This window comes from Dipteris shenzhenensis, chromosome 5 (genome assembly GCF_047967505.1).
Source record: "Dipteris shenzhenensis isolate YYH24624 ecotype China chromosome 5, Dip_SZ_1.0, whole genome shotgun sequence".
Lineage (NCBI taxonomy): Eukaryota > Viridiplantae > Streptophyta > Polypodiopsida > Gleicheniales > Dipteridaceae > Dipteris > Dipteris shenzhenensis.
The window spans coordinates 36,131,714-36,203,802 of record NC_141600.1 but is presented as its reverse complement, the minus strand read 5'-3'; the positions used below and the strand labels follow the sequence as shown (position 1 = coordinate 36,203,802).

The 72,089-nt window shown below is 43.9% G+C and overlaps 1 protein-coding gene across 1 annotated transcript; it reads left to right on the top strand.

The window, feature by feature from the left end:
• The first annotated feature begins 11,858 nt into the window (after positions 1-11,858).
• LOC147901962 (beta-glucosidase 6-like) lies at positions 11,859-71,316 on the top strand. Its single transcript, XM_087374531.1, has 13 exons — positions 11,859-12,448; positions 12,576-12,642; positions 12,783-12,841; positions 12,944-13,019; positions 13,115-13,183; positions 13,288-13,375; positions 13,482-13,740; positions 22,341-22,459; positions 22,616-22,833; positions 69,822-69,853; positions 70,055-70,151; positions 70,446-70,545; positions 70,866-71,316. The coding sequence occupies exons 1-13, from the start codon at positions 12,269-12,271 to the stop codon at positions 71,044-71,046; spliced, it is 1,545 nt and encodes a 514-aa protein (XP_087230657.1). The 5' UTR covers positions 11,859-12,268; the 3' UTR covers positions 71,047-71,316.
• Positions 71,317-72,089: the final 773 nt, after the last annotated feature.

Below are 72,089 nucleotides of genomic sequence, written 5' to 3'. Positions count from 1 at the left end.
AAGCCAAGCACTTCGACTTGTAGCAGGAGGCTGGAGTGCGAAATCTGAGCAAGGGAGGCAATTCGATGAGGAACTATGTTAGTAGAAATCAAATCACCAAGTCAAAAGAGAGCCTGGGGATAGAACAAGGCTGAAGCTGGTGTACAAGTCGTAGGAACAGGATCGGCGATGAGGAAGAATGGAAAGAGGAGGCAAGCGTGAATGATAGATGCGAAAGGAGGTTATATAGGATCGATGAAGGGGGAGATCAATGGACAAGGCACGTTGGAAGCTCCGCCTTCGTATATTCTTGACCTCCCTTTCTCTATGCAATCCTGGCCACCTCCAGCCATGTTCAAGCTCTCGCCCCCCTCCTTCTCTCCGTGCACCGGCCCCCTAGTCCTATTGCCCTCGCCATCCTTCCACCATGCACCCTCCTCTTTCTGCCCCCCCTGCTCTAGAATAAACGACCCTCCCGTGCTGCAGTAGCGTCACCACGTATATGTAGGAGACGCAGCAGAATAGAAAGAAAGCCACTGACGTAAGACGTAGAATATCCTCATTCTATTGATTAGTGGTATATCCTCATTCTTTTGTGCTTGTATTGCAGGGTATATCCTCATTCTATTGATTAGTGGTTGCGCTACGAGGACCACTCTATCTCGTTTGATCTACTAATCCTCCAGGTTGGACAAATGCTTTATCTCCTTACTTGCGTTGCAATGTAGATTTAATTTATTTCTTGATTATCTTGTAAAGATTTAATTTCTTTCTTGATTATCTCTAAAATAAATATGTATAGATCTTGTATTTTTTTGTTACCTTCTTGAAGAAAGAAACAAATTAGGGAGTATGAGTTGGTTCTTATATTATGCTATGATGTACTATTCTTAAGTTCTTCACATTATGCTATGATTATGTTATAATTGTGTTCTTATATTACGCTTATATACTTGTGTTATATTATGCCATGCTATGTTACTTATCTATAAGTTTTTGCTATGTAGGTCAAATGCAAGTGGGGTTTAGGATTTGCTTTATGCTTGTATTATGTCTTACATATTGTATCATGTCTAAACACATTATCTATGTGTTAGCTGTGTTTCTTCCTCTAATGGTGTTTCATCCGTATGTTAGCCCTATGTATGTTAGCTAAGTTATATATCTTGGTCTCTACTCTATCTAAGTTAGCTCCATCATATACCTTGTGCCACATAAGCAAGAGTTGTCGGTTGTTAATAGGTTATAGATGCTTGCATGGCTCATGCACTTCTACTCTATGCTTCAATGCTTACATATTCATGCTCTATTCTTCAATGTCATGCACTTTATATGTCATGGTGTTTCATCCTCTAATGGTGTTACATCCTTTGATTGAGTTTCAGATGGCAAGTTCCTCAAGCAATTTGAGAAGGTGTACTTGCAACTATAGGTGTGCCCATACCCCTCAAGGGTGGCAGCTTATTAGTAGAAGCACCTACTATGAGCATTGCAACCATGACTTATCTGGAAATGTGCATCCGATTCAGCAAAGAGAAGTTCAAATTGAGAGTGAAGAGCGGATGCCATCTCATGTAGAACAAGCAAGGGAGATGAATACGTCTTCTAGGGTGATGGAACGAAGAAGGGTTTTTTGTAGTTGTCTCGCATATTGTCAAGGTGGACGACATGTGGCTCCATCAACTTATGTTTTACACCAACAATTGAGGCATAGATACGAAGGCTTGGGTATGCACTTGGGGTTCTTCGAACAAGGTGATACAAATGAAAATGTATCACAAGATCTTCATGATGAGACTAATGAAAATGAATTGCATGACCTCAATGATGAGCCGATTGACCCCCCTATAGTCTTTGCTAGTGTTGATGAATTGCAAGGACCCTCGCTATATGCAATCAAATACTAGAGAAGATAATTGAGTTCCAAGCTTTATGGGATGAGCATCAAATACCAATCAAGGCCCAAGATAAAATGCTTGAGCTCTTGTTTGGAGACATGGGTGGAAGAAGAGTAGGTAGAAGTGGAAAATGCAAGAAACCAAGCTTGAGTAAACTCTTGGTACAACTACCAAAATCATGGGATGGCACCCTTGATGGAATAATAGTTCCTGCTTGTTGGGAGCAACTAAACTCTATGTTCAATGGACTTGGTATGATTCAATCTCAACGCTACAGACTATGTATCGGTCCAGATGATAATCGACATGATATTGAGCTTCTTCAACCTAGTGAAGAGGATGTGTATGCTGGAAATGCAATACTATGTTCTTGTCACGAGAATGCAAGGAAGAGAATCTTTAAACGTGATTGTTCTACATGTTGTGAGAAGTGTAAAAAATGTAATAAGCCAAGGAAGGATTTGCTAGCATTTGACTACTTGCCTATTGGTAAGCAACTAGAGCTCCTAGTCAAGAGTAAAACAAATTGTCATGATTTACTAAATATGTGGCGTAGAAAGGAAAGGTGGTTGGGAGAGGAAATAAATGCACAACCAGATAGTAAATGTGAATTTTGGGACGGATCAAAATGTCGTGAGGTGCAAGACTTTTGGAATCCGAATGCTGAATATGAGCTGCCAATGGTTTGTGGAAACCCCAAATGCAACAAAGTGTATACCACATATCCAACATCATGTTTCTCAAAGGTTTTAAAAAGAGGATGGAATGAAGGGACACAAGAGTACGAGCTTGTATGTAAGCAGTGCCGCTTTTCCAACAAGTGCAAAAAGAAATCATGCAAGGTATACATTTCTTTATAAAACGAATATAACTTCTTCTCTTTGGTTTATAACTGTGCTCTCTTTGTCATATGTATTAAAAGATATTATATTAACAAGTATTTTAATCACAGGGTGATCCTCGAAACTTTGCACTTCTTCTCCATTGGGATGGTTTTCAAGCTTCTCGAACCACCCAAAAGGATTGTGGTGCTATTGAAATTATGGTTTTAAATGGTGGAAAGAGCTCCATAATTGGAGTTCTACCAGTATTGTTTATACCATTTAGTTGCAAGAAAATAATTTGAAACTCAAGTGATACCTTTAGCACATTCTTGCGGCCTCTTATTGATGAACTAGAACAACTTTTCATCAAGGGGATTGAGGTGTTTTACAACTATCCCGTGGAACAAATATTTGATGTTTTCTTTGGTAAGACTAAACTATGCAATCTTCGTGCAATGTTGATGATGGTCACTGGAGATCATCCAGCCCAGTGCAAGATAGGTTTATTCAAAGATGGTGGACAATCATTTTGTCGAAGGGATAAAGCTCAAGCCACTCTAGATGTTACTAATCCTTCATTTCAAGGGAGATATGTGTATGATGGTAATAGGTTTCAAGCTAGGTACCCACCTCCCAAACGCTCTTTGACTGAAATGGTCGAGGCCTTGTCACAATCAAGAAAAGCCTTCACACAAGTAGAACGAGAAGGAATACTAAAGACTGCTGGATTATCTGGAGAGTCCATACTATGGAGGTTATATGATCTCTATGGTTTTAATTTATCATTGGACTTAGTATATGATGCAATGCATGTTTTTTCCTTGAATGTTTTTAGCAAATATATCACTTCACTCATGAGAGCATCAACCAATGAGACCAAAAGAGCGATAGACTCTTGTGTTGAGGTAGTAAGTAAGATTGCGCCTTCATCTATTCGGTATGGGCGATGGCCACATGTTCCAAGTAAGCATCATGAAAGCTTTAAGGCTGAGGAGAACCAAAAGTTTATGCAATGGTGCCTACCATATATCTTAAACAAAATAGAAGGTATTCCAAAGCACTTACATGACTTGGGTATTTTGTTGATTGATATTGCACATAGTTTCTATAATTATAGCCGTGACAATGGTTGGTCAAAGGAAACTATGAAAACAGTACGTGCTTTACTCCTTGCTTGGAGAGTAAAAAAAGAAGAGTCATTGGGAGCAAATTCTTCACCATTAGAGCATGTTGCAGGTTCGTATACCATCTTACTAGATGTAAACTTGAACAACATTTGATGACTAGTGTTCCTTTTGTATCTTTGGTGTAGTCTAACCAAATTCTCTTATGTTTACAGGCAATGCGGAAATATTAGATGATGTTTATAGACATGGGATGCATGATGTATTTTGGTGCTATCTATTTGAACGCCTAGTTTCATCTTATGTGGGTGTCAATACCAATAATCGAAATAATGAAGTAACATATGCTCACTTCTATATGAGAACCCATTTTACTAAGGTTTTTAGTACCATGCAAGAAGAAATGGATGGTCTCATGCCACATGAAAGGTTGTTAATGGAGGTACATGGATCTATTTATCTCCCTGATGGTTATGAAACAACCAATCAAGAAAGTCCATCATGTCATTCAATACATGAGTTTGGACTTTTAGAGGTTTCTTCAATCATGAAAGCTAAGGATTTTGGGAGAGTTCTTGTCATGCATAACGGAAATCTTCCTTGCTACAAAATGATGAAACTAAAAGGCATTCCAATAACAAGGAAGAGAAGAGTACATCGATTGCTCTCTCAAGAAGAACAAAAGTATCTTGAACAACTTTGGTGTACTGAAGTGGGTTTTCTTCAAGGACGTCATGTCACAATATATCAAAAGGTCTTTTATAATGGTGATATTTATAAGGTTGGAGATGATGTAGTGGTAAGAGTGGATGGAAACGATGCAACGGAAAGTGTAGGTCATTGGAAGGCACACATTAGGGAGTTCTTCTCTATACAATGGGATGGAGAGTATATGGTTTTTTTTAGTGCAAAGTACTATAAGCAATGCATTACAATGATAAATGACAAGGAGCATTTGTTGATAGACCCGGTAACAGGAATGAGTGTATTACAAGCTCAACGTCTTCCATACTATTGGGATTGTATAAGATCCATAAGTTCTTTGTTGCATAAGTTTATGCCTTTGCCTATTAGTAGTAAACTTATTGCATATGAAACAAAAGACTTGGCTCAAAGAACACGGCTATTGAAAATAGATGAAGTTAGTTGTGTGCCTCCTTGGTTGGAACATGATGATGTTGTGCTAGCACGCATTGATGTTAGTGATTTGAATAGTCAATTCCTACATGCTGTGATAAGAGCAGTTGATTATGAAAGGAAGCAAATCATGCTAGCATGGCTGAAACAAGATCACACGCATGAGAACACATGGAAGGTTGATAATGAAGAGAGCTTTTGGAGGGACTGGAACTGTTGCATCATAATAGTACCAGGATAGGCGGTTATCAGTAAGAGGAGAGTAGTGTCATCTAATGGTGAAACTTCTTATTTACCTATGGTTTGGATATCATAATAATACCATGATATCATTAGGTATGCATGATGCATTTTCATGCAAGCGAGAACAAGTAAGAATAATTATTCTTTTTCGTTTATTACTTATAATGCTCTTTTCTTAAATAGAAGAAATATTCTTATTGTAAAAACAAATACTAGCTATTTTTTTAAATTTTTTTGCTAAGCCTTATGGTTTTATTGAATTGTTGTTCAGGCTAGAGTTTATTATGTCTTCTCCCGATGTACCGAATTTGGAATCCTTATTGGAAACTATCTCTCAACTACAAAAGACAGTAGAGCAGCTAAAGGGAAATAATACTAGCTCTTCAAAAAGATTGCATGTGGTAAGCTCCATGAGTAAAGAGATGTCCAAAATGCCTCAACGATGCACAATGCAAACAAATAGTGGTGATGTATCTTTGCTAGAGATTCCTACTTATGATCAAATTTTTCGACCCCCAAAGTTGGCAGATCGTGAGTGTGGCATGCTCTATGGAAGGGATTTTTTACTACGCCATTGCAGGGATAACCAAAATGTGACTTACTGTAAAAACCATCGTACAGTGCAGTTGTGGGTCAAAAATAATGAGATTATTATGGATTTACGGCACAATAAAGATGAACAACAAAAAATCAAGGATTTTATTCAAGATAACTATGATCAAATTTTGCCACTTAAGTTTCCCGGAGCTACATACTTTTGGAAGCAAGAAGATGTTTATATGTACTATGTTCGAACAATGCAAGCAAGCCGAAAGTACAAAAAAAGAAAAAGCATCACCTCTTCTGCGGGCTCTTCAGTGGGATCTTCTATGGTAATATCTTTCTTCATAATGCAAATTGTCTATTATGTTCTTCTTTTATATTTAAATAAATTCACTATATTATAATTATTGCAGGAAACAATTGGTGCATTATTTGAGAAAGAAGAACAAGTTTTGCAGGGATATGTAAGTTTGATGATTATTTGTATTTCCCTTCTATACGTTTAAGTCATTATACATGTGTTAATTCTTGAGCATTTTATTATAATGATGATAGGAGGAAGAACAACTTATAGTAGCTGCATCTATAGAGGATCATGCTCCATGTCAATATGACTTGGAACACGGTAGTGAAATGTTGGTTCAGGTTTGTATCACATATTTCATATACATTGTAATTTATACTTATTTTCTTGTGAATTTGTTTATAAGAATTATGTAATCTTTGTTAGGTAGGAGAAGGTGTTTATTGCCCAGAAATGCCACAAGAGTTAGCAACGACTGAAGATCATCATTTTTCAGCATCTAAATCTTTCATGGAGTTATTGCAAGAGACAGAACAGGTTGGAAAATTGATTATCGTTGCCATTTTATATTTAATTGTGTGAGTAAAAATTGATTTTGTAATATATAAAATTTATCAATCTTAGGCTTTACTACATAGATAGAGTTACTATAGTGAATCTATTATATAGTAACATTCTAAAGTAAATTTGCTAGTCTATATGAAAAATGCTCGGTTTTACTATATTGCTAAATTTACTAGAATTAGTCTTACTAGTAAACTTAGAATATAGATTTGCTATATAGTAAAAACTTAACTATATAGTAAATTCTTGTCTATATGGAAAATGCTTGGTTTTACTATATTGCTAAATTTACTAGAATTAGTCTTACTAGTAAACTTATAATATAGATTCGCTATATAGTAAAATCTTATCTACATAGATACTCCTTGGTTTTCCTATATACAAATTTACTAGATATAGTATATCTAGCAAATTAATGTTAATCATTTGCTATATAATAAATTACTTACTATATAGACAATCTAGTAAATGTTCAGAATTTACTATTCCGGAATTTTGCTAGATACGTTCATTTGTATCTAGCAAAATACATTTTTTTTACTATATAGACAAAGGTTTAGAGTTCCTTGTGCTACTAGAGTGGTGAAACACGTTTACAGACTCATCAGGCTGGATGGCGCGCAAATAAACACGGCTTAGCCTCTGATGCATGTATATTTTCCGCCTTTTCGTCGTTTCATCTATCTTTCGCTTGACGTGTAAACTATCGCAGGTATAATCGACCTTCTCTTTTTCTTTTCTCTAGGGGTCGTGGCTCATAACTCCTATCCACATGGATAGTTCCCTTGCTCACTTACCCCTTCAGATCATTCCCAAGGATCAATGCGTGTAGAAAATCACAAAGTAAGAGATAATCATGAGCGCATTCTAAATCGCCAGTCTATTCGTGGAGGTGCATCCATCCGATAGTCAAGGTCTTCCAAATGACGGGTTGGACTATCAATGGGTAGTTTTCTTAAATCGTTTACAAAAACCAGTCCATCGCAATCGCTCTAGGTCATCCTAGGGTGAGTATTTCACCCTCAACCATCACAAAAGTGATTCATGGCGAAAATTCTGGGCTTCATTCCTTATCGAATCCAGCATTCCCGTATATAACCCATGTAGTACGTGAGTGACAATCTAGCGTCATTGGCAGGAAACTTCATTTGGTATAGGCAGATGCTAGATTTCCATTTCGCAAACCGTCATTTCCCTTCTATTTATATAGAAAAGGAAACTTCTGGTCTCATTAACGTTTTAAACTAGTAGCGTAGCCAGACAAGCCCGTTGATCATTGCCCTTCACTATTCTATGCTTCTAAGCATTCCTGCCTTGGAAGCGTGATCTTCTATATAGGCTCTTGGCTTTCTCCCTCGATTGCAATCACGTAGTAGTTCACTTGTGGGAGGTCCATAGCTGGCCTACTGTATCGCGTACTCTCTAAGCGAGCTCGATTTTCCTTGCAGTGTACTAGTCCAAGGTCCTTTGCTCAATAAGCACGCTCCTGACTCGTGCCTCCTTCTCCCTCACAATATCTTGGGAATAGTGTCTCAGTATACCGTTTCTCTTCCTGAAGGGACTCTCTTGGATGCTCTGACTGCGGGTTTCGAGGAGGTTTAATTCCTCTCCCTTTTACATGTCACTACATGTCTACAGTTCCACTAAGCCATTGTTCGACCGCCGCGCTCTCTGGTCCAGCGATTCGGGTGATCTCCCCTTAGTGGTGATTTTGCATCCCTCATTAATTCCGCGCTGTTGCTCAGTACTACACTTGGACTCATGTGTGGTGCTCTCCGTTAATGGACTCCTCTCTCATAGTTTTTTGATCTAACCCCTGTATATCTCCCTACCTCAATGGGTATCCGCTAGGCAATTATAGGTATGTTCTATTTCTCTTTAAATATATCTACAATATCGCATGCCCCTAATTTGCGGGTTTTTATATTATTGGTTATCTCTAATTCCTTTTTTGGCTATATCAAATCCCACTTCTACTAATCCGTAAAACTTATTGGGAGTTTTTTGTTTATACCCCATAATTGGGGTTACTCCTCTATGTCTCCCATATCAACTCCATTCTATATATCTCTCCCATTCCTTCCGAGCTAGGGTATCTTTAATTCCCGACTCTTAACATTCCTTGGCACAATCGATTAATCTAGACTATTGTACGTCTGCCATTAAATAATCTATTGACTCTTGTAATAAAAAACTCCATAAAATATCATGTCATTAAAGGCAAGGTCCTATAATATTCCTTAGCCTCTTTATTGGTGTCCTTGTCAAAGGATGGGAAAGCACGTGGCAACCCTTCCTTAAGGAAATAGAGAGAAGAGATATATTTTGACCATATCAGAAGCTAATAGAAGACCATAGTAAAATTTGGCCGTTTTATTGAAAGTGAGGGTTCAATTTTCAAGCCTCATCCAGAGTTCAGAGAGAACCAAGCAGCTAGAATGAAATATAGCACAAATGTGTGGGCATTTCATGCATTTTACTGTGATAAGGGGAGGCGACAATGTATGCGAAGATGCAAGGCATGTAAGTGAGCCTACTAGAGCATGAAAGAGAACAAGACCTTCGATTGCAAAAGGAAATAACAACCCAATCTGAGAATTGATTGCTACACTCTACTATGTTATCTGGGTAGAAGAAGGCACCACCATTACTCTCAAAGCTTCATCAATTCTCCGTCAAAGCTTCAACAAGACTCCACTAGAGTGATAGGGTCAAAAGGAGGAAGGGCATGATGTGGGTGAGCAAAGGAAGGCATGATCTGTCAAAGCTAAAGTATCCATCTCTCTCTCTCTCTCTCTCTCTCTCTCACACACACACACACACACAATTTTTTGGACTTTCCCCTTTGTGATTTCCTTTTGCCTCATTGTGGCTTCTTGAAAGTTTGTCATTAAATAGCCTAAGCATTGTGTTTAGTTAGAAAAAGTTTTTTTTTCATGTTTAAAAAGAAAAGAAAAAAATGAAATATATATACATGTTTCACAATCAAGACTACATACGCACATATATCTATATTTACTTCCATTCATTTATTAAGTGAAGAGTTTCCATATGGTAGCCAAAGGGGAAAGCGAGCCTAAATTTGTGTGTATGTGAGTGTATGTCTCCTAAGCTTCAGTGTTTGTGTGTGTTTGTGTGCATACGTGCATGTGTGAGGGCTATAAATATATATAAGTAGTCACAACTGAGAATTTGTTTGTTGTGTGTGTGTGTGTGTGTGTGTGTGTGTGTGTGTGTGAGAGAGAGAGAGAGAGAGAGAGAGAAAATTTCTAACAAGGATGTGTGCATGTGCACACGAGAACAAAAGGGGGAGCGGGGGTGGAGGGGCAGGGTTCCTATGTTTGAGTGTTTGTTTGTGTATGCATGTGTCCGTTTGAGAACGAAAGGGGGGGGGCGTTCCTATGTTTGAGTGTCCCTTTGTGTATGCATGTGAGGAAGACACTCAAGCGAGATAAAAAACACGTGGCCTTCAATCTTGGAATTTCATTTCTTAGAATTAAAGAATTTTAAGATCCCACCTTGAGACCCAGAAGCTATGAGCGGGTCGCTAAGAGGGCCTCCCCGCGCAAGCCAATGGCTGTGGGGGAGCCCTACTGGCAGGATTTATTTGTAGCCCCATGAAGCTAGAGAGCTAGCTTAGCGGGGCTCCCTAGTAGTCCAATGCTAGCCTAGAGAGCTTGAAATCTGAGATTCCAACCCAACATTGGGGGAAAGTGCAAGCTGTGAAGGCTATGGAGGATGCAGACATTTTAAAATTAATGGCTTTGGAAACACACGGGGATGCGAAACTGATGGCAGAGCCCCTGCTATCTCCGTGTGTGTGCACATAAATAGGAGGAACAAGGTGCTGTGGTCATGTGAAGGTGTTCCAGTGTGCTTGAAGAATTTGCAGAAACCATTTTTTGGTGGCATGGAAGAATTTGCTAATCAGTTTTCGGTGACTAATTAATTGGCTGAAGGACTTCCGCAACGCCAGGGATGCCGAAGTTTGAGCGTAACATTGCTAAAAAATGTTCGTTGTTAATGTTGTTAACGGGTCTTTTTTGCAGCCTACCAAAACGGTGAAATTCTTGGAGGACGGCAAAACTATTTTCGAGATTGCAAAACCATTTATGTTGCAAACGGGTCATGTTGATGTTTCTCCTCACGTCAGTAAAGAGTCAAGACCACTCATTCTTCTTGGCATTTAGTTTCCAAGAAACAAATGCGATGCCCACATATGATATAACAAGGTGAATGGTATTTAATCATTCATGAGGCCTGCCCAAGATAAAAAAGCAAAGAAAAAGGAAATGGTGTGCCCAAGATAAACAAGGACAGGAGATGCAAGGATTTATTACCATCGGTCTCTTTGATGATCACCAAAAAATGGTTTCTGCAAATTCTTCAATGCCACCAGAAAATGGTTTCTTTGTCGTTTCTCAACCACTCTAAGGACGAGAGTATATATATACATTGTCTCATCAGGTGAAAGAAATTCAACATGAATTAGTAGCAGGAGCTCTTAAGTACAACCGAATTGAAGCGATGAAGGAGGAAATGGCTTGTGATCTTGGAGAGAGATTGAAGGAATTGAGGGCACAAAGCTAAGTAGCTTAGAGGTCCAAGGTCATAAATACTAGACTAGGAAAGGTGGGACTCGAGTTATAAAGAATCACGATTTTAAGTTGGTTGCTCCCGAGTCCCACGTTTCGTTAACATCAACTTAAAGAATCACGATTTTTATCGTTAACATCAACTTAAAGAATCACGATTTTTATAACCTTAAAGAATCACGATTTGTAGGTTTGCAAAAATCGAACCGTGGGCCAAAAAGAGAGTGTACATTCACCGAGGAGGCACGACGTGCACGTTTCATGGGAACCATGGATCACGTGACGAGCTCGGATCCGTTTTCAACTTTCAAGTGACGCTTAATAAAAGCTTTCTGCCTTTCTGCCTCCTGCACAGTCATCGAGAGTGGAACTTTGAAAACTTGCAAGTATCTTTGTTCACGCCGACGTCTGTGACCGTTTGTCTCGTGACAGCTTGTGTGACGGACACTAGAGCTGCTCATTACCGTCTAGATTACGCATTGTCGTCTTCAATCTTCCTCCGTTGCACTTCAAAAGTTGGCGTTCCAAATCCGAAGTCGCTCGACCTCCTTTGCAGTGAAACTAATAAAGCTGTGTGAATTCCGCCTGCAAGGTTGCTTGCGTGCGTGTGTGTGTGTGTGTGTGTAGAACGAGAAAGAGGTTATTACAATTACAATATACACAAAGTTACAACGTCCTCATTGATTCTGTTCATACAGATGTGTTGAATCTCTACGTATTTTCTCACCTGTGTCCAATCTTCACAGTGAAAATCAAAATCTAGCCGTAGAAATCTACAGTCGTACTTCCAGGGGTCTTTTGCAGGTGAATTATAGCTGCCTGTCAGTGCCTGAATTTGAGAGGTAAGTTATGGTGCAAGTCGGTGTGTGGGTATTTTCCAGATACAACATTCAACTATTGCAGATCAAAAGTTGACGTTGGAAATCAAAAGTTGGCGTCTTTTGAGTGAATTGAAATACTGTCTGAAATTTCTGAGTCACAAGTGTGTGTATATAAATCGAGAAGACGATACAAGTTGAATACAACAACTTCTTCTCTTACCGTGCACGTCCCTTCAATGGCATCTCTTCCTTGCCATCTTCCAGTTCTTCTTGCCTTCCTGTTCGCCGCTCCCGGCCTAGCCTTCTCTGCATCATCCCATCGTCCCACCTCTCCCTTCATCCTTTCCAACTCAACCCTCTCTCGAAGTAGCTTCCCCGATAATTTCACCTTCGGAGCCCTCACTCTCGCCGTCAAGGTTCGCCTTCTTTCATATTCCAGCTACGCTTGGAGCTGGCTTCCATTTGTTGTTCCGTTTCGGATTGTCTCTATATTATACTATGTAGCAACATTGGTGACGTCTGTTTCTGTCTCCGGTAATGCAGCACGAAGGAGCCGCTGTTGTCGACGGAAAAGTAGACAGCCTTTGGGACGCTTATGCTAGAAATGCAGGTTTTCCTCTTCTTATATTCTGCGTTGTGCGATGGACAGCGACCTGCTTTTTAATTAATCCCGCACCTTCCTGAGAAAAATTATCGTTCTCTATTTGTTGAGAACGTGAGCTCTCACGCTCGTTTGCCTGTCATACGCAGACGTCGTCCTTGATGGGAGTACTCCTGCTGATGGTGGAGATGAATATAATAGATATGAGGTATACAGTCTTATTGTCTTCCTCTAAGATCTTCAGAGCAAGCACCGTGCCTCACTGGCTTGAGGGCTTGCGTATGACATTTTGAAATCGGGTCAATTGTAGGAGGACATCGAGCTTTTGGCTGACCTCGGAATGGACGCATTTCGATTTTCTCTCGCGTGGACAAGAATTCTTCCCAGTGCGTGAACACATTTCAACTTATAAGTGTATTAGTTTTCTATACGGAAATCTCTTCTTTAACGCTACCCTGCTGTCTAATGTTATGAAGCGCAGACGGTAGTCAAGTTAACGATGCGGCGATAGCACATTATAATGACATTATCGACTCTTTGTTGGAAAAAGGTATTGGGTTCAATATTAGCTTCTCTTCTTAAGATGCGCTCTATATTTCAAGATACATTACGTTTTGAAGATCCACAATCTGTTTCTATTTATGAGTGAAACAGGGATAGAACCGCATGTGACTCTTTGGTCGGAAGATCACCCTCAATCGCTGGAAGAAGCCTACGGCGGTCTGTTAGACGCACGATTTGTGTAAGCTCCTTCTCCTTTAAGTTTGAAGTCGCCGAAGTCGCCGAAACGGTCAAGCCAGAATCTGCATCTAGGGGCTAACAAGAGTGCCCGTTGCGTTACGATGCAGGCAGGACTTCGTAGTGTACGCAAATGTCTGTTTTGCTGCCTTTGGGGATAGAGTGAGGCATTGGATAACGCTGGACGAGCCTAACGATTACGCAGCTTTGGCGTATGCATCGTCGCAGAGCCCACCAGGGAGATGCACGCCGAGCAGCGACTGGGGCAACTGCACTGCGGGCAACTCCTCGACGGAGCCATACATAGTGGGTCATCATCTACTACTGGCACATGCGGCAGCGGCGAGGCTATACAAACAGCAATACCAGGTAGAGAGTAGCTGTTGTCGATGCAGAATCGTAATGCGGCGCTGTGGTTTTGAATATCATGGCTGTTAATGCAAACAATAAAAGAACTGAAGAAGAGAGAGAGAGAAAGAGAATGGTTGAAAAGCCTGCATACGTAGATGTAGCAGCAACTTATGCAAGAAAACGTGAACTATGGGGTAGCATGCGCTGTAGAATTGACTAGCATGGCTGTTAATGCGAACAATGAAAGAATTGAAGAAGAGAGAAAGTGCGAACAATGAAAGATTTGAAGAAGAGAGAAAGACAGAGAGAGAATTGTTGGTTGAAAAGGCCTCAGGATAATCTCCATCCTGCTTCTTTCGACCTCGTCCAGCTCCAACTGCACTCCAGTCCTCCGCTTCAGCTTGTCCTCTCTAAAGGAGTACCTTCCAATTCATTACCTAGATCCGTTGTTGTTGCTCCCTCATTCAAGATCTCCAGCGTCCAGCAGAAGTCTCTGTTTTATCAGGCCCTCTCGTTAACCTTCTTGCAAGAATCCCAAACACCCAAAAGCACCGTGACCTCCACAAACAATTTCCATCCTCTGGAAATCGGCTGAGACAGAACCTTCAACAAAAAAAAGTTGGTTTGGACAACCACTGCGGATTCAGGTACCGCCCATAGTTCCAGGTCCCAAAGCTGCGAATCGCGATCCAAACTGCAAAGCAATTTCTGCCATTACACTTGGAAAAGAAACGTACCAAAAGCGGCTTACTACATTTATAGTGCACCTGGGGAGCGGGACGTAACATTTCGAGCTGTAGCTTTGGCATTACCATTCTCTGACGTGGAGAAATTATTTGTAGCTATAGCTAAAAGGAAGATTTCTGCGAACGGGATTCATTCTCTGACGTGGAGAAATTATTTGTGGCTATACCTAAAAGGCAGATTAATTTCACCTTCAACGTTTCGCTCTGTGAACGGGATTCTATCCCTTATGGAAGGTCTGTTCGGGGACAGAGGGTCACCACGTCCAAGTCAGCCCATGCTTCCCAACCTTTCACAAACGAGGAAAGAAGCAGGATGGAGATTTGAAAAGCCTGCATGCGTAGGTCTACTGGACTCGGGAGCATTTAATGCAGCGCTGGCTTGGTTGAAACGGAGATGTGAGGGAGCTGTGAATGTGAGAGCTGCACAGTTTTGATTGGCTCTCCCATCTCACTGTGTACCAACAAGGCCAGTGCCTGCTGCCACTTTACTGTTCGATGCTGAGAAAATGGAGCAGTGGTGCTGGAAATGGCACCCTCCAAAATTAAGTTGCGGAATTAGTGGCGCTTCAACACTCCCTTGAAATCTGTGCAATGCTCCAAAAACCATCACCAAAGTCGCAATTTGTGCACCACGTGCACTGGCCCTTATAGACATGAATGTGCAGAACGTGAGCAGGGGACTTCTGTGAAATAAATGTGAAGAATGTGAGCTCTCACAGATATAAGAAGAGGAAGTTATTACGTCTCGCCTCTTTCTCTTTGGACCTGTTTGCCCGCCATGGGGTGCGGTGGCGGTGGCAGCAGATTCCGCCACCGGTGGCCAATAGAGTCCACATAGGCTCTGGTGGTCTGTTTTAGCCATCGGTGGCCAAACACCCAGTAGTCATTGTCCAACTGGCGATCGCAACCATCTTCAGGAGTGCGTGGCTTGAATCCCTCCTGCCACTCATCCTCCCACCTGTGCGAAAATGTCTATCACCATCACACCCATCATCGCAGAAACAAGCACTACTTGAGGTACTGCGCAGACTCCCAATGGGAGCCTTGACGGGGAGAGAGAGAGAGAGAGAGAGAGAGAGGGAGGTAGGAAGCCATTAAGTCTCACGAATCCTAAGAATTGCTGCCCATCATGGACAATTCGAGTAAGGAATGCGATGACTTATTTGCAAAGCAGCAGCAGCTCAACTAGTTAGGCATTCTCCACCTAAGCTGGTTGCCCACGTTCAATCCCCTTGGGAATCCCCTATTGCTTGTTAGCATAAGCCATGGGTCGATGTATCCCTCGTAGTTGGCCATGTGTGTTTAAGTAGGGGGGATGAAAGACCTAGACAATGTACTTTGAAGAAGAGCTTTTCAAAATTTTGCAATTTGCCACAAAAAATGGTTTCCAAACTCCTTGGTACAAAGTCTTTTGGAAGCATGACTAGTTGACCATGCTATACATGATGGGTGGTTGTTCTTTAAAGGATGTCTCTGTGTGTTGCTCCCATTCCGTGCTACTATTCTCTATGATATGCACGATTCTACAGCGGGCAGACAAAGAGGGTTTGTAGGCACTCTCGAGAAGATCGAGCCTAAATTTTTCTAGCCACATTTACACAGTGATGTTCATCAATATGTATCTCATTGCCAGGTCTGCCAGTAAGTGAAGGTATCCCATAGAAAGCTATCAGGATTACTCTCCTTAAGATTCCGGATCAACCTTTTTAGCATGGATTTTGTTACGGACCTTCTACCAGCTATTGGTACCAGAAACACCATGTGCGTAACCATTGTGGACAGGTTTAGCAAATTTGTCATGTATATTCCATGCAAAGTACAATCTTTGCACATGACACAGCTCGTCTTTTTCTCAAATGGTGGTATCCCATGTGTGGCATGCCCCGTATTATTGTCTCCAACATGGATTCCAATTTCACCAGTCAATTTTGAAGAGCCTTGTTTGACAACTGTTGTACCAAACTTAGTTTCTCCAACAGTTTTCATCTCCAATCAGATGGCGAGACAGAAGTCTACAACAAGTTATCGTTTGACATTCTGGAGTGCTATGTTGCAGGTGCTCAGGCTCACTGGGAGCAGTATTTACCACTAGTTCGAGGGATCCTGAATGACACTCATTCTTCCAGTGTGAGTCGGACTCCCTATGAAGCAGCTTTTGGCAAGAAATTCAAGTCCCTTCTCACCATGACATCCAAGAAGGTATATGAGGCCGATCTTGATTCGTATCATAGAGACCTATGAGTAGATCATGGAGGCAGTAGAAGACTGCATTGCCAAAGCCCAGGAGACCTACCAAACGCAAGCTAGGCACAGGTGTGACTCCAGCTACAAGGAAGGGCAGTGGGTCTATCTTCGGATCATGCAGAAATGCCTTAATCAAATTAGGAGGAGTGCTCGAAGTTCTCTCATCGAAGCTTTTGCCCCTTCAATAATCAAAGTAGTGAATGATGCGGCCATGAGGTTGCAGTTACCTTCCACATGGACCATGCACTTACATGGATCATATTCTTCAACGAGTCCATCTCTCCATAGCTTCATAGACCTAGGTTATGTGGTGGATAGATTCATAGTGCCATGTGTGCATAGATATCACATGACGATGCACATAGTCAAGGATCACATCATCATCATTACCATGTCATCATTGACAGCGCAGACTACCATCTCATCAGAGACGTGGTAGTGCCACTTCAACATGGCCACATCACAATGCTATGTCATTATACCACATCATCATGTGCCATCTAAGTACGCTGCGTTCCATAGGCATACTTTTCACCTGCAGTGTATTTGCTGCGACTTTACATGGGTGGCACTGCCAACGTGGTGTTAGATAGATGTAGGAATATGAGTACCGATGATAGACTAATCGGGTTGTTCAAGCAATGGCTCACTTGGATTGTTGGACTTCGATCTCCCTAAGGCTGAGCTGGTCCATACATAAAATGCGACAAAAGGTTTTTTAATTGTTCATTTTAGTGCTCGGTTGAAGAGGCTGTAATAGATCAAATGTAGTTCCGATGATTCTGACCTATGGAAAAGTCAGAACGTGACCAATGCGTAGAGCATGTCTTGATAATATGGCATTGTGTCACATTTGTTGACTATTTTTGGCACCACTTGGCTATTTCCTACTCCTTTTTGTCATCAAATTACTATAAGCTTGATCTTTGACACACAATTCTTCCATCATGACTTGGATTACAGATTTACTGAGTACATCTTTCACATGCACGTAGGTTGGATCATGGATACAAAATGCTTTGTTTTGAGAGGGAATATTATAGATTGACAAGTTTCACATGAGACTGATGTAGATAAAATGGAGTCAGCTCTTCAAATAGCAGCTACACACATTTACCCACGTACGAGAGTTGAAAGTCAAATGTGGGACATCATTGATGCCATCTCGAAGATGTGGTGCGAGGGGCTTGACTGGACCCCATATACAAAAGACCCTTTGACTGGTTTGGGACCTGGGTAGTTCTTTAGGACAAGTGTTCACTCAGAGTCTTCTACAGCAGGATCACGGTAAGCCCTACTGGATTTCCTTCAGAATGGGCCTGAGTCGATTACTCTAGAGGTAGCTGTCCATTTGGATCGGACTCGGACCATAAGTTATAACTTTTTCTGTTCGAACGGGATCAATCTACATGGTGCCTTTGGTATGGAAGGGGAGAGGTACCCTTCTCCTGTTGGAAAGGTCACCTCCCCATCTGTAAGCCCCCAAATGAGGAGAGCGTGGGGGAGGGAGACCTAGGGCAGGATGTGCCCAAAGAGAGATTACCTGGATGTGTGGATCTGGGACAGATCTGGAGCATTCATGGTTGGTGGAGTATCCCAAGGATGAAAGGCTGCATCAAGAGCAGCTCATGTGCAGGAAGATGGCGGGGACACATTGTCTTGGATCAGGCCTGGCATGAGGCACTCAGAGGACAGCTTCAGGATGACACAAGGCGTGGAGTCATGGCTAGACTGTGGGCAGGATTGCGACCTGCAACAGACACCAGCAGATGGCATCAGCATGGCGAGCCATATGGCAAGGGTAGTGGGCAGACGAAGGGCCTGTAACAGACCCTGATGATGGTGCATAGGTTGGCGCAGCAGAAGCAGGGTGAACAGGCGCTGACATGGCGGAGGATGGAGCAGCACATGGCAGCCCATATGGAGGGCTGGTTGGGCTAGGCAAAGCCAGCCAACCAGGCCCTATCTAGGGCTGGCCAAGGGCTCAGCCCCTGCATGGAATCGTGGGCCAGCAAGCCCTAGAAAAGAGGGCTCCAAAGGAGCATTTATAGGCAGACCAGGTCAGGGCCTGGTCGGCCTGTTTGGGTCGGCCATAGGCAGCCTGACTGGTCGGTTTTTTGCCAGCCCTTAGGGCCTATAAAAGCAGAGGCTCTTGGCCTCATTTGATCATCACTTGGAGCAGCACAAGTACCAGCAGAAAGGAGCAGCAGGGAGCTTGCCTTAGGCCTCATCACTGGAGGTAAAGGGAGCACACAGGAGCTGCAGACTTAGCAAAGAGTGCTGCCCACCTAGGCTGGTGCAAAGACAGCAAGGTGGAAGGGATCTGGACGGAAAGTCTACAGAAGCTCAAGGTGGAGCACGCGGGCTCGAGTCTAGAGATAACTGGCAGATAGGAGAAGGGCCTTGTGGTAAGATCAGAGGACTACACCATTGGTGGGACTTTGGATCTATCCCTTTTGTATTGTGTCCATAGTTTTGGCCGGAAATATATTATTTTGGTGTCTTCTATATCTGGTTGGTTCATTGTCTATTGATGAGTCTGCACATCTATTTTATGCACATAAGTTAAGAAGTTTGTGATTCCACATCCCACACGCACACTGTGTGAGCCCCTGGGCATTACTATCAGTCTTCCGTTGTGTGTACCCTCTGTTGGGTCATTTCTAACATCTCCTACACTACCCGCGTTGGTGTCTAGATGGCTTCAGCTAGATGCAGCGGCATGGACTCCCTCATGGTAGCGGCACTAGCTAGAGTTTTGGGCCTGCTTTGGACTAGCCTCCATCCACCCAAGGAATGTCTCCTATTTCTTCTAGCAAGTACCTCATGGAGGGCTACCAGTAGGACCATGGCTAAAACTGGTGAGAGTAGATAGGGCTTGCTGCTGTGTCACCGGGGATCTGAAGATGGTAGCCGGTAGGGCCATGGCTGAGCAGATGAGAGTAGATGGGGCCTGTCACTGCCTATGGAGTTGTCTAGGGGCTTAGAGGATTTGGCAGTGCTCCCTCAAGATGGTGGCCAGGATGCAACATAACCTCTAGGACTTCACTTGAATCCTCTGGTTATATAGCCCCCCACCATGGTTGTTGGCATGCGTAGGCAGTGAGCTGGGTCCTCATAAGCAGGTAGCATAGCAGTCAGCATGCCCTTATGATTGGTCAAGCGTCCTATGGATTGCTGACCTGTATCATTTTCTCTAGTTTCTTTTTTTTTCCCCCAAAAAGATTACTTCATTAAGTATGAATGAAAACCACAAAAAAATAAACAGTTCAAAAAGAGCTAACAAAAATCCAAGCTGGAGGCTGAAAATGCCACCTCAACCCTGAAGGACTAAAAGAAGAAATTTTCCTCCTGTTTCTATAGGAGGTTCTTTTCTTTTTACAGCGAGAGGGGAAGGGGGGCGGGGGGGGGGGGATGAAAAGTGAGAATATTTAAACACATAGCTGGCACTTGATTTTTTAGTCTTGCCTCATTCTACAGGAGATTCATGCATCATTCTGCCAAAAGGCAGCCCCTCACTATCTCTTGAAGATAGATGCTTTCTCAGGATTACATGATAGCACATGCCAACATTCATTCATTATCTCAAATTTTCTTTTACACATGCTCCTATTTATTACGCCCAGACTTCTGAAGGTTATTAATTGTGGAGGTTAATACTAGCGGCAAAGAATTTTGAACTGTTCTAATGCAAGTGCAATCTTGCATGCCTTTAGCCAATGGAGTCACTAATCTACAGCTTTGATATTCCTTGGAGCATCCCAAATTAGCAGAAAAAATCATCAACTGCAGTGCAGTACTATGCCCATGATATCAAATACAAATGCAGCAAAGGCAGTGTGCTTACAAACTTCCTTATCTAGGTTGGTAGCAGTGGATACATGGCATTTAGCAGGAGTAAAGGCAGAAACAACGGCAACAGCTGTATTTCTCAAGTGTGTAGGATCCCCAAATCTTTTTAAATTGTGGTTTTGGGATTGCTTCAATACTCACAAAGTAAAATGTGGGTGTTAGAAGAACTGCATTCCTGTTTAATGGCAAGAGATACCACTGTCACAAAAACTTATGCATGAACTAAGTGGAGTTTCTCTTGTTGGAGAGATTTAGCAAAGTACGTCTCACAATGCTTGCCAAGGTAGCAAACTAAATTGGAAAACAAGCTTCTTAAAGGCTTGCTGCAAATATTTCCCACTCTAGAAGTCAAATGGAGCCATGCTGGCATCAATTGCATGACATGGCCTCCATGTACAAGGAGGAGATGTGACATGTTAATGTGGTCATGATCAACTGGCTCACAAAACAAGTCCATTCCATCCCTACTCACATAGAGGCCACCTTAGGTTTCTTGGCAATTCATTGAAAATGTGTGTAAGCACCATGGGTTTCTTGGGGAAATCGATGTGAATTTTACGAGCGACTTTTTGCAGGAACTAAAATACAGAAGTGGCAAAAAACTGACTCCAAGGACATTCTACTTTGAGATTCGATGGTCAATTTGAGAGGTAAAACGATGCATGGAATGGGCAAGAATGTGTAGGCTTTCTCCAGTACCACCTATAGATGCGACACACCTCTATCTTTCAAGCAGATCTTGGTTTCAAGGATTTGGACCTCCAGAACATAGTTTAGATGGAACAATCAGCTAGCTACCAAACAAGGCCATGTCATCCCTATCAAGGCCTGATATTCTGGGTCTTAGGCTGGCTTGCCATTCACTTATCATGTGTTTTAAGTACCATGGATTTCTTGGGAAGGTTATAGGAATTCAAATTTGATATTTGAAAGTAGCGGTGTGCATTCTACTACTCCAAGAAAGTACATCACCGTTTTGAGATGGAGGGTCAATCTGAGAGGTAAATAAATATGTGGAGTGGGCACAGGTTTTCTCAAGGATGCCTTCAATGATGGGACATATACTCTATATTTTGTGTAAATCTTGGATTTCAGAGATTGGTCCATTCAGAACAAGGTTCAAGATGAAATGGGAGGGCCCATCATCAGAAGGATAATCATGGTTGGAAGAGAGGATTCAGTAGTAGTATCCCTGGCGTTTGATAGGATAATGCATAGCTCTCCATCTCCTAGGCTTTCTATTTAGAATAGCCCCAGCATGTAGTTTTGAAGGCACTTCTTTTGGGAAAGGGAATTTAGTGACTTCTGCACTAGGACGAGTTTAAAAAGAGTAACCCCCTCAGCTTGTTTGTATCTTGCATTGACATAACCAGAATCATTGGCTGGCCTCCTGCTTCCCTTCTCACTCTCATTTGCTCTCTCTGGCTTCATGTGACCTCCAAACTTTATTCTACTTAGCCACTGCCCTGCTTCTAGTTACTGCCACTCTCTTTCCCTCTCCCTTGCCCTCTATTCCTCCTCTGTGCCCCCCCTCCTCTCTCTCTCTCTCTCTCTCTCTCTCTCTCTCTCTCTCCCCCCCCCCCCCCCCCCCCCCCTTTTCTATGCCCTACTTCTTCCCTTGTTCCCTCATACTCTTATGCTATATCTCTCTTCTCTCACCACCACGTCCTCTACTATTAAAATAGTGTCCAGTGTCCACAAAGTGAATCAATGACTGATACATGTGTCATTTTCTTTATCTTGATAAATCACTAATGCCTTTTTTTTAAATTAAAGGTGGAACAAAGGGGAGAGATAGGCATTGCCTTATGGTTCAAATGGTATGAACCACTTGATGAGGCCTCTGACGATGACCTTGCTGCAGCACAAAGAGCACAAGATTTCTATTTTGGATGGTGAGCTCCAGTATTCTAGATTCGTTTCCGATTTAGTCAATGTGTGATCCATTATGCAGAACATTGCTAAGCAGTCTAGAGGATACAGCCCACTCTTCACGTGCCTTTTCAAAATTATGTGTTCCACGTTCATAACTCTTTCTTTATGTTGTATAGGTTCATGGATCCTATTATGTTCGGTGAATATCCTATCTCAATGCAAAAGATTTTGGGCACACGGCTTCCTACGTTCAGCACCGAAGAAATTCTCTCTCTCCGTGAATCTCTTGATTTTGTGGGAATCAATGCTGTAACAGCACAATATGTCACCACACTCAATGACACTGCCAGTGATACTGGGTACTACGGCACAGATATGAGCGTCAATTTAACCTGTACGTTTTATCATTCTTTCTGGTTATTCTTGCACAATCTTTATCTGTAAGCTCCATTTGTTTTTCCACTTTCAAACTTGCTAGATTTTTAATGGTCTCAAATGAATGTAGAATAGCATTATGGTAAATTTTGCACAAAGGTTTGAGTTTATCACTTACAGATTTCTCAACAAGGTATTCAATTGTCATTAAAGTTGTCCTTTTTTGCTACCTGCAATCGAGAGCATACACGTCCAAGATCTTGATCCTTAGAACACTACTCTTGAGTCTTAATAAGGGCCCATCGAGACTGCCTGGCCTCCATTGAGTTATCTGTAATTGAAAACATTTAGTTCCACGGACTGGCCAATGAAAATAAAATTCCCTCACTCCTAATCATGGGGATCAGATTCCTGGTGTAGAAGACAAGACCATTAAATAAATCTTTGTGGTTAATGTTTGCCACAGCCATGAAACAAATGCACATTCTATCTCACTATGATCTTGCTCATGGGACGGTTGGGCTTGGTAAACATGGACCTCCTAAAGCTCAACGCACAATTGATGACCCTCCAACTGCTAGACTTAAAGGGTGGTTTAGAAGGTGTGTCAACATACGAGAGCATCACAAGCTCATACCCTACCTTGTAAGCCCTAGCCATCAGCATGGAGGCCTCGACTCTTAAGTCTTTGAGAATCTGGTTTAGTGGCTAGTAGGTAATCCCCTTCTATCAAAACTGATTTACTTAAGACTGAGACATGTACACTCTGGATCTAGAAAAGGGGTAGGGGCAGATTAGAGAAAGGGGGTAGAATTTGCAGAAGGGAGAGAGAGGAAGGGTAAGAAGGAAGGAGATGGGGTAGGAGAGAGGGAGGAAGAGGTGGGAAAGAGAGAGAGAGAGAGAGAGAGAGAGAGCACCTAGGAGGAGGAGGCAAGGATAGGATTAAATGTCACATAAAAAATGCTACATGCATCCCTTCCCATAGAAATTCACCATCAAAATTACACACTCCTCGTAAAAGATAGGGGTACTCTTGGACAATGCACTCTAGATGCCATGATTCGTCATGCTTTGTAGTCCCTTCCATGTGATGACTCATGAGGTACTCAGAAACCCCACAATGCCTCGGAAACATGAAGTACATGACCTCCTTATCCATATGTGGCAGCTACCTTGTTGCGGAAGTAAGTCTATCTCTGAAACCCATAATGCCTCGGATGCATGAAGGACACAACCCTCCCTATCCACATGTGGCAGCTCTGGAAGTATGTGCACATGCTGGCCTACATGTGGTTGCAACAAAGACACATGAAACACATTGTGGATATTGGAGGTGCTCAGTAGCTGCAATTGATATGCTACTTCCCCAATCGTGGACCCTGCAGATGATTGTAAGGGCCATAAATACCGATGAGCAAGCTTTGTGTTGGTATTACCCTTCCTAAGCATAATGATTTTCAGACACGTAAATGCACGTAATCCAAACCAAGTATCTCCTACGTTCATCTCTGCTTGGCTTGGGCATGCTGCTTATTCTTTTTCGTCAATTGTTGAAGAGGCTCCATCATCCTCTCTAAGTCATCTCATGCTTCCTGGTTTTTCACAACCATGTTTACAACTCAAGAAGGCATTCTCATATATTGCCTCAAACGGGCTTGAATGAAGAGATTTGGACTTCACAAGCAGTTGTAGCTTGAATGAAGAGATTTGGACTACTTTTTGATTAGCCTTCTCCTTTAGTGCTAGCCTTCCTCATGGCTGAGTTTGCCCTTCACCTCCGGAGTGCCGACAGAAACTCAGTACGAAGACTTTGTATAAATGGATGCTCAAGTATGTGTGGGTGTGTGGATTTGTATGTGTGAGAGCATACTTTTATACTATGGTCTACACCCACTATTGGGTGCTGATGACGTCAGTGGGGATGTCATAGTAGCTAGTCCCTGCTATGCGTGATGGAGTTTATGGTTTTCAATCTTATGAGTGACTCTTGTGAGATTGAAACTGCACTATGTTGTGTTTTTAGAGGATGAGTTTGGGAATGTTTCTGGATTCATCTAGGTATATGCTTCTTCCGTATTAGCGGACATGCAAATTTCATCTTGTGAAGTTTTCGTCCAAGTTGCAGCCTACTAGTATTGCGATAATTCTTTCTACCTTAAATGGTGCGTTGCCCTACCAGCTAGATTTATATTTAGATGCTCGTTTGGGAGAGACTAAAATGAAATCGTTTAGACTTCACAAGTAGTTGTAGCTTGAGTGAAGGGATTTGGACTACTTTTTGATTAGCCTTCTCCTTTAGTGCTAGCCTTCATCATGGCTGAGTTTGCCCTTCACCTCCGGACTGCCGACAGAAACTCAGTACGAAGACTTTGTATAAATGGATGCTCAAGTATGTGTGGGTGTGTGGATTTGTATGTGTGAGAGCATACTTTTATACTATGGTCTACATCCACTGTTGGGCGCTAATGACGTCAATGGGGATGTCATAGTAGCTAGTCCTTGCTATGCGTGATGGAGTTTATGGTTTTCAATCGTATGAGTGACTCTCGTGAGATTGAAACTGCACTATGTTATGTTTTTAGAGGATGAATTTGGGAATGTTCTTGGATTCATCTAGGTATATGCTTCTGCCGTATTAGCGGACATGCAAATTTCACCTTGTGAAGTTTTCGTCCAAGTTGCGGCCTGATATTGCGATAATTCTTTCTATCTTAAATGGTGTGTTGCCCTACCAACTAGATTTATATTTAGATGCTCGTTTGGGAGAGACTAAAATGAAATCGTTTAGACTTGTAGCTTGAATGAAGAGATTTGGACTACTTTTTTATTAGCCTTCTCCTTTAGTGCTAGCCTTCCTCATGGCTGAGTTTGCCCTTCACCTCCGGAGTGCCGACAGAAACTTAGTATGAAGACTTTGTATAAATGGATGCTCAAGTAGGTGTGGGTGTGTGGATTTGTATGTGTGAGAGCATACTTTTATACTATGGTCTACACCCACTGTTGGGCGCTGATGACGTCAGTGCGGATGTCATAGTAGCTAGTCTCTGCTATGCGTGATGGAGTTTATGGTTTTCAATCTTATGAGTGACTCTCGTGAGATTGAAACTACACTATGTTGTGTTTTTAGAGGATGAGTTTGGGAATGTTCCTGGATTCATCTAGGTATATGCTTCTGCCGTATTAGCGGACATGCAAATTTCACCTTGTGAAGTTTTTGTCCAAGTTGCGGCCTGCTGGTATTGCGATAATTCTTTCTATCTTAAATGGTGCCTTGCCCTACCAGCTAGATTTATATTTAGATGCTCGTTTGGGAGAGACTAAAATGAAATCGTGTAGACTTAATAAGCAGTTGTAGCTTGAATGAAGATATTTGGACTACTTTTTGATTAGCCTTCTCCTTTAGTGCTAGCCTTCATCATGGCTGAGTTTGCCCTATGAGTGTTTGGGGAGTGAGAGAGAGAGCAAGAGAGAGTGAGCTTGAGAGCTGAAAGCTTGATAGCTTAGTTGCAATGGAAGAGTGTGAGAGTGTACAACTAAAAAGGTTAGAGATAAGGTTTTGTCCTAGTGACAAAACCTTAGTAGTCACTAACCATAGTTAGTGAACTTAACTGCGGTTAGGAGAAAAAACCTCTTAAAGAGGGAAAAGTGCCCCTAACTAGCTTATTAAATTACATTGGTCATTGCTGAATTATATCTATAATTCTAACACCCCCCTGCAGTGCCAATGTCATGTATAAGACTGATCAATCACCAAATGGATATAAGTTCAGGGCACTGCGAAATGCCTCAAACTTTACACGTGGTAGTGCTTTGGTGAAAATATGTGCAACGTTGTCATGTGTGGACACAAAGATCATACTGATCTCTCCTGCATGCAACTTCTCTCTGACGTATTGATAGTGAACCTCAATGTGCTTCGTGCGAGCATGAAACACTGGATTCTTTGACACTGCAATGGCACTCTGACTATCAGTGAGAATTGGAGAAGGACCCTCCAAAGACAGATGAAGATCAGCAAATAGACGTCGCAGCCAGACACATTCAACTGTTGCTGTGAAAGCTGCCCTGTACTCAGCTTCACATGATGAGGTAGCCACTGTAGATTGTTTCTTGCTCAGCCAGGAAATGCAAGATTTACCCAAAAACAAACAATTGCCACTAGTGGACCGCCTAGTGTCATAATCACCAGCCCAATCTGAATCACTGTAGGCATGCATCTGCAAGTCTCTCCCCTGGGAAATAACAAGCCAAAAGACTTCGTGCCGTGCAAATAATGGAAGATGCGCTTAACTGCGTGCCAATGCATAGTTTTTGGGCTGTGCATATACTTGCTCACCTGAGATACTGCAAACTGAATATCAGGTCTAGTGTTGCAGAGATATATGAGGCATCCAACAGCCTGACTGTAAGATGTGGCATCAACTGATTCTCCTGCATCATGCATTGTGAGTTTCAGCCCCGGCTCTATGGGAGTGGCTATGGGCTTACAATCATGCATGTTAAATCTGTCCAAGAGTTTCTGCACATACTTGGACTGAGACATAACAGTGCCACGTCTCTCTTGAGAGAACTAGATCCCCAAATAAAACTGAAGCAGCCCCAAATCTAACATGTCAAAGGTGGTCTACAAATCAGCTTTGAAATCTACAATTTTATCTTCATTGGACCTTGTGAGGAGTAAGTCATCGACATAAAGAAGGATGACTAAAATTTCCCCCCCATCCATCTTGATGTAGAGGGTGCTCTCAGTAGGACTATTGTGCAGCCCCTTGCTAGTCAAAAAGGCATGAATCTTGGCATACCATGCACGAGGGGCCTGTTTCAGCCCATACAAAGCTTTGTTTAGCTTGCATACCTGAAGTGCATTTGCTGTAATTTCAAAGCCTGGAGGTTGTTTGACATACACCTCTTCCAGCAAGTCTCCATTTAAGAAGGCTGTTTTTTTGTCCAACTAATGAACATTCCACTCAAAATGTGCAGCCATTGCAATAACAGATCGGATGGTGGTCCTCCGGGATGTAGGAGCAAAAGTGTCCTCATAATCTATGCCCTTTTTTTGAGCATAGCCTTTAGCAACCAGGCTTGCCTTGTATTTGTCAATGGAGCCATCTGGCTTCCGTTTCACCTAGAAAACCCATCGTGTGCCAATGGCATGTTTACCTGGTGGCAAGTCTACAACATCCCAAGTCTGATTTTTTTCAATGGACTGCAACTCATCGTGCATGGCATTCATCCAATGCACATTGTCCTTTGCTTCTTCGAATGTTGCGGGCTCCTCCTCATCAAGAAGAGTACCTGCATATGCTGATTCCACTGAATTAGCATCTTCCATGTGCCTTGCTACACTGCGAGTCCTGCCAGGTAATGGAGCATCAATCTTACTCTCCCTGAGAGTCTGTAACAGCCAGTTTGGGACTGTTTTTGCTGCATGTATGTTTGCAATTTCTTGCTGCACCACCTGTTCCACTGCCTGTGGAGGTGGCAAGACATCCTGTGGCTGAACTGAAGCATCGGGAGGTGGCTGTAAATTCTGATTTGCATCAGAAATATCAGCAGGGGAACCCAAGGCAATGGGTAGTAACCCCTCAAAAACATCCTTTGAAGAAGAAGGCATATGAAATTCAGCCTGAGTGTGTGCTGAATTTTCTGCAAATATCACATCTCTACTGACAATGATCTTGCATGTAGTAGGATTGTAGAGACAGTACCCCTTGCTTTCTGCACTGTACCCAACAAATATGCACTTAATTGCCTTATCTGACAACTTGTGCCTAAACTCAACTAGCACATGAGCATATGCAAGGCATCCAAAGACTCGGAAATGATCCTCTGAAGGCTTTCTCCCATTCCAGACCTCATAGGGAGTTTTTGTTTTCAAAGCCTTAGTGGGAGCTCGATTTAAAATGTAGTTGGCACACATCAGACCTTCAAGCCAGAATTTGTGAGGCATGTGTTTGCTTTTCAGCATACATCTGTCCATCTCCATAAGAGTTCTATTTTTTCTCTCAGCTTTGCCAGTTTGCTGAGGGGTCAGCCTCACTGTGAGTTGATGCACAATACCCTTGCCTTTCAGAAAAGCATCAAAAGCTGCAGACAAGTATTCCCCACCTCTATCTGTGCGCAATGTTTGTATCTTGAGTCCGGTTTCATTTTCAACCATGGCTGAAAAGTGTTTAAACACCATGAACACTTCTGATTTGCGCTTCAGCCCAAAGACCCAAGTGCAATTGGAGTAATCATCAATAAAGGTAACAAAGTAGAGATGACCACCCAATGATGGAGTCCTCATGGGACCACAGACATCACTGTGTATAAGCTGTAATTTGCGGAAAGCTTTAACTGAACCATCCTTTTTGAAGGGGAATCTATGCATCTTGCCTAAAATGCACCCTTCACAGGCATGTGGAGGAGGTATCTCAAGAGGTGGCAATGCATCAACCATAGAGTGCTTCTGAAGTGTCATCAAGCTGTTGTAATGCATGTGGCCATATCGGGCATGCCATAATTCTGCATCCTGCATGGCAGCAGTAGGGGTAGAAACTGCAAGAGCATGGGCTGCTCTTTTCTCAAAAAGATCAAGCTGAAAAAGCCCACGCAGCAGAGTACCAGATAATCTTAAGGCATAATCATTTTCCCTATCTTGGACAGCACATTTGTCATCCTCAAAGATGACCTGAAGTTCAGCTCTGTTAAGAGTGGACACTGAAAGAAGATTCTTGGTGATACCAGGCACATATAAGACATTTGAAAGTCTGAAAACTGAGCCATCAATGGCAGTAAGCTCAACTTCTCCTGTGCCACGTACTGAATATGATGAGTTATTGGCACAAGTGACTTTCTTACCGACGGGAGGTGGATGCAAGGAAGTAAAAAGACACTTCCTATAAGTGATATGCTTGGATGCACCGCTGTCAAAATACCAAGTGTTCAGTGTTTCATTGACACTGAAAGCAGATGCATCCGTAGAAGAGTCATAACTGCAAGTCAAAAATGCATATGTATCATCATTACAAGTGGCTATACTATCCCGAGCATCTGGAGCAGCCAGCCTAGAGTCTAAAATGCAAGATAAAAAGGCATAATCCTGTCCAACAAAGTTGGCTGCAGCATCCCCACTGTCAAATGCATGAGGAGCTGAATCCGAAATAGCCATACCGGAGCTGTTTTTCTTCTCTTTTGCAAGCCTTTTCCTGCATTCTGCAATGTGATGACCTGGCTTTTTGCAGTAATGACAAAAACCCTTCTTCTTGGGCTTACTTGCATCATTTTTAGCCTTTTGTAAAGGCTGTCCTGACCCACTGGAAGGTTGATTTACTGCTTTGCCTGTCCCTTTGTTTTTGACTTAAACTTTGATATCATAGCTTGTTCACTTGCACGTGAAGCCAAGTTTTTCCTGGCCTGCTCTTCCTAAAGCAGAAGTCCTATCAACTCATGAAAAGTGAGAGCCCCCCTCAATGATAAGTTCAGCGAGGTATGAAAGCTGAGTAAGACTCAGGAAGAGAATTCAGAGTGGTAGTAATCATCTCTGAATCAAGAATAATCTCATCTATGTTCAATAATTGCTCTCTGAGATCCTGTAGCTTTGTGAGGTGGACTGACATGGAGTCACCCTCTTCCATATGTGTATTACTTAACTCTCTTTTCAAGAAAGATACCCTTGCATCATTCCAGGCTGCATACATGCTTTCTAAGATATCCCACGCTGCCTTCGAGGTCTTACACGACCGGATATGCGGAATGATAAATCTTTTCACTGAAAGAGAGATGCATGACAAAGCTAAGGCATCCCGTGAATCCCATCTCTTCTGTTCTGGAGTAGTGGCTATAGCTGTACCAACAACTTGTTCTGCAGCTGCACCCTGTGCACGACCTCTTCCACCTCCTTGCTGAGGAGGGGTATTAGGTGCCATACCTGCTGGTCGGATCTCACCCCCATTCACATAATCCCATAAATTGCGAGAAATCAGAATATTGCGTACCATAAAACTCCAGAGGGAGTAGTTGGTACCTATCCAACTTGTCTTCCTGTGAAAGACCACCGAACTGGAAGTCATTTTGATTTTGCTGGGCCATATCTGAGAAAGAGATTTAAGCAGATACAAAATTGAATTCCCTTACTGGGAATGAAATGCACAACTCCCCCAAAAAAAAAAAAACACAGCCAAGAGGCTGTAAATGCAACTCAGATTTCTACACTTGCACTATCAGAAATCTGTCCAAGCATCAAAAATTCTCCAGAATCTGCCAAAAGTGCTGCAAAACACTTCAAGAAAGACAATATGAACTGAAATCTCCAAAATTGCTCTCCTAACACAAAAGCCCCAAAATAGGCCCGAAATTGCAACCGGAAAGGGGCAAATTGATCAAAAGCCCCAACTGTTGCAAGAATTGCGCTCTGTCTGCAAAAGCCCCAAATTTCACTGCGAAATTGCAGTGTAATTACAAAATCCCCAAATTTCTTCAAGAAATTGTACTGCAGAATCAAAAGCCCCGAATTTCGAGCTTGAAATTTCAACCAAAAAGGGGCAAAAGCACAGAAAGCCCCAAATTTTGCAATTTCAGCAAAAAGTCCCAAATTTCAGACCAAATCTGCAGATCTTTCTGCAATGTTTGCTTCACAAGCAACTGTGAACCTGAAAATACCCCATTAACTGCAAAGGAGTGCAAATGTCTGCTGGTGCAATGAATACAGACGACCAAGTACAGATTGTACGAATAAGCAGGTCGTACGGTATCAGGACCTGTACGGTAACAGGTATGGACAATGTACGGAAGTAGGTATGACGTATGGAAGCAGGTACGGACAACAGGTACGACGTTGTATGGAAGCAGGTACGGACAACATGTGTGACGTTGTACGGAAGCGGGTCTGCGAAGCAGGTACGTACGGCGATGGCGCATCAGGTACAGCAGGTACACGTTGATACGGCGATGATTACCTGCGACGGCGTGATTGCAGGTGCGAGCTGTACGGCGCTACAGATCACGAAATGTGCAGGTACTACACGTACGGCAGGTGCGGAGTGATGCAGGGTACGGCAGGTACGAACGACGATTACACAGTTGGTACGGTACATGCAGGTTATAGATTCCGTACATTCGTACGGACTGTACGGACAGTCTTTGGATTGCTTCGAGCTGTACGGACGGGATGTAGCAGCAGGGGCGTGGGCTGGAGGCTGGAGCTCAATGAGGCTCTGATACCAAATGTGAGTGTTTGGGGAGTGAGAGAGTGAGCTTGACAGCTGAAAGCTTGATAGCTTAGTTGCAATGGAAGAGTGTGAGAGTGTACAACTAAAAAGGTTAGAGATAAGGTTTTGTCCTAGTGACAAAACCTTAGTAGTCACTAACCATAGTTAGTGAACTAACTGCGGTTAGGGGGAAAAACCACTTAAAGAGGGAAAAGTGTCCCTAACTAGCTTATTAAATTACGTTGGTCACTGCTGAATTATATCTATAATTCTAACATGCCCTTCACCTCCAGAGTGCCGACAGAAACTCAATACGAAAACTCTGTATATATGGATACTCAAGTATGTGTGGGTGTGTGGATTTGTATGTGTAAGAGCATACTTTTATACTATGGTCTACACCCACTGTTGGGCGCTGATGACGTCACTGGGGATGTCATAGTAGCTAGTCCCTGCTATGCGTGATGGAGTTTATGGTTTTTCAATCTTATGAGTGACTCTCATGAGATTGAAATTGCACTACGTTGTGTTTTTAGAGGATGAGTTTGGGAATGTTCTTGGATTCATATAGGTATATGCTTCTACCGTATTAGCGGACATGCAAATTTCACCTTGTGAAGTTTTCGTTCTTAAATGGTGCGTTGCCCTACCAGCTAGATTTATATTTAGATGCTCGTTTGGGAGAGACTAAAATAAAATCGTTTAGACTTCACAAGTAGTTGTAGCTTGAATGAAGAAATTTGGACTACTTTTTTATTAGCGTTCTCCTTTAGTGCTAGCCTTCATCATGGCTGAGTTTGCCGGCAACTTCACCTTCGGAGTGCCGACAGAAACTCAATACGAAGACTTTGTATAAATGGATGCTCAAGTATGTGTGGGTGTGTGGATTTGTATGTGTGAGAGCATACTTTTATACTATGGTCTACACCCACTATTGGGCATTGATGACGTCAGTGGGGTGTCATAGTAGCTAGTCCTTGCTATGCGTGATGGAGTTTATGGTTTTCAATCTTATGAGTGACTCTCGTGAGATTGAAACTGCACTATGTTGTGTTTTTAGAGGATGAGTTTGAGAATGTTCCTGGATTCATCTAGGTATATTGCCTCAAACAGGCTCATTCCAATAGAGAGATGTTTAGAGGGCTTCCACGTGTTGCGACGGCTGGCGCTGGGGAGCATCCTGACTAGGTGGGGGGGGCAGTATGGTTGCTGGCGTCCCCACATGTGGGAGGAGGATGTAATGCAGCCAGGAGTTTTAGGCTGCACCGGGCTAAACCAGCTCCAAGGCCCTCTGACAGCACAGTTTACCGGACATCCCAGTCCAAGGGTGGAATGTGTTAAGTTTTTCCTACTACTCGTCATTTCTCTCGTTGTAAATCTCTCCACGTCGTAGGTAATTATCACGGGCGATGGCTTTTTGTTTATTCCTCCCAGCCAACTCTCAGGGACCTGATGCGTGATATTTTCGTTACATCCATCGTTAATTCCTTCATCCTTATCCCTGAGACCCTCAATTCCCTAGATAGTTCCTGGCCACATGTCTTCATTTTAGGCCCCTTCTTAGATGCATCCTTTTTCACCCCTCTCTTGGAGTTCCTTTAAAAACAATTGCCCCTTGGCAATTTGCACATTTAGATGCACCTAGGCCCTAGCCCTATTAGAACTACCTAGTCAATGCCATTACGCCCTCACCTAGGACCTTGGCAGTTACTTCTCTTGACCATTTAATTACGCACATTAACTATTACAAAAGTTGGTCATCTAAGAGAAAATGCCCACCGATCTATCCGAGGTCATGCTATCCCAGCTAGAGCATAACATTCCTTCCCTCTTCAAGCATCAGCGTCCTCGATGATGAAATCTGGGAACGCTCTCCGTAACTGGTATACGGATTCCCAGGTAGCTTCCAATAGAGGCTGACCATGCCATGCAACCAACACCGTGGGTATCTTCCGATTTCGTATCTGCATAGTTCCTCGGTCCAGGATTCTTGTTGGTTTGCGCCTTGCAATATCCTTTATCTCCTGAAACAAAACCACACCTTCGATTAGTGAGTCACCTGTATGCAAAAATTTCTTTAAGCGTGAAACATGAAAAACCGGGTGCACCTTACACCCCTGTGGCAATTCTAATTTATAGGCTACACTGCCTATTCTCTTTAGAATTAACCACGGCCCACAGTATCGAGGTGATAACTTAGCACACTCTCCTGAAGTCAACGACTTCGAGTGCGAAGGAATTCTGAGAAAAACTTTTTCTCCTTCTTCAAATACTCTTATAGACCGATTTTCATCTGCATACACCTTGGCTCTATCCATAGCCTGGCGGATATTAGCTCTCGCAAGTGCTAGCATCTCCCGCATCTGAACTACAAAGTTCGCAGCACTAGGCACTTTCTGAGGTACTCCAACTATAGTCGGATTGGCTGGTCTATAACCATAGTTCAGTTCAAACGGACTGAACCCAGTAGATGAATGTTTCCTATCATTGTAGGCAAACTCCAACAATGGCAACCACTTGTCTCATGTATGTTGCCTCAATGACACATATGCCCTCAGCATATCTTCTAAAGTTTGGTTGACTCTCTCCGTCTGACCATCCGTCTCAGGATGATCCCCACTACTCATTCCCAACTCAGTCCTTAGTGTCTCAAATACCGCTGTCCAAAAATGACCGGTAAATCTAACATCTCTGTCTGACACTATGGATCTAGGCAATCCATGCAGACGAAATATATGTCTAATAAACAAATCCGCCACTTGCGGGGCACTAACAGACTCTCTAGTCGGAATGAAGTGAGCCATCTTGGTTAGACGATCAACTACCACAAGGATAGAATTATACCCTCCTTGTGTTGCAGGTAGTCCTACAATAAAATCCTCAGCATATCTTCTAAAGTTTGGTTGACTCTCTCCGTCTGACCATCCGTCTCAGGATGATCCCCACTACTCATTCCCAACTCAGTCCTTAGTGTCTCAAATACCGCTGTCCAAAAATGACCGGTAAATCTAACATCTCTGTCTGACACTATGGATCTAGGCAATCCATGCAGACGAAATATATGTCTAATAAACAAATCCGCCACTTGCGGGGCACTAACAGACTCTCTAGTCGGAATGAAGTGAGCCATCTTGGTTAGACGATCAACCACCACAAGGATAGAATTATACCCTCCTTGTGTTGCAGGTAGTCCTACAATAAAATCCATGGAAATGCTCTCCCACTTACTTAGTGGTATCTCCAAGGGCTGTAACAGTCCGGGTGGCTTCACCCGCTCGGCCTTACTTACCTGACACGAGAAACACCGTGTCACATATTCATGAATATGCTTTTTCATCTTTGGCCAAAAGAAATCTCGCTTCACGAGATCATAGGTCTTCTCGACACCTGGATGTCCCGCACACGGGCTATCATGGCACTGTCGAATGACTCTCTGCCTGAGATCATTCTGACCAGGTACTACAACCTTGCCATTTCTAACTAGCATACCATCCCTTATGGTATATCTTGCATAAATTTGACCTTTTCTGGATGCCAGGTCATCCTTTTCATTTTCCCCGGGTTTTAACACATGAGCCTTAGGCCATAAGCTCTGGACAAACTCGTCCACCTTCTGAGTTTCTCTGATCTCGGTCATTAGAGCACTCTCTAATACCGTGAAACTCAGGTTGTGCATAATGCGAGACAACGCATCAGCTACCTTATTGTCTTTTCCTCTTCGGTACCGAATCGTTAGATTAAACTCCTGCATGAGCTCTGCCCACCTAGCTTGGCGGCCCCTCAAGTCAGGCTGTTTACAGAAATGTTTCAGAGTATCATGATCTACATCCACATAAAACTCTGAACCATACAGATAATGCCTCCATGTTTTCAAAGCATGGATAACAGCATACAACTCCAATTCATGAGTTGGCCAATTCCTTTGAGAGGGAGAAAGCTTCTTGCTTTCAAAGGCTACTGGCCTTCCCTCTTGAAGGAGAACTGCTCCTATCGCAATGCCACTTGCATCGGTTTCTAGGAACAACGGTTTCTGGGGATCAACTATTTTTAACACCGGTCCTGAGACCACCGCTTGTTTTATGGTGTTAAAACTTTCCTGTTGATTCTGTCCCCAAACAAAAGGTACTTTATCTTAGGTCAGATCAGTCAATGGCGATACTATTCCGGAATATCCTTTGATATGCCTTCTATAAAACTGGACAAATCCCAAGAATGATCGCAACGCGGTCAGACTCTGAGGGATTGGCCAAGTTAGTATCGCAGCCACTTTCTTCGGATCCATTTCTACCCCCTGTGGAGTAATTATGAACCCTAAATACTCAAGCCTAACCATACACAGTATAGTTTTCTTTTTATTCACATAAAGATTGGCTTTCCTCAAAGTACTGAACACTATCCTTAAGTGTTCCCAATGCTCAGTAACACTTTTACTGAATATCAATATATCGTCAATAAAATGTACTACGAACTTTCCGATATACGGACGTAGTAAATCGTTCATAAGCATGACGAAGGTCGCTGGAGCATTGGTAAGTCCGAAGGGCATTACCAAAAACTCATAATGACCAAACATGCTTCTAAAAGCGGTTTTATGCACATCCTCGGCTCTAATCCGGATCTGATGATAGCCGCACTTAAGATCTATCTTGCTGAAAATCACGGCTCCATGTAATGCATCTAGCAAATCATCAATCCGAGCCATCGGATACCTGTGCTTAACAGTGATATTATTCAATGCTCTGTAATCTATACAGAGGCGAAACGTATCATCCTTTTTCCTCTTTAATATCACTGGCGAAGCAAAAGGTGAGAAACTTGGTTGAACCTGCCCCAACTTGAGGTATTCTTCCAATTGTCTACGCACCTCCGCCTCTTCAGTAAAACTCATTCTATAGGGAGGTCTATTTACAGGTTCTGCCCCCGGGATCAGTTCAATCTTATGTTGAACTTTCCGCTCTGGAGGTAACCCATAAGGTAATTCATTCCTAAAACATTAAGAGAACTCCTCTGTTATAAGATTAGCCAGTTTGGCCATCTCACCACTTTGCGTAACATCAGTACTAGTCGAAGACTCATCCACCGACTCTACCGATGCTGTGCAAAGGTACAAAAACTCTACTTGAGCCTTTCTGATTTCCATCACGGAAACCAACGGTCCCTGAGGTATATCTTTTTCACCTCGTAAGACATAAAGCACATCATTCATCTTGAATTGATATACGTGCTTTTTTCAATCAATGGCTGGATTCTTCCTAGAATGCCACGCCATTCCCAGGGCTATATCTGCATGAGCAAGCTTGGTCATTTCAAAATCAAGCTTCTCAGCATAGTCCTGAATCCGAAGCTCCAACTGGGTAACCCTTTGGTCCCATACTTCAGTTGAACTTCCATCTGCCATCCTGACTGTATACGCATAGTCAGATGGACTTGTCTTTAGTTTCAGCCTCCTCATGAGCTTGGAGTTAATCACATTGTGAGTTGACGCCGAGTCAAACAACACAATGACATCATGACTGGCCACTTGCCCTTTCATTTTGATTAACTCCGTATCATTGAAGGCCGTATACCCCGTTGCTGCGGGCTTAGATAGGATGTTATCAGGTGCACTCGTCACTAACTTAGCAACAGATACACATAACAAACAAGGTACTAACCTCTGAGAAGGTCCCGCCAGTTGCATCTGCATATGTTCCGCACTGGGACTCTCCTGCATTTCTACGTCGCATTCAGATATTATCATATTAGCCGTGCGACGATCTTTATTCAGTGGACAATCCTTCCACTGATGTCGCTGAAGGTAGCCGAAGCACAATCCTTCTTTCCTAGCTTTCTCCTTTTGTTCAGGGGTCAACGAGGACTTTGACCAAGCTCGGGCTGCCATTGGAGTTATTTTCCTTTTCACCCCAACGGTGGTACTTGTTTTTACTGGTCCCTCAACCGGCTTCACCTGCTTGGTTTGGCCACTTGGCTGCGAGACACTTGTCTTTGAAACCCATTTCCTCTGAAATCCCCCTTTTCTCGGGTGCTCATACCGAGTCTTTGCCTGCACAAATCCACCAGATCTGCCTCTGGCATCCTCATAGTTCAGGGCTACTGCTATAGATTCATCTAGTGTAGTCACATATTTAGCCCGAACTTTCATTTTGATCTTGTCGTTCAGTCCATAGATATAGTCTTTTAACTGAACCGACATAGGGAGAGGGTCTGTTATTTTCATGACACATTCTCTGAATTTGTCAGTGTACTCTGCCACTGACAAGCTCCTCTGACGAAGATTTCTATAAGCATCCCAAGCTCGGGATTCTTCATCAGGTGGGAGAAAGTGTTTCTTGAATTCAGCTTTGAACCCTTCCCAGGTGGTTGGAGCAACTTGATCCTTCTGTTGCTTTATCCACCATCTGTCCGCTGCCTCAATAAACAGGTGTGTGGCCTCGCGGATTTTCTTTAGATCGGATCTAATCTCACAAATGGCGAAGGCTTCTTCCCACTTGTGCAACCAAACCTCGATCACATCAGAGCTGCGCTCGGTCATCCGACCAGCGTACTTCTCCGGTCTATAATTAGCGATATTAGGCACTTTGACCCTTGCGCGCTCTAAGGAATGTACACTGGGCTCTGGCTCAGCTAGAGCTTTGCCCTTATCAACCCTAGACGGTCTAGCCGACAAGGCTTGCACCATCTCCCTGATCTCATTTTGACCAGCATTCACTTGAAGTTGCTGGTTCATAATTTGCTGCAAAGCATCCTCTAATATCGAAATCCTACCAATCAAAGTAGGTGCTGCCTGATGTGACATCTGTTGTGTAGACTGTACTCTAGACTCACTAGGATTCACTCTTGAATTCTGTCCTTCTGCTTCCATAGTTTCACAGTGGAAGAGGGGTTTTTTTTTTTTTTTTTTTTTTTCTTCTTCCTTTGTTGGGGGTTTTTTTTTTTAATGATGGATTTCCCCCTTTTTCTTATACACAGAAAAGACAAACGACAATCCCTGCTGTAAGAACGAATTAACTGCAACTCAGAATTTTTTCTAAAGAGGAAAAAAATGCTTCCTGGATTCAAGTCTGCCGTCACGTGTGCTCTGATCGAAAACCTTTCATCGTCGCCTCCTGCTCCGCTATCCCGCTCTCAGCTAAGATCTCCCGGGACTCGCTCCCTTTGAAGAGAGCTTTTGTGCATGGCTGCGAATCTGGATAGTATTGCGTGGAATAAGACCTGTAGTATAGAAGGGAGGGATTGAAGGCTCGCCACCAGCTGTTCGTTATCGTCTGTTTGCGTTGGATTGAAGGTGGCGGCTATTCGTCTGCATCGCGTGTCTGCGTGGTGCAGGCAACGAACAAGACTGCACCTCAACTATTTCTCCCTCTTCGTTGACGCAGACTACACGCTCCGTTGCGAAGACATCGAAAGCACGAAAGGGAAGGTAATCAAACGGAGAACGACGAGGTATCGCAAGCTTTGCGTAGTAACGCAAAATTAAATGGATATCAAAGTGCGCCGCTTCTTTCCCGTCGATCCCTAGGCTCTGATACCAAATGTTAAGTTTTTCCTACTACTCGTCGTTTCTCTCGTTGTAAATCTCTCCACGTCGCAGGTAATTATCACGGGCGATGGCTTTTTGTTTATTCCTCCCAGCCAACTCTCAGGGACCTGATGCGTGATATTTTCGTTACATCCATCGTTAATTCCTTCATCCTTATCCCTGAGACCCTCAATTCCCTAGATAGTTCCTGGCCACATGTCTTCATTTTAGGCCCCTTCTTAGATGCATCCTTTTTCACCCCTCTCTTGGAGTTCCTTTAAAAACAATTGCCCCTTGGCAATTTGCACATTTAGATGCACCTAGGCCCTAGCCCTATTAGAACTACCTAGTCAATGCCATTACGCCCTCACCTAGGACCTTGGCAGTTACTTCTCTTGACCATTTAATTACGCACATTAACTATTACAAAAGTTGCTCATCTAAGAGAAAATGCCCACCGATCTATCCGAGGTCATGCTATCCCAGCTAGAGCATAACAGAATGCTGGATTCGAAACCTCAAATTTTGTAGAGCGAGGCTGGCAATCCCATGCCTGAGGTTGCGGGTGATTCAGTGTTTCGATGGCATGGGGCTGTGCAATGTTAATGACAATGGCATTGAGAGAGCACTACTGGCACATGCAGGGAGGTGCTCTAAGCGATGTTGTGGCAAAACTCAGCAAGTGCAAGGCAATCATCCCACGACCTCTGGGTGTCATGACAAAATGCCTCAAGTACTCTTTTACCCATTCGTTCAACCTTTTAAATCGACCATTAGTCTCAAGATGGTATGCACTGCTAGGTGTGAGTAAAGCACCTTGCTATAAATAAATCCTTGCAGAAATGACCTATGACTTTTGCCTCTCTATCACTAAAAATTTCCCAAGGGAATTCATGATTCTTAAACACGTGATCAATGAAATGCCAAACAACCTGCGATCCTGAATATTGGGTCTTAGTGGGTATGAAATGGTCTTGTTTTGTCAGCTTATTCACCACTACATGGATGAAATCCGTCACTCTGTGTGTCCATTTGCCCTCTCGAATGGGTAATGGATGCAACAAACGAGATGATAATTTTCTGTCCACTTTGTTTTGTTGGCATGGCAAACATGCAGCAGCATGTTGGACTACATCTTTCTACAAACTTCCCAAAAGAAACTCTTGCCTTATCCTCTCATACCTCTTTTTGACACCTGTATGTCCTGCCGTTGGGGAGGCATGCATGTCCCATGACCCTAGGTGCCTATACTATGAATCTGGAACCAAATAAAATTTTTTCCAGAACAACCACCACCAGTTATGCAATTTAAAGTCAGGCATGAGGGCTTGTGCAATTCTGAAAAGGTGTCTATTGCGTTTGAGTTCTGCATGTTCTTTTCTTGAATGCCATGTATCCAATCCTGATAGATGATAGAAATTGCAAACGACATGCAAATCCATATCCTGGACGAGTACTACAACCACATTTTATTTTCCCTACTTGTAGTCAATTTTAAAATAGGATTGCGCTAAAGCCAACCATATCTTTTTGCTTGGTTGGCAAGTTTGGCAGTGGCATGAGGGAAAACTTAAGTGTCCTATGATTAGTTTTGACCTTGATTTTGCTCGCGTACAGGTAATGATGCCACTTTTTGAAAGGCATATAGGATGGCCAACATTATTGACCATAAAGATGGTAGTTGAGCTCTTTGGCATCAAATTTTCTGCTCTAATAAGCTATTATACCATGCTCAGCCCCCATCAAACCTTTGCCGCTAGCATCTACCTCAACACAAGGTCATGGGCCAATGCAAATTTCAGGTCTTCAAAACTAAGTTGCGCTTCTTTTGACCACAAAAGGCATCCTTCTTCACTAGGTTCATAATAGGAGCTACCCTATTGGTAAATTTCCGAATAAAATCATTTGTAGAAGGAAGCAAGACCCTAAACTTCTAAGCTGGGTGGGACTTAGTGGCTGGTGCGATTCTTTCACACATTTTCTCTTTGCAAGGTTCACCCAAATCCCACCTCTGCCCACAATGTGCTCCAAGTATTCAACCTCTTCTACCATAAAAGTACATTTGCTGGTTTTTGCATAGAGTTCATGCAGCCTCTAAATTTCTGCCCTTGTTTGACATGCTCTTGTTTGCTTTTGCTATGAGGATGTCATCAAAGAAAAGTAGCACACATCGGAAAAGAAGTGGCTGCAATATCTTGTTCATGAGTGTCTAAAAGGTGGCCCGTGCATTAGTCAACCCAAATGGCATTATCTTGAACTCATACAAACCTCGCTCTATGCAGAAGGGTGTTTTATGCTCATCACCTCTTTCACTCTGATCTGATAATAGCTCAATATCATATCTATCTTAGTAAAGAACTAAGCACTCTTTAGTTCATCTAATAGATCATCAATCCTAGGAATTGGAAACCTGTTTTTTATAGTAGCCTTGTTGAGATCTCTATAATCAATGGTATTAACCATCTTTCTTTTTCACAAGGAGCATTGGGGAGGCAAAGGCAGAAGTACTATGAGAAATGAAAATTTGGTCAAGCAACTCCTGTACTTGTCTTGCCACTTCCTCCCCTTTTACTATAGAGAAAGAGAATGGAGACTTGTTTATGGGCTTTACTTCCAGGCTCAAAAACTATAGCATGATCTTTGGGATAATTGACATGGCATATCAGCAGATATATCAACAAATCGAAGAGCAGCTATAGCATTTCCATATCGTTCATCTAGGTAATGCTTTATGTATGAGTCACTGACACATTCAATGCATAAACGGAACTTTCTTTCTTTGGCGCTCGGCCAACTGCCTTGCTGAAATGATATGCCATTTTGGGGCTATCAAACCTTGCAATACCATCGTTTTGTTGCCTTATAGGCAAAGCGGAGAGTCATGGCATTCAAGTCAATACCAAACTTCCCCAAGGGTTTTATGTAATCACTTCCCAAGACAATCTCGATCGGACCCATGTCTAGTGCAAAGGGATCACCTACAAAATCATAATCATGAGAAGCCGGATCCTTGCATCTTAGAAACATAGTCTGCTAATCATATGATGTCCATTAGCAATTTCAACTCAAACCATGTTTTATCTCCATGGCAACCCCACCTTTTGCAAGGTCTTGGTGTTGGTGAACTATGTGTCCTCCCACTGTCCACAGGCATATGAACAGTCATGGATCAAAAAAAAACTCCCCACTGTCCACTGGCATATGAACAGTCATGGATCAAATAAAAACTCAAAACCAGTCCCGACGCTGGCATCTAAAGTGTGTCCTGACTCGTATTTTCCAACTGTCTCCTCATGAGTCACATCAAGGATCTCAATAGCATCCACGAACTCCTCATCGTCAGAGAGCTCAATAATCGTGCTCAGTTTAATTTTCCCAGTATTTTGCATCTTGCATACCTCCCGATGCTCATGAGTCGCTTTCTTGCCACACTAAAGCATTGATTTGTCCTCTACTATCTAGATGTCCATGATGGCTCTTGTATGTTGTATAATATCTGATTTTTTTTCTATAACATGTGGCTTCCCTTGTGGTTTCACATCGGCGTGCCTATAGGGCCTTGCGTAAGGCATTTTGTTGCGTGATATTTTAGGGAACCTAGAAAATGGGGCTACTACAACCTTTTGGTCATGCCATTCAAACATCCTGGGTTTCTTTTCAGCCTCAAATAAAATCCCATGTGTGTTGTAGCATTCTTGTACTCGTTGGCATACCTAGGCTCGAATACCTTTGCCAGCTTGGTAGCTCGTTCAATGGTTTGATGTTCCTTAGCCCTCACATTGACGGCCAGGGAGGGCTACAAGTCTTAAATAAAATGCATCAACTTTTCCTTCTCAGATATGTCATGCACTAAAAGGGAAAGCCTCCAGAATTGCTGCAAATACTCCTAAACTATGCATGTTTGAGATAGTGCTTAAAAATATGCTAAGTAATGCTCTTGTACTAGCAGGGACACAAATGTATTGGTCATCAGGTCTTTAAACTCTGCCCACATGGTTTGTCTTTGTGGAGAGTTGTTCATGTACCATCACCAAGTGTGAGCATAATCTTGTAAATGTATCTCTACAAATATAATATGCTCCTCGTTGTGTTTGGGGTAGAAGTGGAAGTAATCTTCCAGCTTCATGAGCTATTCCTCTAGCTGATTGGGTCATACATTCTGAGCTTATTATTTGACAGCCTTCGTTGATGCTGCATGATTCTTGCTTTGGCCACCCCCAATGTACGGGCATCATCACTCTTACGTAAGTTCACGTAATGATGGAATAGCATCTCCTCATGGATGTTCGGAGATAAGGCATCGTAAGAGTGGAATTCCTCGGACAGCGTATCGTCAATCCGTTACTACTGTCGAGTGTCCATAGCGACACTATTGAAATGTAGAGCTACTCGTCAAAGGCTCATAGCACTCATCGGTGGCGTAATGGGAGCATCAATCCCAGGTTATGTATTCTCGCCAAATGCATCTCGATGCAAGGACTGCATACTCCAGAGAACGCGTCATCAATGTCAAGATAATCCTCATACTTGCAAGCAGCCTGCTCAAACTAAAACAGTTTGACAGGATGAATCTAACGGTGTGTCGAGCATCTATTAGCCTAAGACTGGCAAGATAGTTAGGACCTTGAGTCACGCCCTTGTTTTAAGTTGATCCTAGTTAACTTAACTCAAGTGAACTAAACCGAACCCCAACTTGTTAACATAACCCTAACCTAACTAACTTGACCCTGACTAACCTTACCTGATTGTACAAACCCATCTAACTAACCTACTCAAAACCTAATAAGGGTCTTAGCACATGTGAGGAAATAGGATGGGACTGAAAAAAGTGGTCCCATACATATTCAAATGCATTTCTATCCTATTCCCTTTCCACCATGTGCCATATGCATCTATTATTGAAACCAATGGTTATCATTAAGTGTCTAGGTTCCACATCTCTATGTCAGTGTTTGCGTACATGAAGCTCCAAACGGATTCGTAAGAATTATCTATAGCATCCACAGTATCAAAATTTCCAGTTCAAAGAAAAATTACCATCGTTCAAGTGCATGCACGAATCTTGCATGACCTGCATTCAGTTCCAAGGACTCTACTATCAGAACTTTGTCGAAAGGGGACAACCTTGACAACATACATAGCCCTTTGGAGGAGACAAAGGATGTAGAGTCAAGGGTCTATGTGACGGAGCTTCTAAAGTATGGGTTAGGAGCTTGCTGGGATTTTGGGGGGGAGCCACTAGCATAGTCCAACAACCTCATTAATAGGGTTCGTCACACCCCTTCTCTGGTAATGGTCACTTTGAGGTGTAAACCAGGGTTTAGGAGGAAGAATCGAAGATCCCAACTTCGACAATAGGCAAGGATCATAGAGTACTCCTATACATTGATGGATGTTTTCAGACTCGTCTTAGAGTCCCCCACTTCCATAGCAAAAGATCCATTTGGTAGTTGAGGACCCACAATCCCTTCCCCTCCAAAGTTATGTTGGAGACCTTGCAAGGCGCATTTCTTCATTATAGAGAGTTCAACAACTTGGACAAGGCTTGCCCTCAATTCACCTGACACTTCCTTACTCAAAAAGGGACGAACCCTCTTAATTAGTAGCCACTAGCACATTTCCCTATACTCCCAACAATCTCAATGATAGAGTTTTTCGTGCCCCTCTTCTAGTGGCCATCACTTTGAGGGGGGTCAAAACCAAACCAAGGCTTAGGGGGGGGGGGGGATTAAAAGTAAATATAGAAGATCCCATCTTCGAAAATAGGCAAGGATCATACCATAGACTAGATGGACGTGAAGTAGCCAAAAGCTCAAAGCTAGAACTAGAGAATAGCACATTTGGTGGAGAGCTTGATGCGCAAGAGGCATCAGGAGGATGCTTCCATGTTAAGTCCGCTATCGCAAAGCTACTCACTACATCCTCAGTGAGCTAGCCCCCCAAGGAGACTAATGTTTACCTACCCTTCAAGGTTCAGCCACTCTCTCCCACTGTTCCCCTAAACTTGTCTAATCTTTGGCCATCTTAACCTTCTTGCTTAGCTGGCTCTTCTAGTTCACATGGTACTTGGCCCCTCCCTTAAAACCGACCCAAGCCCCCTATTTGTCACAGCACCCACACCCACCTCTTTGGCAGTCCTAGGAAATAGCTAAGCCCCAATTAAGTTTCTCTTCACTTTGATCAACCAGCCCCATGTCACGAGGGCATGATTTCCCTTATTGGCCTGCATGTGGGTAGGACCCTAGGAAGGCAAGTAGCAAGGTCACGAGTTGCATGGTGTACTAGAACCCCTAGCAATTAATGCCTTGGGGGTGAAAATTGTGGTTTGGATCAAGAAGGGGCAAAGTACCCTTAGTTTTCAAGTTAGGCCATTGGTATGCTTCTAAAAAGAGCCCCACCAAAGGGGGGCTAGCGGCAAATAGAAGAGGTGCCATGTGGCACCTTCCTAATGCAACCCCCCTACGTGCATGTTGGGGAAAATAGCAAGTAGGAAAACAAGATGAATTTCATTCAAAGGTCTTGCCCATAGTCGGAAATGTCTTCGAGACTTGTGTATACAAGCCCCTACGAGACGCCATCCCATGAGAACTTGCCCACTCTCACACAATCTTCTACAAAGATCGACTCTACAACAATACTTGCTAAGAAGACGCTGAGCAATAAGCCTTGGCGAGACCCCAAGATGGGAAGGAGGCTGTGCACCTATTTCGCACGGCAATTGCGCTCCATCTACGAAGATCCACATTGTTGCAATACAAAAGAGAGTGATTTCGCAGCGCACCGAGACACCATGCACCTATTTTGCAGGGAAATGCATGATTTTCGCTGCATCCATCGCCCTTAAATCATATGATCCACCAGTTTTGGCATTTGCACTTCCATGCAGAAGAAGACGCCGACTAAAAAACAAGATAACTGAACCCAAACTTTGAAATACGAATAATGCATCCTCGCCCCAAAAACTGCTGCTGCTCCCCGCTCCTCCTGCTCCCCTCCTCACTGCCCTCCTCGCTCCCTGCTGCTCTCCCCGCTCACTGCTGCTCCCCCGCTCCCTGCTGTTCCTCCCGTTCCCCTCCTCGCTGCCCCCTCCCTGCTGCTGCTGCTCCTCTCCCCGCTCCCTGCTGCCTCTCTCCCCGTCTGCTGCTTGCCCCCTCCCTTCCCTCCTCGCTGCCCCTCCTACCTGCCCTCTCCCCCGCACTGCCCCTTCCCCCGCGCTGCAGCCTCCCCCCCTGCGCTGCAGCCTCCTCCCCCCCCGCGCCCGCTGCTGCCCTGCACTGCAGCCTGCTGCTCCCCCCCCGCACCCGCTGCTGCTCTCCCCCCGCTGCAGCCTGCTGCTCCCCCCCCGCTCCTGCTGCTGCTTTCCCCCCCCTCTCCTTCCCCTCTCCTCTACTCCTCTCCTCCACTCCTCCTCTCCCCTATCTTCCCCTCCTCTTCCCTCCTCCCTTCTTCCTCACCCTCTCCTTCTTTTGGATTACCCCTATTCTCCTATAGGGGTCTCTTGGGATTCAGGAAAGTGGACGGAGTTTTCATTTTTTGTGTTTGAATCGGCCAACACACCTCGATTGACGAATGGGTTCCCATTCAGTCAATCCGTCTCCGCTCACACCGGCCACGAGAACCGTCACTTTTTCAAAAGACGAGCTACTGCAGTTGCAAAAGGATTTCGAACATGAGTGTTCCACGACTCTCTTCGCACGCATTCATGGCTCACACCCCTCCAGGTTACAAGCTAGAGATTGGATGTTGTCGGCGCTTCCTCAGGACCTCGCCCCCCACCTCAAGGATGTTCGTTTATTGGGACGGGGTTTCTTTCAGGTGTGCCTAGATTCCCCGGACGTCACGAGAGACCTGCTACAGGCCGGGTTTCTACTTCTAGGCTACAGGAGGATCTTTTTGTTTCCTTTCCAACTGGGATTTGATCCAGTTGAAGAGGACAAGCAGGGAGTCTCTATTTTCATCAGGTTCCCTGGTCTTCCCTCAGTTTATCACCGGCTTCTTTCAATTATTGACGAGAGGTTTGGTGTGGTCGCAGAGATCCCCCCTCTCCCTGGCGAGCCCTCTTCGACTGCTGAGGCGGTCAGGATGGACGGGGTTCCCAGGGTTAGGGTCATTGTCCAGGACCCCAATATTTCAGATGACCACATCATGCTACAGCGACCCGATGGGTCTTTCTTCCACCAGAGATTTGAGGTTGCAGGTCGGTAGGACCAGTGCAGGATTTGCAGATCCTCAGGGCACTTCGCCAGAGATTGCCCAAAGAAGAAAAAGAGGCCCACAAAGCAACCAGCTCATACTAGCTTACGACAGAGAGCCGGAGCAAGACATACCGCTCCACAGACACGGCCTCATACACGGGCTCTCCCCCGGCACCCCGCGCCACCTCTGGCCCACGGTGGGCTCTGGTCGCGGCTAGGCCCTCTACTCTAGTTCACTCCTCCACCTCTTAGAAGGCTACCCCCTTGGAGCCTCAGGAGGAGACTACTGTCCAGGAGCCTTGTTCGACTCCACCCTTGGATCAGGCTGTACCTTCCTCAGCAGCGCAGGTTGTTGGCACCTCGTTTGCACCACTTTTTGATCAGGATCCAGTACAGGTGCCTCCCTCTTTGGACAAAGGGAAGGGGGTTTTACATTCTCTTCCTGCTTCGGTAGGAATCCTTTGTACCCCCTCCCCAGGAATGGCTCAGCGGAACTCTTTTTCCGCTTTGGAGGACCTCTCTAGCCTCCCAGATGATGATTTTGTACCCTCTACTTTTGGAGAGCCAGTTATCGGCTTTCCTATTGAGAGATCCTTCTCTCTCTCACCTGTGGACTTTCCTCTAGACCTCCTGCCATACACACGAGGTCCGAGGGCTCCGGTAGAGGCTTCTATTTCCGCCACCAGGTCGGGTAAGGTATTCCAACCCACTTCCTCCCGCCGATGAGGATAGTCAGTTGGAATATACAGGGATTGGGCGATCCCTCATCGCTGTCACAGACAGCTGATCAGGAATCAGCTCCATCCAGGTGTTTCAGGTGGTTCCCTAGACATTCTTTTTCTTCAGGAACACAAACTGGATATCAGAGTTTGTTCCAAGTCAGGTAAGCTGCTCTCAGGCCAGGCTTTTTGGCTTCCTGCCTTGGGAACCAGAGGAGGTACATGCATTTCAGTTTCAGACTCTGCTCTCCCTCTGGTCATTGGACACGGTACCATAACCCCCTCCACGGCCCAGTGGGTTTTACTTCTGATTGATGGACGTAGAGTTGGTTTCCTCAACCTTTACGCTCCGAACAACAGAGGGGACCGTGTTTTGTTTTGGAAAGAGGTTCTCTCGTGGGCTGACATTGCGGATTCATGGATTATTGGAGGTGACTTCAACATGGTTGAGGCACCTTCGGATAAGAAAGGGGGCAGAGAAAGTGGTATCCACTCCCTTGAGAGAGCAGCCTGGGATGCCTTCTTGTTTAGGTTCAGTGGTAGATGATGCATTTCTTGTTCAGTCTCAGTCACTTTTGTTTTCATGGTCGAACCATAGGGTGCAGATGCCTATCCATGCTCGGATTGACAGATTCTATGTGGGTGACTGGGCTCTTGATAGAGGGGGGACAGTTTGCATTGCACCCGGTGTTTCCACTTTAGACCATTTTCCGATAATTTTGTCCATTTCAAAGCCTCATCTGAGAGGACAATCTCACAGTATCAGGATCCTAGACGCCTTATACACGGATGAGACTCTCACAGAGGCAGTGTTGGAGATCTGGGTTTCTCATATGCAGGGGGGGTGGCCGGTCCTTCACATGTGGCCACAGCACTTGACAGTATCAGCGACTTCTATCACTCAGTTGCTAGTGCTCGGCGAGGTGAGGTACTCAGGCGAGAGATCGGTATCCTCCGGCAGTTGGCAGCCCTTCAGAGGGAGGAGCAGAAATGACCTTCAGATGCTTGGATACAGGAGCGCCTTGCTACGGCAAGGGCTCACTTGCAGACTCTCACAGAGGCAGTGTTGGAGATCTGGGTTTCTTATACACGGATGAGACTCTCACAGAGGCAGTGTTAGAGATCTGGGTTTCTCATATGCAGGGGGGGTGGCCGGTCCTTCACTTGTGGCCACAGCACTTGACAGTATCAGTGACTTCTATCACTCAGTTGCTAGTGCTCGGCGAGGTGAGGTACTCAGGCGAGAGATCGGTATCCGCCGGCAGTTGGCAGGCCTTCAGAGGGAGGAGCAGAAATGACCTTCAGATGCTTGGATACAGGAGCGCCTTGCTACGGCAAGGGCTCACTTGCAGACCTTGCTTGATCAGAGAGCAGAGTATGCCTTCCATGCATGGGAGTCTTTTTAGATACAAATGGGAGGGAGAGTCAATAAACACTTTTTCTCTACACTTGGCCCCAAACATATTAGAGAGAGTGTCAGGCAGCTTATTGACTCTGACAGCGTTTTGCAGTCCCATCCGGAGACCGTCATGCATTTAGCGACAGATTTTTATACCTCCCTTGTTTCCGCAGATCCGAACTCACAGGCCAGAGAGGTGGCTAGAGATGAAGTTTGGCAGAGTTTACCTGTGTTGGTCACCCCAGAGATGTTATGCTCACTTGATGCACGCTTTACCAACACAGAATTCAAGACTGCTCTTTCTGCCCTTCATAAGGGCAAGTGCCCTGGTTCCAATGGTCTTACTCCCTCTTTTTTTATAGCCTTTTGGGATATGATAGGTGATCATATTACTTCAGCCCTGCAGGGCATTTGGGACTCGGGAGAGATGCCTGACTCACTGACCGAGGGACTCATTCACCTTATGCCGAAAGGTGGCAACAGGAATTTTGTATCCCGTTGGAGACCCATCACTCTTTTGGGTACTCTTTACAAAATCCTTGCCAAGGCGATCAGCATCCGACTACAACCCCTTCTTCCATATCTCATCCATGATACTCAGACAGGCTTTGTGCATGGCGGGAGCATTTTTGATAATATCTTTTCCTTTTGGGAAGCCACGGAGTGGGCTATGCAGAGTGGACAGAGGCTAGCAGTTTTACTCTTGGACTTCGAGAAAGCCTATGACAGAGTAGATTGGGGTTTTCTTGAGGGCACTCTTCTACGGTTTGGATTTTCATATGCCTGGATCAGAGGGGTGGCCTCCCTTTACAGATCAGCCCACAGCCAGGTTTTGATTGGAGGGGTAAGGGGTGATAGGTTTCAGATTTCCAGATCAATTCATCAGGGATGCCCTTTAGCCCCCTTCCTCTTTCTTTTTGTGGCAAAAGCTATGAGTATCTTCCTTAGATCTCAGGTTGAGCTTTTTGGGCTGAGACTGCCCTTGAGACAGGAGCAGGAGCTTTTTGACTGTGAGTTGGCTGATGACACTGCTATTTTTATTCAGGCCTCCTTGCAGCCACTTGATTCTTTCCGGACAGCCTTGGATATTTTTTGCTCAGCTGCAGGGGCACACATTAACTGGCATAAATCCTTTGGCTTTTGGATCAGTGATGAGGACACTCCAGGCTGGGGAATTGACATTGGTTTTTCCTAGATTCAGAGGGGTGTTCCTATCAGGTATTTGGGATGCCAGGTAGGATTGGACATCTCTCCAGCACAGTAGTTTGCCCCAGTACTAGAAAGTATAAGAAAAAAGCTTCTTTTTTGGAGCTCTGCCAAACTCGACCTTGCATCTAGAGTTGTGGTAGTTAACCAGGTTTTCTTGGCCACCTCCTGGTTCGTGTGTTCTTGCTGGTGTCGGTCTAGGGATTGCATCACTTAGCTCATCAGACCAGTCAGGAATTTTTTATGGAGTGGACTTGATGGCACAGCAGATGTTGCAGCAAGGGTGGCCTTGGAGACTATTATTCTCCCTACATGTGAAGGGGGCCTTAATGTCATTGACCCGGACTTGCAGTGTAGGGCATTGCTTTGTAAGGTGGTGGTGAGGGGACTCATGCCTGGGCAGGAACCTTGGAAGGATTTCTTTTTTGGACGCATTCAGGCTTGCACACCAACCTTGGGAGATGATTGGGTGGACAGCCCTCGATGGATTTTCACATCAGCCCCTCTCAGATCTCCTGCCTCTCCTCTCATGACTGCCATCCTGAAAGCTTGGGGGAGCTTCAGGAACACTCTTCTAAGGATTCCACCTTCTACCGTCGAAGAGATTGATAGGCAGCTGATCATTTGGATGATAGTATTCTTGACGAGCATGCCAGACCACTGGGCACTTCCCATTACATGCAGTGGTCTAAATGGGAGAGAGGCCCCGCCTACACACTAGGCACTTGGAAATCTTTTATCAGGCTACCTGTGGATCAGAGACTGCAGTCCGTGAGTCACCTCAAAGGGGTAGCACGCAGGATTCAGCAGATAGATGCAGTCATCCCGGTGGAATGGATAGTTGAGCTGCCTATTACTTCCACCACTTGGACGGGGGCTTTTTCGAGGACATCAGTTCCTTTACAGGTGATCGCTCTCCGAGGTCTCGTGGATGGAGGTTTACTTTTTACATCCAGGGATGGCATTCTTCTTGAGGTTGCCTTTCAGCATGTCAGGATTGCTGGTTTTGCGGACCTTGGAGCGGGCTTGCAGTGGTCCATAGACCCCGACCCTCTGCTCTTGGCCTTGGGATCCTGGTGGTTGTGGTTACATGGAGGTGCACCTATCAGGTGCTTGTAGTGGGACCCAGGAGAGTGGGAATGGATAGATCATGGGCACCGAGGGGGATTCCCTTCTTTCGTTTCACGGTCGGTAATGCCAGGAGGTTTCAGCTGAATAGTAGGGGTTGGATTCCCTCCAGAGAGAGCCTGTCAGGATTGCTGGTTTTGCGGACCTTGGAGCGGGCTTGCAGTGGTACTTAGACCCCGACCCTCTGCTCTTGGCCTTGGGATCTTGGTGGTTGTGGTTATATGGAGGTGCACCTATCAGGTGCTTGTAGTGGGACCCAGGAGAGTGGGAATGGATAGATCATGGGCACCGAGGGGGATTCCCTTCTTTCGTTTCACGGTCGGTAATGCCAGGAGGTTTCAACTGAACAGTAGGGGTTGGATTCCCTCCAGAGAGAGCCCCCCATTAGGAAAGCTTCTTCATCACCGCAGACTTGCGTAGAAATTTCTGGAGGAGGCTCTGGAAATCCCTCATAAATAGAAAGATTACTCTTTTCTTTTGGCTTTCTATTCATGGAGGGATTGCAGTGATTCTGTGGAGATCATGATTTGGGGCTGATCCCACTTGTCCTCGATGCCATTCTGCAGAGGAGTCAGTGCGACACTGCCTTTGGGACTGCAGTCAAGTGAGGACTGTTTGGAAAGGGGTTGCTCGGATACTCAACATCTTTCACACTTCCCCTTTCTTCATGACTTGGGGCTCGGTCGCATGGTTATCTCTTACCGGGCCCCAGGTGTTTTATGAGGGTGAGCCTTCTTCTTGGACACTCTCGGTCCGCCGGCAGGTGATAGAGCCTTACTCTCTACAGGATGTACCACTTCCTCCCTTCAAAGCGTCTCATGTTTCAGTGGACACCTCTTGGGAGATTTTGGCTAGCATTTCCTCTTGGCACATTTGGAGAGCCAAATGTACTGAGGCCTTGGATGGCACCTAGATACACCCATTACAGGTGTTCACGGGTATTTGGTCTGACACGGTTCACACTTTGATAGCCATATGGGCTAGCATGCAGGGCCCTTCACGGGCAGCCTCTTCTAGAAGGACTATATTTCTTCGAATTTGGAGAGGTTCTCCCTTTTTCTCGGAGGTTTCTACCGGATTGAGATGGCACTATCAGCCTCAATCCTTACTCTGTGGCTCTTGAGCTTTTCGTGCATTGCATGATGTATCCCGTATGGAGCTTGCTCTAACGGTTTTTCTTTAATACTTAATAGAAGTCTCTTTTTGCAAAAAAAAAATGACACAAGCCACGTGTGCCAGTGGGAAAATTTCGGAAAAAAATTGATTTCGATATTCACAAGAAGGCCTATTTTTCACTGTCAAAGAGGAATGGATACTAAGCCCTAACCCATTGGGGAGCAGGCCAAAAAATGACATGGGATGGCCGACGGGCGAGGAAGTCCATGGGAGGACCTGGGCTGCAAAAGAGTGGAACGCACGGGATCGACAGGCCTATGGCGCACATGAGAGCTCATGGGCTGGAAAAAGGGCATATGGTGCACGCAAGAGCTCACGGTGTAACCTAACTCCAATTAGGCCCTTGTTGGTTGAGCAACTTTTGATGAGAAAAACTCTCTCTCCCTCTCTCTCTCTCTCTCTCTCTCTTCTTTGTGAAACTAGTGACTTTTATAAAATTAACATAAAATCAATGTACATGACATTAGACTCCAAAAGAGAGCCTAATGGAAGCACTCAAAAACAGTGAGAAAACACTTCAAGGCTAGTAGCATCCAAATCCCTCTCTCTCTCTCTCTCTCTCACACACACACACACACACGCACACAAGGACAACTTGTCGGGCTGTACTCCCCGAAAGCATTTTTGTTACTTGAGAGAGTTAAATATAGATACATCAAAGTGCGCATGCTACTCTCCAAAATTCCTACGTGAATCCTTTACGTAGAGCTCTCAAGCTCATTTCTTTTGGCAACATGTCAAGTGTCAAATCAGCTAACTAAAATGTAGTTACATGCCTCAAAGGGCCGAACTCTAGGGTCTTCGTAGCCCTCGGTCACATGGACACTTCCCGGCTACCCACTCAGCTCCATAGCGCTTGGGCAATCAACCCCTCTTAGAACCTGCAACCATTAATTAAAGCGCACATAACCATGGCACCCATTAATTGTTAGCACTTTTGCATGTCAATAAATTCTAGACTAATCCTAGTCTTTGTGGGCGTCTCCACCAAGCAAAACATGTGCACATAAAATAACTAACTCTGTGGTTGACTGAAGCCAACCCTTCTAGCTGTAATTAAGGACTTTGACCAGGGGTCAAGGCACCTTAATTAATGCTAGAACTCTCCGACGGGAGTTAGTGATGATCTAGGTTTGACTGGAGTCAACCTACTTTGGTCGAAGCCAAGTCTTGTTGATCGAAGTCAACTCTTTCTGACCGGAGTCAGAGGTTCTTTGATTAATTGTAGTTAATCCTCTTGGCATACGCCAAGTCTTCTTTACCAAGGTTAGGCTTACTTAATCGGATTTAGATATCTTTGACCAAAGTCAATACTTTGACCAATTCAAGATAAAATTTTGAGCATAATTAATTAAATAAAAGGCTCATTAATTATCATTAAATAAATGATCAACTATAACTTTGACTTTGGAGTATTTACAACATGGTGACATCCCCTTGGCTTCTATTCAGTTGACCTCAACTGCAAAGCTTTCTTGTAAATATCCAAAAGTTGTGGATAGTCAAACGTGTCTTCATCCATCCGCTTGGCACCCAATGCCGAATAGTTTTTGAATTTTTACAAGATACTTGTAAAATTCCTTGTCATGGGGGCCTTTGCATATAGTATGATACACAATTTGTTTTGGTTGAAGGACCTCCTCCAGCTTGTCCACTAGTGGTGGATCCTCTGATACTAGCTCTGTAGGCTCTGGTCCTTGATATTTATTTAGAAGACTCACATGAAAAGCGTTGTCAATCCTCCAATGCTCTGGCAGGGCCAATCTGTATGCCACCTCTTAATCTTATCTGTAACCTTGAAAGGGCCATAATATCTAGGAGATAGTTTTGCATACACTTTTTCCTTGCCCTTAAGCTTGTGGAGCCTAGCTTTCTCGAACTTTAAATGCACCCAATCCCCAGTCTTGAGATCTAACTGTCTCCTATGCTTATCTACAGCCTTCTTGTTCTTTTCTTGAGATCTTTCTATTGCTGTCCAGACCTGGCTAAAAGCTGTCTAGAGATCTCCGACAAACTAATTAGCCGCAAATATTTCATCTTTGGTCCTTAGGATAGGTGGCAGAATCACCATCCCATAGATGACCTCAAAGGGGGCTTTCCCTGTGGAGCTGTGAACTGTATGTATTATCATATGCATAGAATTTCAATAAATCCAACACTGCAGAATTTGCTATCTCACTTTGACCATGAATCTAGGGATGGAAAGAAGAACAAAAAATTCAGATTCATCCCCATATTATAAAAAAGAGCTCTCCAGAATAGACTAGTCATTCTGGGATCTCGGTCAATGACAATGGACTTGGGCATACCATGGTGTTTAAAGATCTATGCCATGAAAAGCTTAGCCATATGATCTGCCTTTATAGTTTTGCATACCGGAATGAATCTATCAATGATAGTCCAAATCCCATTATTCATTGATTTTGATCTTGGCAAATCAAAAATAGAGTCCATTGCGATACTTTTCCATCGTACCTGGGGCACGGGAAGAGGCATAAGTAGGCTAGGTGCCTTTCATCTATCATATTTGACCTTCTAACATAGGTTAAGCATTATGTAACAAACTGATGTATGCCTTTTCGCATCGCTAGCCAAAAGAAATACCTCTCTAAAGCTTGAGTTGTTGCTGTAATTCCCTTATGTCTAGCATATGGAGGTGCATGACATTCCTTCAAGATCTTTTGCCTCATCTCTGAAGTGATGCATAGGCAGTCATCTTTCAAGTGGACTACCCCTCTTGCACTTGCTGCAAAATCTCACCAAAATTTGCATCATTGGCATATTGCTCCCTCATGTCTTCCAGATCCCTATGATATCCAATAGTTAAATTGTTCACCTGGGATCTTCAAGACAAGGCATCTGCCACTATGTTCAGAGCTCCCGGAGTATGGACAATCTGAAAATTGTACATTGACAGTATGTTTGCCCATTTCATGTGCTTCTCAAAGAGCTTAGTCTGAGTCAAGAAATATCTCAAACTTTGGTGATCTGTCTTTACTATAAAGTCTATACCCAAAAGATAATGCTTCATGTATGGAGGGCATGAATCACAGCCAACAACTCTTTCTCATAGATTCCCAAATATCTCTCGGCATCTCGTAGTCTCCTACTCTCGTAGGCCACGATGACCATTTTGTTGGGATATCTCAAGGTGTATGCCTCAGGCACACCTTATGTTTCTATGTGTGAGTGCTAGAGGCACAGTTAGGTGCCCACAAGCACAGTTAGGTGGTGGAGAGCCACATAGGATGATTGAGAGAATCTAGGAGCAGATTGAGGAGATGATTGTGGAGCTCTGAAGTCATCAGTGATGTCAGTGAGCTTGTATGAGGTGCCTACTTAAGGACCTCACTCTTCTTCATTCCATAAGCAAGTATTCTGAGTTTGTGTCCACTCTACTCTTTCCTTTCAGTGTTCCAACATGGTATCAGAGCCATTTGATCCCCCTTGAGCCCATTTCTGCCACATCATCATCTTCTTCTTCATCTTCTTCTTCTCCATTTTCCTCTTTCTTCCCAAAATCTTTGAGAGCTTGGTTCTCCACCTACAAACGACCATTGCCCAAACCCTCTGAGCTGGAAACTCCTCTAGTATGGGCGAACTTCCACCTGCAAGCAATTGAAGAAAAAACGTCTGTGGTGGCTGCCATTCTCCAAACAGCGAATTTCTTCTGTTGCTCAATACTCCCTGCCTGCTCCGCCATTGCCTGAGCCCTCTTAGGAGTAGATGGGCGACCTCAAGACGAAGATTTTGAGCCATTTTTCAGGTCATTTGGTTCAGTAACGAGGGAGAAATCGTCAAAACTCAGTTTCAGCCTGTAGCAACTCTCCCGGGCAAAACTGCGCACCATTTCGTCCAACCTCTGTGCTAGACCCTCTCTGGTATATGAACGTTCTTTTGCTTCAGAAAGCCCTCTTTTCCTTGCTTTGAAGAGTGAGCTACAAGCCCTCCAAGTTCAGCCTTTTGGTTTTGACAGTTTTGGACAAGTTTTTGAAGATGATGCTACATAAAATGCTACTCTAGCATTTCTGGTTTTTTGAATCTTTCAATAACTTCAGTACAAGTGTGGATTCAGTTTTGTTTTGAATTGCTAGACCTGGTTTTGATTGGAAAGTATTCATTTTAGCCACTTCTATGAAGCATATAAGAAGAAGCATCATTGATTGAATATTGGTCACTAGTCTTTGCTGCATCAAGTGCTCATATTTTGGAAGTCTTTCAGCTATTTTTTGTCTTGTAAGAGAGATAGACACTGCCCAATATCTGGGTTAGACCCTCTCATGGCTACCCTATTGAATCTAGAGAAGTTCAATGGAAAGGGCTTCCACACATGGCAGATGAAGGTGAAATTTGCATTGATGAGGGAGAACTTATGGGGACTTGTCAAACCTACTCCTACCGCTTCTTCTACGGCCTCCAATGCTGGAGAATCCTCAACTCCGACATGACCGGCAAGGGATCCAGCTAGAGAAGAAAAAGCATATGGTATCATTGCTCTTGCTTTAGGAGATGATTATATTCACCATATCTCTGACTTGGAGTCTCCTTCAGAAGCTTGGCAGAAGCTTGACATGATTTTTGGTGCTAGCTCTCACATCTCTAAACTATGACTTAAAATCTCTTTCTTTGAATTGAAGATGGCTAGTGGTACTACTTTGGCAGCTCATGTCAACTATATGCGGAGTCTTATGACTCAGCTTGCTTCTATCAACTCTCCTATTACTCCAGATGATGCTATGGCAGTGTTACTTAAGAGTATGCTTGAAGATTATGATCACATAGTTAGCACTTTGAAAAATCTTCCTAATCCTAATCTTGAAGGTATTATCTCTGCTCTCCAAGAAGAAGAAAGGCATATGGAGCTCAGGAAAGGCAATGACACTGTTTATGCTGTAAAAGTTCAGAAGGGCAAGTATACCCCTTGCAATCACTGTGGAAAGACAAATCACCTTTCAAAGGACTGCTTCAAAATTAATCCATGCAAGCACTGTGGCAAGAACAACCATAATGAGAAGTTTTGCAGAGCCAAAGCAAAGACAGAAAAAGCAAATCTACTTTCAGTTGATGAGCCTCCACAAGATGAGGCATCCTTTGAAGATTATGCATTTTAAATCATCTCTATGTATGCTCCAGATCTCTCTTTTTATGTCAAGGTACTCAGCCTGGATAGTCCTCCAAAATGAATGAAATAAACTATTGTGTTTTTGTGTGTTTTGTAAACACCTCTGTTCACCTTATGATGTAGGCCATGTGTATGTTTTGCTCCATGGTACCTCCTGCAGACATTGTGTGCATGTACATGCAGGGGAGATAACCATTGGAAGGTCTTTTTGTATCCCTTTTGTTTACATAACACCCAAGGGAACCCTTGCTAGCACGAGAACCTAGCCATAGATTAATCCTTGACCACCATGAGATGGCATGAGAAACTATGAGACTAGATGTATCCTTGACATAGCCTGAGGCATTCCCTTGAGGGGGGGTTTGTTGGGATATCTCAAGGTGTATGCCTCAGGCACACCTTATGTTTCTATGTGTGAGTGCTAGAGGCACAGTTAGGTGCCCACAAGCACAGTTAGGTGGTGGAGAGCCACATAGGATGATTGAGAGAATCTAGGAGCAGATTGAGGAGATGATTGTGGAGCTCTGAAGTCATCAGTGATGTCAGTGAGCTTGTATGAGGTGCCTACTTAAGGACCTCACTCTTCTTCATTCCATAAGCAAGTATTCTGAGTTTGTGTCCACTCTACTCTTTCCTTTCAGTGTTCCAACACATTTTGGTGCAATGCAGCCCAACACACTCCCCACAAGCATCACAATCCACATCAAATGGCTGATACAAATGAAGAACTATTAGCATTGGCTCTGTGGTTAGCTTCTCTTTGAGTGTAGTGAATGCTTTCTTCTGTGGATTACCCCATCTGAAAGCTGCATTTTTGCTTGGTCAAGTTGTGAAGTGGAGCGGCTATATCTTCTGTAGTAAGAACACAGGGCTAGGAAACTACGGAGTTCATGCACAGTCTTCAGCTCTGGTCATTCCTAAATGGCTTGGATCTTTGCCAAACCCATCCGTATCCCATCTTTGGATATTATATGCCCCAAATAGTGGATCTCTTACACAAAGCATTCATTCTTCTTGCTGTTTGCATAGAGCTGATGATTTCACAGCTTTTGGAAAACCGTAGCAAGATGTTCCTTATGCTCTTCTTTGGACTTCGAGAAAACAATGATGTCATCGAAGAAGGTTCCTACGAATTGTCCATAAGGTCGGAAGATACGATCCATCATTTTGCCAAAAGTAGAAGGGGCATTTGTCGACCCAAAGGCATCACCTGATCCTTATATAGCCCAAAAATAGTGCAAAATGTTGTCTTGTGCACACCATGTGGCTGTATTCTCACTTGGTGATACTTACTCTTTAAGTCCGTCTTGCTGAAAATTGAGGCTCCAACACATCATTAATGCGCGGAATTGGAAATCTATTCTTAATGGTCATTTTGTTCAGTGCACGATAGTCAATGCACATAGGAAATGAACCATCTTTCTTCTGTACAAGTAGTATAGGGGAGCAAAATGAATCATCCCCTTGGACAACAAGTCTTGCACTTGGGCCATGATTTCCTCTCGTTGAGCTGCACTAACTCTATATTGGGTTCTATGAGATGGCTCACTGCCAGGAATAAGCTCTATGCCATGATCTTCTGGTCTCTCGGGGGCTAACTCCCCTGGCAAAAAGCGTCTGAAAAACAATCTTTAAAGTTTACGAGAAACTAAAATTTATTATCTGCCTCATTCATTTCAATATGCATTTCAACTTATCTTTCTTTTATAAAAACCATATACACTGAAAGTGCAGAATTTATTGCTTTTCCAACTGAAACATTAGATACAATGGGGATGGTCTCCTTCTATTCATGGCAACCACATGCTGCGTTTTACCCCTATGTATAAACCGAAGCACTCTCTCAGGAAGGGTTAGCTTCACTGCCTTGCAATGGAACCAAGACATCAAGACATACCCCAAACCACGTCATGATGTTTCAATGGGGAGATGAAGAAATCCTCCTGATCAACATAGTTCTGTACATGAAGACGGAGCTCCCTATCAAGGGAGTAATTGGCACAGGGTTCCCACAGAACATCTGGTAAGCATCCAGAGCCCTACCCAACTCCTCCATCTTTATCTCCAACCTCAGGGCTAAATCTTCTGAGATAAAGTTTTATGTAGCCCCGGGATCAAACAATATTAGCGCCTACCGGTATCTTATCTTGCCCCAAGAAAGCAGCAACTCTCCTTCCTCTGGATTTGTCACTCTACCCAAAATGTCTGGAATTCCTCCTGCCATCGGTTGTTGGTGTCCTAGTGGCTTTCTCTGCTCCCTAGAACTCAAAGGTTTCTCGGGGCACTGGGCAGCTACATGCCCTTTCTTTCTACACCTGAAACATTTTCCCTCTTTGTGAAAAATGGCTATCTACTCAGGGGAAAATTGGGGTTTACCCTTGAAGGCTTTTGGCACTTGGTTTCCCCTCGGCTTCTGAGGCTGAAATTCCCTCTTTTGAGCCTTGGGAAACTCCTTTTTCTATGACTGAGATGTGGCTGGCTTTTTCTTGTCTGCTGTCCCAGCAAAAAGAGAAGGCACTATGGTGGGATCCTGCATATGTATTAAGCTTGCCACAGTGGCTACGTGCATGATATCTTGTATGCCCTTATGTTGTTGGGTATTAACCACAGCCTGTATCTTTGGAGTGAGACCAGACCTTTACTTCTTACCTAGCTTTTCTTTAAAGACTCAACCACTCTCTCCCTTAGTGCTCCCAAACTTGCCTATCCCTCGACCGTCTTAATCTTCTTGCTAGACGGCTCTTCTACTTTATATGGCAATTGGCCCCACCTCTCAATCCTAGCCCACTCTTCTATTTCTCATTGCACCGAAACCCAATCCGTTGATGGTCCTAGTACATACTAGCTCAAGCCAGACCCCCATTAAGATTCTCCTTACTAGAAGCCCTTGGTTTCCCCCCCACGCCCCCCCAATCCCATCTACCTTCTCTACTAGAGAAGTGATGCCTCTACTAGAGAAGTGATGAAGAATTAAAGGCTTGCTTACATTAAACCTATAGAGCAAGGCATCATTTGACTAACAAAGCCATCACATGGTTCATCTACGTGAAGGCAACAGTTTTCAAGAAAATTGGAGAGCAATAAACCTCTTAAAAATTTACCTAGTATAATCTTTGGTGGATAGAGTGAAGGCCTAGAAAAGCAAGTGCTATGGACTTCTCACACTGGATTTTTAAACTTTAGGAAGTGCACTTTCATTTGTTGTTTACCCCAAAAGTTGGTTAGGTGCAGAAGACTCTTCAACATAAAAAGTAAACCAAAGCTCTATAAGGCAGGTATAATGTCCCCGTATTTGGCTCTTCTAGTACATGATATGAGAGGCTGAAGTATGTATTTGTCGTGACTCTTATATGTAAGCTTCCTTCCTTGCTTATCCTAGCTTTATTCTTCCCCCCATTCTCATCCGCCCCTCCTCTTCTTAGGATCCTCAGTGGTTTGCTCCCTCTTTTCCTTCCCCTATTCTATGTTCGATTCAGCTCCTTCATGCCTTGGTTCTACCTTAACTTTCCTCCCCTCAACCCTTCTAGTTAAAACACTGGTTTAGGACATTCGCCATCACTATTGACATCCACTTGCCCCCGGCCCTCTCCCCCCCCACAAAAAAGAAACCTACTTTGTGGGTCACATCATTGCTTTACACTATGGTGAGATCTCTTCTCTCCTTCCATTTCTTTAGGGCTAGTTAGGCTGGAAAAGGCCTTGGGCAGCTTGAAATATTTAGGGGGAGCTTGCATTAACCTTGTTTTCTCCCCTCGCCCCTCTAATCCATTGTGATTTTTCCTCTCCCTCCCTTTTTTCCTTTATTTTATTCTTTTGTCCCCCACCCTTTCTAGTTAACCTTCTTTCTTACCTTCCTTTTCCATCTTTTGGCATGTTCCTCTTGCGAGCAAGTTTCAACATCCTTGACTAGATTTGAGAGCAAATGGTGGGATGCATTAAATGTATCAAAAAGTCTAGGTGAGTTCATAGAGGGCCATGACCACATTCTAGAGGTCACCATCTATGGGAGAAGGGTTTTCTTTCTTTAGCTCACTTTGTTAGATGCTCCCTAGCTCCTATATTAGGCTCACACTTGGTACTATGGATTTAACATGGATGATGTCATGAAAAAGTATGATATCCCTACCTTCAGATATCATCCTCTACATTGATAGATATCCTCCTTAACATTGATGGTGTTTTCAGATTTGTCTTGAAGTCCTTCACTTCCGCAACAAATCAATGGGATCCGAGAGAGTGGTTTTGGCCTTCCAAGATCGGCCTCACCGAGTAGGTGGACGAGATGCCCTTTTTTTCCTATATCGCTCAGATTGATAGGAGGCTTCAGATGGACTCTTCGACTTGGACCCCTTTGAGGGAGAGGCAGAGAGTGCTCTAGGAGGTCTGTTCTAGGTTTTGGACGCATCTATGGTGCAGTTCAATGGGATCCGAGAGAGTGGTTTTGGCCTTCCAAGATCGGCCTCACCGAGTAGGTGGACGAGATGCCCTTTTTTTCCTATATCGCTCAGATTGATAGGAGGCTTCAGATGGACTCTTCGACTTGGACCCCTTTGAGGGAGAGGCAGAGAGTGCTCTAGGAGGTCTGTTCTAGGTTTTGGACGCATCTATGGTGCAGTTTGCGACCGAGGAAGATCTCCTACTTCTAGCTGGTCGCCCATAGAGGCTTGCCCATAGGCCCAAGGTTGGTGCCCTAGGAGGTCCGTTCCAGGTTTTGGACGCACCTATGGTGTAGTTTGCGGCCAAGGAAGATCTCCTACTTCTGGCTAGCCGCCCACGGAGGCTTGCCCATAGACTCGTGATTGTTGCAGATGCGGGTGGAGAGGCAGTGTCACTGCTGCTCTACTAGAGTCCTCGAGACGATTCCTCATTGCCTTTGGAGCTATCATAGCGCAGTGAGGATCTCGATGGGAGCCCTCAGGATTATGACCCGCGTGTAGTTCCTTCAAAGGGACCACACCTGGGGGATGGTGGCTTGGTTGACTGAGCCTCCGAGGTCATGCATTCCAGATTAATGAGGTCTCTCCAGCTTTTGGGATACATGGTCAAAGCATTCAGAGAATAGAGCTCCATAAACCAGAGGCGCCATCTGGGGGCATCCTCCTCTGGGGGCTAGCCACCCACGGAGGCTTGCCCATAGATCCGTGATTGTTGCAGATGCGGGTGGAGAGGCAGTGTCACTGCTGCTCTGCTAGAGTCCTCGAGACGATTCCTCATTGCCTTTGGAGCTATCATAGCGCAGTGAGGATCTCGATGGGAGCCCTCAGGATTATGACCCGCATGTAGTCGCTTCAAAGGGACCACACCTGGGGGATGGTGGCTTGGTTGACTAAGCCTCCGAGGTCATGCATTCCAGATAGATGAGGTCTCTCCAGCTTTTGGGATACATGGTACCATCAAAGCATTCAGAGAATAGAGCTCCATAAACCAGAGGCGCCATCTGGGGGCATCCTCCTCTGGGACGTTGGGAGGATCAATGTGCCACTCCTTTCTCAATCGGCTCACCACTTTGATTATCTGCCAATGAATCCCATCCAGACTCTCGTCCATCTCTGGGTCTCGCTCAGTGAGTGTCTAAAGTAGGCCTCTAGGCCCTACATGGAAGAAACCAGGCTACTTTCTACCTCGTTGAATCGTCATCCTCAAGGGGACCCCAGTCCGAGAAAACTGACCCAACCATCAGCTATCCACCCACATGCGGGGTCCCTCCCACCAAGACTAAGGGATGGCTAGGTCAATCTTTCTTATCCGCTACCTTGCCCCTCGCATATGAGCTATGTATGTCTTCCTCCATAGGTAGTCTATTCCATCTGCCAAAGGAACAAGTTGGGCCACTGTCCCACTGCGCCCATCCAATGTGAGTCCACTGTCCGAGCATACATCCATCCTGATCCCTAATCTCTGAGTGCCAAATGAGGGGTTGATGCTTGAACTCCCCTCTGCAAATGCAGCTGAGCACGGATGAGCCCCCTTGCTAATCCGTTCCAAACCTTTTGTAGGCTCCTCATCATGAGGGAACCCTTCCACGTAAGGGGGGCTTCTGAGAAGATCCAATGTGTGAGTACTGCCACTACCCCCCAATGCGTGGGGTATTCTTGAGAAGCCCTCGCTATAAGAGGAGCTTCCAGGGCTCTGCACCAAGGGTGAGGCCACGCACAACCAACTTGCCCAAGTGGGCTCTGCTCTGCATCTCCGGATCAATGATACCCAAGCCTTCTAATGCATGCAGCATGATCACCGTCTATCAAGCGACCCCGGGCTCTGGTGTTCCTCATGCCATCCTTCCTGCCCAAGGAAATTCCGAACCAAACGACGGAGCTGTCCAATGCACTCTCGGTGGAAGCACTAGCAGGAGGCAATGTACCAGGCCGTGGCAAGAAGTATCTGGATTGCTACTAAGACAGGTCCGCTAGGGAGAGTTTGGCCGAGCTCCAGTAGAGAAGCCTGCACCGAACACTCTCTGCAAAGGGGGCTGAGCACGAATGAGACCCCCTGCTAATCTATGCCAGACCCTATGTATGCTCCTCATCATGGGGAACCCCTTCCCTGTAAAGGGGGCCTCTGAGAAGATCCATCTATTAGTGTTGCCACTGCCCCCCATCGCATGTGGTATTCTTGAGAAGCCCTCGCTATAAGAGGAGCTTCTGAGGCTCTGCACTACGTGTGAGGGCACGCACAACCAACTTATTTAAGTGGGGTCTACTCTGCATCTCTAGATCAATGATACCCAAGCCTCCCAATGCCTGCGGCATGATTACCATCACCGTCTGCCAAGCAACCCGGGATTTGGTGTTCCTCGTGCCATCCGATCTTGCCCAAAGGAAATTCCGAACCAAACATCAGAGCTGCTCAATGCACTCTCTGTGGAAGCACCAGCAGGAGGCAATGTACCAGGCCGTGGCAAGAAGGACTTAGTTTGCTACTAAGGCACGGCCCGCTAGGGAGAGTTTGGCCGAGCTCCAGTAGAGAAGCCTGCGCCAAACACTCTCTGCAAACGGGGCTGAGCATGGATGAGGCCCCTTGCTAATCTCTACCAGACCCTATGTATGCTCCTCATCATGGGGGACCCTTCCCTATAAAGGGGGCCTCTAAGAAGAGCCATCTGTGAGTGCTACCATTGCCCCCCAGTGTGTGGGGTGTTCTTGTGAAGCCCTTGTTGTAAGAGGAGCTTCTAAGGCTCTGCACTAGGGGTGAGGGCGCGCACAACAAACTTGTCCAAGTGGGCTCTGCTTTGCATCTCGCTCTGCTTTGCATCTCCAAATCAATGATACCCAAGCCTCCCAATCGCTCTGCATCCCCAGATCAATGATACCCAAGCCTCCCAATCCCTACGGCATGATCACTATTTGCTAAGCGACCCGTGCTTTGGTTCTGGTGTTCCTCGTGCCATTAGATCCTACCTGAAGGAAATTCTCAACCAAACATTGGAGCTGTCCAATGCACTCTCTGTGAAAGAACTAGCAAGAGGCAATGTACCAGGCCGTGGTAAGAAGGACCTAGTTTGCTACTAAGGCATGGCCTACTAGGGACAGTTTGGTCAAGCTTCAATAGAGAAGCCTGTGCCAAATACTCCCAAGAACTAGGGCAAACTACTGCTCTGTTATAATATCAATACCCACCTGGCACCTCAGGTATCTCGATGTCTTGCCCCGCAGTATCCAGCAGAAGCCAAAGGCACTCCCCCACTCTCGAAGCTCTTGTGTTTCCTGAGAGCTTGTGAAGAAACCAATGGATTTTGTCCAATTAATCCATGCACCCGAGGCCTCACAATAAATAGCCAAGGCTCCCCTGACTCTCTCCAAGCTCACTTTGGTGCTCTCTACATACAAGGCTGTGTCATCTGCAAACTCGAAATTTGAAAGCTCCTCCTCCTATTTGATTTGGTATCCTCAACCTGTGAGGCCCGCCACCTACGATCTCAAATAGTAGCCCAATGCCTCTGCTACAAAAAGAAAATTAAAGGGAGCTAAGGGACAAATTAAGCGAGAGAGAAAAAAGGCCTCACCCGTGTGTCCGCTGATAAGCATCTGACTAGAGCTGCCCACATATAGCATAGAGATTCCTCTAATCCATCTGTCTGAGAAACCCAACCTTTGCATAGTGTCCTCTTGAAAAGACCTCTCCACCCTGTCATAAGCCTTCTCAAAACCCAAAAGAGAAGGATGGCCAAAGGTTGTCTCTCCTCCCTAGCTGAAAATGTTATCCAGAATGCTACTCTCCTGTACAAAACCAATTTGTGTATCATGGATGTTGTCGGTGAGATGAGGCCACAACCGCAAAATGAAGACCTTAGCAATTATCTTGTATGCAGTGTCCAGCAGAGTGATCGGTCTCCACTGTCCGATATCTGACCAATCTCCCTCTTTCAGGATCAAACAAATCGACCCTCTGCTCAGGGGCTAAGGAAGGGAACCCATGTCGAAGATCTCTTGGCAGGTTGAGTAGAAAGGGGTGGCAATGATCTCCTAGAAGTTACGAAAGAAGTCCAGAGTCAAACCATTTTCGCCAGGACACTTCCGGGTCGGTAGGGCCTTGAGGGCCTACGAGAGCTCCTCATCTGTGGAAGGCTCGTCCAATCTCGCACTCAACTCCTGTGAGACTACTAACGGAACATGGTCCCAAACTAACTCACGGACCACAAGGCAAGCTGGAGTCACCCTCTCCGCGTGTAAGAGCTAGCTGTAGAAATCCGTGGTCAGCAGCTCCAGAGAATCTCATGTGGATCAATGTGCAGAATGAATGCCCCATGTATCCCGTAATCGTTGTAACTACAAGGTCTCGTCTTAGTGCACGCGCGGGCTTCTGAAGAGCCCTCCTCTGTCTAAGGACATGAGTCTGCAACTCCTCATTGCGATTCCTTTGAATCGCATCTGCCATTGACGAAGCCCAGCTCTCACAGGGTGCTGAGTGTGGCTGTTGCCAAATCTATGCAATACCCAGCCGAATCTCCTCATCTTGCAATGGAATGCGAACCCTCTTTTTGGGAAGACCACAGCGGGGCTTCTCTAGGTATAATACTGCTGGAGAGTGGTCTAACATCGTGGTGCTTGCTAGAATCTCTATAGAGCCACCTCTGTGGAGTGCCCAGTCTCGACATACAAGCGATCCAGCCTCTCAAGCAATCCATCGTGTCGCCTTTGGCCGAAAGAGAAGAGAAGGCTACTAGGGATCTTGCTGAACTCTGGCTCTCTCCACGGATCATGAAGATGAACTGCTCTCATGTGCTCCGCTCTACTGTTGGCATCTCGGAAAAGGAGGAACCCCCCTACTTGTCCTTCCCAAACTCCAGGTTGAAGTCTCCTCCAACGATCTGAGGGTCAACATCTAGAAGACACTCTGTCAGCCTCCTCTGAAAGGCCGGACAGTGATGTTTGCATGCTGGGGCATACATATTTAGGATCCCAATCCTGGACTCATTCTGACTCCCATCCAAACTGCCCGCCCTAAGATAAGCTCACTCTGATCGTAGACCTCTGGGCCCACCGCGTGGGAGATCAATCCTTGCCTTAGGCGGCAATCCATAGATCGGCTTTCCCGCATGAAGCTTAACTAGAAATTCACTTCAGCACCATGGGCGTGCCAAAGATCTAGTCCCTGTGGACCCATGGGTGGTGAGGACAACCATAGCAAGAGTGGCAATGGGGGAAGGAGGGGGTGGGGGAGCTCGGGAGGAGGACGTGGGCGTGGAGAGGGAGAGGGATCTGGGGGGGTAAGGTGGCAGGGAGGAAATGAGGTAGTCAGAGGCTCGCATTGCTGATCAAGTGCAACGGGGTTCTAGATCCCCTTCTCCTTAACTGGTGCCGGGCTACCCTTTGGCCATTGTATTGTCAGAAACTCTTGAGGGGCTACAAAACTCATCCTTTGATCCTTGATCCTATCTCCTCAAATGAGTGTATTTATTAATTAATCTGAACTTTGAGATTTTGTTTTCAACTTTAATCCCTTTGTGTATTTTTTAATTCCATATATGATGTATGCACGTTTATAGTCAACTATGGTATAATCTACTCAATTGTTGATGGTGATTGATCATTGCATTCTATGGACTATAGTCACTAGTATATAGTCCCTCTTCATCTCCATGCCTCGGGGAAAATAAGGATAATTATCAAAGAGGATGTACCTAATATATCTTAACATTTTATCCCATACGATGTGTGTACCACTACTCATGCAGTATGTATGGTACCACCTTATTGTAGTATGCCCTCTATTAGTACCTAGAGGGTAATTAGATCATCCTTAGTACTATGTGTTGCTTGATTACTAGCCTCCCCAATGGTCTTTTACTATGTGGTCAACCCATTTGCTTAGTTTTATCTCCTTGACTGTATCAAACAATTTTGCCATACAAGGGTTGGCCCTCCTTATGATCTTCTTGAACATCCCATGATCGAGATTACCAATGTTTTCCATGCCTATTCAATCAACTCTCCTCAAGATCCTAAGAGGTCTGTAATTTTGCGATTTGATAGTTTCTTGAGGTCCTTCTCTTTGTTGCTAAGCGTGAAGAGTTCCTTGTCACAATATAGACACAACCCAAACCTTGTGTTTTATAATGCATCAAAACTTGAATAAATTTTGTGCTATGATGTGCACCTGTCCTAATGACATGATCGGGTGCTTTGTGAAAAGTGCCACCTATGTGTAATTTTGCGATTTGATAGTTTCTTGAGGTCCTCTTTGTTGCTAAGCGTGAAGAGTTCCTTGTCACAATATAGACACAACCCAAACCTTGTGTTTTATAATACATCAAAACTTGAATAAAGTTTTTGCTATAATGTGCACCTGTCCTAATGACATGATCGGGTGCTTGTGAAAAGTGCCACCTATCATGTTTCAGTTCTCTAATGAGGCTTGGAGAGAGGCAAAAATGCCCATTGTCACGTTCTTTTTGTTGGGGTAGCTCCAACTTGTGAGTCTTGGAAAGAGATGGAGGGAGGGCCCTAGGGAATGAGGAAGCTTAAAATTGTTGGAAATTACTCATTTAATACTAGTGTCTATATGTTATTATAGGAACAAGAGAGAACATTTACAAGAAATCACACACCTAAGAGGGTTCAATATAAGTTTATATCTAAACATTGAAAATTATTCAAACTTGTCTTTTTACTTTTTATAAACAAAGTCGTGATGCTTTATGTTTTCTTTTTCTCCATTGTTGACATTGAATCACAAGATGATAATGGGTGATTTATGGATATACAGTGTAATTTAGAATTTTTAGATTAAGTGTAATGTGTTAATATAAGCTATGTTATATATAAAAACGGCTCTTATAAAATTGGAGATATGTTATTTGAAATATTGCCTAGAGTGTAAAAAGATATCATAATTATTTGGTATTTTTTGCAGCTTATGATAAAAATGGATCTGCCATAGGATTGGTACGTATGTTCATAATAGATAACTTGTTCAAATCCCTTTTAATGTGAAATATATCAAAGATATGAAAATTTAATCCTTGTTTTGTGTCCTCATCAAGTTTTGTCGAGCAATAAATTCTACAAGCAATCTACTTTGTAGTTCTATAATCTAGTTTGCTATAAACTATGGAATTTGGCTCATGAATATTTTTTTCTCTACAGTATGACCATGAGTATGGAGTGCCTTGGTGCTTCACAAAAATTGTGCAATACATGATGGATCACTACAACAATATTCCAGTGTACATAACAGAGACAGGTAATCTATTTTAAATGTAGTTTAAAAGAAAGAGAGAATTGGATTAATTCACTTTTTGTGATTGCGAACCTCTTCTAAACACTTGATTATATTATCGAACTTGCAACATGTAAACATGTTGTCTTTTTAAATTCCTTTTTTCCTCATTTCTTCAATCATAACTACCTTTTCTAATACCTTTATTTTGTTTTGGATGGTCATGCATATGCATTAGTCAAAATGTCATGACTATAGACACTATTGTAATAATATCATTTGGAAATGAATGTTTACTAATAGAGTTCCCTCATATAGGGTGGGGGATGGATTCATCTTCCTTGAATGAGACTTTGAATGACACAGAGCGTGCGGAATTTTTCCAAGCATACTATACGACATTGAGTGAAGCCATCAAGTAAGTTGTCTCTTGAAGATTATCATAGCTATATTGCCAATACTATATAAATAAAGGAAAATTCAAACTATATTAAAGCTAAAAGCCTAAGTTATATTTTGTTTTGATAAATATATAAAAATGGATTTTGATGTTGTTTAATGATGCATTTTAGCATCTATAATTGCTCTTAAGTGATGGATTACAAATTCTATCTCAATGTTAAAAACGTATGTTTTCAAGTCTTATTATCTCATCTAGATATAAATAGTTTTACTTAATTTGATTATATGATTCTACTTTGAGGTCATGATTGGTTGATTATTGTTTTGTTTTGGCAGGAGTGGTGGAAATGTCAGAGGTATCTTTGCTTGGTCACTGATAGATGGATTTGAGTTCTTTTTAGGCTTGCAAGTGAGATTCGGCCTTTTCTATGTAGATGATGACTTCAATCGTTATCCTCGATTGACCGCCATATGGTTCAAGCAATTCCTCTCCAACCAACAAGAGAAATATTTATAATTTACCTAAACACAAAAGAATCGCATTTTAGTAGCAAGAATATATAGAAAAAAAATTAAAGAGAAAGCAAACTTTGTAGTGGTGGCCGGCGAAGAAAGCAACCAAAAAAATTTGCCATCTAATGGTGATTATGTTGTAATGTACTATGTGAATTTGATGAAATGGCAAAGTTCATTTGAATAAAGATGAGGGAAATTGCCATGATAATGTTTCAAGTAGAAGTAAGGTCAGGAGTTTGACTGTAGACAATATTGTAGTGACTTTTGATCTTTAACATATTCCTTATGGTATAATACCTAATAACTAATGAATTTTACATGTCATCTCAAATTTTCCTATGTTGAGTTCTCTCTTGCCCCTTTCCAGATGTCTTATTAATGAAAGATATCCGAATATCATAGCTGCTCATCCCATGTCACCTGTCACCGTAAATAAACAATGTTAGGTAGATTTATAATGTAATATTGATGGGTATCTTTAGCATATGGGGAAGATTACCCCATATCAATATGCTAGTAATCAATGTAAAGATCAATAACCAAAGTAGCCCCAATGAAGTCTCTTGAATATGCATGAAGCCTAAAATGCAAAAGCAAGCTACGTTCTAAAGCAATAATAGTCCAAGACTTGGCATCTAGATTGGACTAAAGATTGGGCACCATCAAGATTGAATGCCTCGTCGTAGATCTGGACTTTGATTACCACACTCCAAACCACCATTGGGAAGCTAGAAATTGGAGCCCCAATTTGGATGAATTTGTTGTCATAATAAATATGCATAAAAGAAGACAACACTCACAACCCAATGGGAGGACTAGATGTTGCGGTCAAGCATCTACTCTATCTTCCACCATCAACAAGTATAGATGAGGTATCATGATCTAGGTACAAAAGGACATTGAGCAATAATCATACTTAGGAGCTTGCAACCGGTCACTACTATAGACAAACTAAACTTAAGAAGCATTTTTTCAAAACTTGGTTGCAAAGTCTAAGGCAAGAATTTGGTTGCTACACTTGAATATAGAACAATACCATAGAAC

What these genes read in the sequence shown, in the direction of transcription:
- LOC147901962 (XM_087374531.1), top strand. Translation starts at nt 12,269, where the DNA reads ATGGCATCTCTTCCTTGCCATCTTCCAGTTCTTCTTGCCTTCCTGTTC. An exon ending in CCCTCACTCTCGCCGTCAAG is followed by an intron (nt 12,449 to 12,575) that starts GTTCGCCTTCTT and finishes CCGGTAATGCAG; the next exon opens with CACGAAGGAGCCGCTGTTGT. An exon ending in GTGGACAAGAATTCTTCCCA is followed by an intron (nt 13,020 to 13,114) that starts GTGCGTGAACAC and finishes TATGAAGCGCAG; the next exon opens with ACGGTAGTCAAGTTAACGAT.